General features: G+C 33.6%; 7 protein-coding genes and 1 long non-coding RNA gene across 10 annotated transcripts; 5 read left to right on the top strand and 3 right to left on the bottom strand.

Moving 5' to 3' along the window:
- Positions 1–4,058: 4,058 nt before the first annotated feature.
- On the top strand, positions 4,059–6,896 carry LOC109173811. 3 transcript variants are annotated; one of them, XM_019323116.1, is made up of 2 exons: positions 4,059–4,193; positions 4,887–6,896. In XM_019323116.1, the coding sequence occupies exon 2, from the start codon at positions 5,482–5,484 to the stop codon at positions 6,679–6,681; it is 1,200 nt and encodes a 399-aa protein (XP_019178661.1). In that variant the 5' UTR covers positions 4,059–4,193; positions 4,887–5,481; the 3' UTR covers positions 6,682–6,896. The 3 variants fall into 3 exon arrangements, with proteins under 3 accessions (XP_019178661.1, XP_019178660.1, XP_019178659.1); XM_019323115.1 differs by having other exon boundaries at positions 4,059–4,299; XM_019323114.1 differs by lacking the exon at positions 4,059–4,193 and having other exon boundaries at positions 4,777–5,127; positions 5,460–6,896.
- A 5,024-nt stretch (positions 6,897–11,920) lies between these two features.
- LOC109173813 (zinc finger protein 6-like) lies at positions 11,921–12,672 on the top strand. The gene is made up of 2 exons (XM_019323117.1): positions 11,921–12,014; positions 12,054–12,672. Coding segments are annotated over exons 1-2 (534 nt in total). The 5' UTR covers positions 11,921–12,013; the 3' UTR covers positions 12,587–12,672.
- Positions 12,673–34,538: 21,866 nt separating this feature from the next.
- Positions 34,539–39,411, top strand: LOC109173885 (probable pectate lyase 20). Its single transcript, XM_019323226.1, has 7 exons — positions 34,539–34,765; positions 34,914–34,964; positions 35,060–35,137; positions 37,377–38,019; positions 38,128–38,231; positions 38,347–38,485; positions 38,564–39,411. The coding sequence occupies exons 1-7, from the start codon at positions 34,689–34,691 to the stop codon at positions 38,783–38,785; spliced, it is 1,314 nt and encodes a 437-aa protein (XP_019178771.1). The 5' UTR covers positions 34,539–34,688; the 3' UTR covers positions 38,786–39,411.
- Positions 39,412–40,960: 1,549 nt separating this feature from the next.
- On the bottom strand, positions 40,961–44,044 carry LOC109173778 (putative kinase-like protein TMKL1). Its single transcript, XM_019323078.1, has 2 exons — positions 42,388–44,044; positions 40,961–41,854 (listed from the first exon to the last, which is right to left on the bottom strand). The coding sequence occupies exons 1-2, from the start codon at positions 43,772–43,774 to the stop codon at positions 41,217–41,219; spliced, it is 2,025 nt and encodes a 674-aa protein (XP_019178623.1). The 5' UTR covers positions 43,775–44,044; the 3' UTR covers positions 40,961–41,216.
- Positions 44,045–47,305: 3,261 nt separating this feature from the next.
- LOC109173781 lies at positions 47,306–54,636 on the top strand. The gene is made up of 3 exons (XR_002052962.1): positions 47,306–47,318; positions 49,150–49,157; positions 54,564–54,636. It is a non-coding gene; the product is annotated as an uncharacterized LOC109173781 (long non-coding RNA).
- LOC109173779 (26S proteasome regulatory subunit 4 homolog A) lies at positions 49,336–52,487 on the bottom strand. The gene is made up of 6 exons (XM_019323080.1): positions 51,929–52,487; positions 51,030–51,275; positions 50,293–50,462; positions 50,001–50,217; positions 49,761–49,901; positions 49,336–49,669 (listed from the first exon to the last, which is right to left on the bottom strand). The coding sequence occupies exons 1-6, from the start codon at positions 52,400–52,402 to the stop codon at positions 49,586–49,588; spliced, it is 1,332 nt and encodes a 443-aa protein (XP_019178625.1). The 5' UTR covers positions 52,403–52,487; the 3' UTR covers positions 49,336–49,585.
- On the bottom strand, positions 54,526–57,452 carry LOC109173780 (GDSL esterase/lipase At4g28780-like). Its single transcript, XM_019323081.1, has 5 exons — positions 57,174–57,452; positions 56,411–56,538; positions 56,078–56,320; positions 55,190–55,442; positions 54,526–54,962 (listed from the first exon to the last, which is right to left on the bottom strand). The coding sequence occupies exons 1-5, from the start codon at positions 57,424–57,426 to the stop codon at positions 54,730–54,732; spliced, it is 1,110 nt and encodes a 369-aa protein (XP_019178626.1). The 5' UTR covers positions 57,427–57,452; the 3' UTR covers positions 54,526–54,729.
- A 675-nt stretch (positions 57,453–58,127) lies between these two features.
- LOC109173496 lies at positions 58,128–58,652 on the top strand. The gene has a single exon (XM_019322734.1). The coding sequence runs from the start codon at positions 58,128–58,130 to the stop codon at positions 58,650–58,652; it is 525 nt and encodes a 174-aa protein (XP_019178279.1).
- The last annotated feature ends 4,566 nt before the right edge of the window (positions 58,653–63,218 follow it).

Here is a 63,218-nt window from a genome sequence, read left to right as displayed (position 1 = left end):
ATATAGTTTTTTTTTTTGGATTATTATTATTATTATTGTTGTTGTTGTTGTTATTGTTGTTGTTGTTGTTGTTGTTGTAATTTGATTATTTGGCAAATTCGTCATAATTTTAACAAATTCATCTGTTTAACATTTTATATTTAATCAAAACACAAAAAATATTATCTAATAACTTAGCAATTTGCTCCAAACTGCTAAAAACTAAAACAACTCATATACATTTTGAGTTAATCTTTCTCAAACCCCCTAATAAATTAAAAAAAAAAATTAAAAAAAAAAAAAACTAAAATAAGAAGCCATTAAGATATGGTTTCTTAAATAAGAGCCTTTTGATACGTAGGGCTTCAATAAGTTGAGAAAGTTTACATGTTACAGGGTCAATCGAATAGTTATGTTGTGGAACTGTGTCCACCTGGCAAGGTGGACACAGTTCTATGTTTATAATTACTAAACTATATGTTCATTATTATAAAGCTATATATTCATAATTTTTGAACTTCATATTCATAAGTACGTATTTAACTCTATATTTATAATTACAGAACTCTATGTTCATAGTTACTGAACTATATGTTCATAATTATAAAGATATATATGCATAATTTTTAACTTCATATTCACAATTATTGAATCTCTATATTCATAATTACATAACTATATGTTCATAATTATGTTCACAACACTATGTTCATAATTATAGAACTATATGTTCATAATTTTTGAACTATATATTAATAATTATGAATAATTTTTGAAATGTGTCTACATTGCAAGGTGGACACATATCCACAACATAATTTGTCAGGTTAATAGTACTAAAAAAAAAAAAAAAGTCTTTGGACTTCTCAATACTTGTCCATATTGATGGGCAAGCAATTATATGTTTGTAAATGCCCCTCTTATATAAAGGAGTTTAAGAGCTTATCTTTCCAAACATTTTCAATGTGGAATCAAAATGATCCCACATCATTTATAAAGGGGAGCCACCTTTGTCTTCTTTCAATTTTTTTTTTTAATTTTAAATTTATTTTGTATATAGTTTTGTTTGGATTATTACATTTGTTGTTGTTGTTATTATTATTATTGTTATTGTTATGTTAACAATAATATTATCAATTATATTATTATATTATAGAATATAATACAATACATAATGTTACCACTTATGCAATATTACCAATTAATAGATTTTATTTAATTTCTATTTGATATTTACTTACCAAATAAGCTTTACTACAAAAGTTTGGGCGTGAAAATGAAATAGGATGATTTTGTTGTTGTAGTTTTTTTTTTTTTTTTTTTTTTTTTTTTGAAAAGGGATGATTTTGTTTTTATATAATAATAATAATAATAATAATAATAATAATAATAATATAATATAATATAATATAATATATAATATATATAGATTAATTATTACCCTTATACTTAATTTATAATTCTGATTTTAAAATTATTATTATTATTATTATTATTATTATTATTATTATTATTATTATTATTATTATTATTAACATTTCATTAGTTTTATAAAAAAAATGTAAATTCTAAATTTTGTATGAATAAATTTAAACTCTAATCCGACGCATTTCCTTATATGATTGTATAATTCATTATATATACACATAATATTTATTAATATGTATATAGAAAGGTTCTATAATATAATTTTATTAACTATAATTTATATTAATAGATTTATAATTAAAAAATTACATTTAAAATTTTAAAAAGTTGTATTTAAATTTTGCATGATTATTATAGTGCATAAGTGTATGTATGATTAGAAATATTCATGTTTTGCTAATTTAATAATTTCATTTCTTTAATTATATTTCATATTTTATTAATTGTAATTTAATGAAATTGTCACAAATATTTCTAGGAAAGAAATTTTATATTTCTCAATTTCTTTAATTATATTAATTATAATTACCAAATATTGTGGCAATTACCATAATAATTTCATTAATTATATTATTTATATTAATTATAATATTTGTAATAATCTCTTCCAAAATTTAAATACATTACCATAATAATCACACAAAATAATGAAAGAAAAATTATCAGAATAATTACCTTTAATAAAAATAAGAAAATTATATTAAAAATTAATTATATATTAAGGTAAGTATAATTTATTTCATGCCAATAATATTATACATTAAGTATAAAAATATATATGTATATAAATTACCATGATAATTACACCAAAAAAGGTAACAATATATAATTATTAGGTAATAATATTAATAATTAATTATTATGGTAAGTATAATTTATTAAAGAGGAAATATAATTTAAAAAGTAAATTATTTATTAGATTACCTAATATAATTGTCTTACTAATTGATTCCATGCTGCTATGTATAATTCATATATTTGAAAACTTTTTAAATCGAAATATCTATTAATTGCCTTAATAATTAAAATAATTGTTAGTCAATCAATATTCAATAGTACTAAAAGTATTATTTGAATTTTTATACATAAGATATAATATTATTAAATCGAAATAATTAAAAATAATGTGTCCATATTACAAAAGATTTTATAATAGTAATTTTTATTGCATAATAGAATTTGGCAATTATTAAACATTGTTTATGGTAATTATTGTATGACATTTAATACTAAAATTATTAGGTAGAATTTTTATAATTAAGGTATAATATTCTTAAGGTACAATATTGCTTATATATGGTTTACCCGTATTAACCATCACTATATTAAATTAATATATAATTTGTTAATATAATATATTATTAAATCTAAACATATGATTAATATTTATTCAATATTATTACGGAAGTATTACAATTATAAATTTTACTCCGTATTAAATTTTAAATGACTTAGCATATCGAAACTAACATGGTAAGTCAATAACATTATTTTACGTTAGTAAAGTGATTTATATCAAGGAATGTCAGATGAAGAATAAAATCAAAATAATACTCTATTGAAAAAAAGCCACAGTACTTAATCATTTTTTTCCTAAAAAAAATTTAAATGGCAAGAAAAACGTCTTGAAGGGAGAGACAAACTACTCTCTTATTACAAAATATGTACACTTTAAAGACGGAGAAATTGAATCGAAACAAAGTCCAATGCTTTGATATATTAACAACTAAAAAATGCTTTTAATTTCATTTTGGTTTTTATTGTATTCTTAGTATGCTTCCCTCTGTAAGTCTATATCTATTTACATATACACATAATTCGTCCCTCGATCACAAAACTTTATCATCTTGATGAGCAAGGAACTCTATTGCTTCCCGATCAATCTTTCTAAATCTGTATCTTCTCCACAAAAATAGACAAAAACAAATATATATATATATCAATATTTTTTCTTATGAACCACTTTTGTTGTTTAAAAACCATAAAATACAAAAAAATAAAAACAAAACAAAACAAAACCCAAAAAGAAGAAAAAATAAAAGAAACTAAGATGATGAAAACCTCACCAATGCAAATCACGTATCAACCTCAACTGTGGAAGATCACAGGATGATTAGAAGTCTATTGCTTCCCGATCAATCTTTCTAGATCCGTAACTTCTCCACAAAAATAGACCAAAAAAAAAGAATATATCAACATTTTTTCTTACGAACCACTTTTGTTGTTTAAAAATCAGAAAATACAAAAAAATAAAAACAAAACAAAACCCAAAAAGAAGAAAAAATAAAAGAAACTAAGATAATGAAAACCTCACCCGTGCAAATCACGTATCAACCTCAACTGTGGAAGATAACAGGATGATTAGCAAAAATCAATGAAATAATTAACCTTAGTTGGGGTTGTGTATGGTCATATAAGGTGTATTTATACACAATGGATGATATCAAAAGGGTTTAGTATTGAAATTATAAAATGGTAAGAGATCTCAAGAAAGGTAAAATCTTTAATATTATTGAAATGCCATATTTGTCAAAATATTTGATATTACAAAAATGCCCCTAAGTTTTGGGGGGAAAACTTGGCTAGGAGAATTTTACTTTTATATATATATAGATTTTTTTTTAAAAGGAATATATATACGTATATATATAGCTTCTTTTTCAGATTTCTTACAAGTTTTGTTCATTCTTCAACCTTCACAAGTCACCACCTAACCATCGCGTAATATTCCCTTAAAAAAGATCTTTTATCAATCAAACGCAAGATTCGGTTTTGATCTCGTTATCGTAATCTCATCCGCCTTTGATTTCCCCAATTTTTATTGATTGCCCTAATTTTGATCTATGTTGCTTTACTTGCCGTTGATTATTGCGACTGTATGCTAATCTGCACGTATGTAATCATCGATACACCGATAACTAATTAATCTGTTCGATCTGTATGCTTGATTAGGGTTAGAAATTAGATTTTGGAGAGGGGTGATTGAATTCGATTTTTGGATTTTTTTTTGGGAGTTTATGTTTTATGTTATTTGATTGTTAGATGGAGAAAACTATATTCTTTTCACATGATGCTGCTTATTAATCATAATTTAGCAAAGATCAACTTTTTGGTGAATGTTAGGGGGGATCATATGAACATATATATAATTGTTTAAGGGATTTAGATTATGGGTTTATGGACTTCAGCTGTGCTTATGTTTTTGGAGGGAAATTAGTAGTTTATTGAACTTTTTGGACCATATGGTATAATCATATCTAATAAACCTTTCATGTCCACTAAATATTAAACCTATTGTCACTGCAAATAAATGGCATTGAGTTAAATGTAGGGTTTTTGTTGGGGAAGATGAGAGGAATGGGGGGGAGGGGGGGGGGGGTGTTAATGATTTGTTCTCTTAAAAGTTTATTTTCTTTAATATCCTCAATGTTTCGAGCTGTGAACTATGGGCATTACTATATTTTGTATTACAACTGCAGGGTGTTGGAGTCCGGTGATTGTGGCTCAAGATATATCTAATTATTTATTCAATGCTGAATTGGTCTGAGTATCTTAGGATTGTGCGTTATTGGGTGTACTAAATTATAGAGCTGTGAAGACTGCGATTCAATTTGGTGTAAAGTGCAATAAGGAACCAGTAAATGTTCATTTGCTAACACACTGTCAAGTGTATAACATACAGCAGATAGCAATAGACAAGAGACTTGGTTCCTTTCATTGGTATGTATTGAGTATTTGAGTGAGTTTTGGGGTTTTGTCTGTTTTAGGTTTATTGCGTAGTTTCTAGTTGACTTGAATTTGATCATTGTGTAGTTTATTCGGTTTATATTCCTGGACTGAATCTGTTGTGTCGGTTTACTTGGTCCAAAACTTTAGGTTTCATTATGTTGTCTGTATCGTCGAAGATCAGTTATTTTGTGTCTTCTGATGATGTTTTTCATTATCCCCGGGACCTTTACATCAGAATAAGATGTACATATTATGCATTAGCGTCTTTTGCTTCTGTTTTGAATTCATGAGTAATAGAGAATTAATTGTGTCAATGTTATTAGTGACACGTTGCAGTTCAGGTAGATGGCTAGTAGAAAACGAAGCATGCCGGGTGAAGTAGATAAGCATGCTCTGTACAAGGAATGGGATGAAGCTTCATGCGCTATATGCATGGATCACCCACACAATGCCGTTCTTCTACTTTGTAGTTCTCATGATAAGGGATGCCGAACTTACATTTGTGACACGAGCTATAGGCATTCAAACTGCCTGGATCGGTTCAGGAAAGTCACGAATGAAAAACCCGCTCCCCCTGCTCCGAGTTCGATGAGGAGGATCCCCTCACCGGTCAGGTTTAGAAGTAGGAGGCGAAATTTTACTTTTCAAACTCCTAATGGGAACTTAGGCTTGAGAACGCCAAGCTTTCGTGGAGAACTTGATGCATCTTCAAGTGATGCTTTGGTAACCGATGCTTTTGCGGGAGGATCGGGAAATGGCACCGCTATTACGAATGATCACATGGAGATGAATGACGGGGGTTTAGGAACTAGCGGTACTGTCTCTGGAAGTGAAAGGGGTCCCGAAGGGGCTGATGCTGAGAACCCGTCGGAATCAAAACTGAACCTCAGATGCCCCCTGTGTCGTGGAAGCGTTTTGGGTTGGAAGGTTATGGAAGAGGCGAGAAACTACCTTGATTTGAAGCCTAGAAGTTGTTACCGGGAATCATGCTCGTTTGTCGGTAACTATAGGGAACTGCGGCGTCATGCTAGGAGAGTGCATCCCACTGCCCGTCCTGCTGACGTTGACCCATCGAGAGAACGAGCGTGGCAACGCCTCGAAGACCAGAGAGAATACGGTGACATTGTCAGTGCTATTCACACGGCTATGCCAGGTGCCATCGTGCTCGGAGATTATGTAATCGAGAATGGAGATAGAATATCGAGTGGACGAGGAATAGGCGAAAATAGCAGCAGCAGATTGCTCAGTACCTTCTTTCTGTTCCAAATGATTGGCTCAATGGATCCTACACACGAGCCAAGAGGCAGCAGGTCAAGGGCGTTGTCAAGGTACCGACGCTCCAATGGACCGTTTTCTAGGCGACGCTTTCTTTGGGGCGAGAATTTAGGCCTTCACTATGACGACGATGACAATGATGACGGGAATGATGAAGTCGAGGACGAACGTGACCTGAATATGTCAAACGACTTGGGTGACAATGGTGCTAACCCCAGAAGGCGGCGGCGCAGATTGATGCGATCCCGATCAGATGAAGATCAAGATTAGAGAGCTGTGTCATTCCTGCTCCAAACATGAACTGATATTTCCATTCTACAATACTTGTAAATTGTCTTTGATTCTTGAATCTTGAAACTCCCAGAGATTGCTGAAAGGTCATGCTATTATTATCACATTTGTTCTGCCATTTTATGGCTTTAGTAACCATGAACCTTGTTTGAAGAAATATCACTTTGAAACCAGTTGTGATTAATGTTTTATCATTGCAGATTTGCAGTGTGTGTTTCTTCTCTGTTAGTTCTCAAGTAATTTATCACATTTGGGAGTAATTCTCATAATTGGAATTAGAGTTAATTACCATTTTGGTCTTTCAATTGTTTTCTAACTGTCAATGTAGTCCTTAGTTTTCAATTTTAACCAATTTGATTATTGAATTGTTTAAAATTTTATCAATTAAACCCTTTTCGAGACTAAAATGATGATTTTCACATTTTTAAATTTCGTCAATTTGATCACTGAAAGGGTTTAAATTGATGAAATTTTAAATGCGAGGATAAATTGGTTGAAATTGAAAACTAGGGATAACATCGACAATTGAGAAATAATTCTGGGATTAAAATGTTGATTTCACCTAGGAATTAAGAATGCACCCGATAATGATATAATGCTGGCCTATAGGCTATAGCGTTATTGTTGTAATTTTCAAAGGGTAAGCGTTTTTGTGTTTTGAAAACTATATAACATATGGGTAATTGTTACTTCCTTTCAAAGAAAGAAAGAAACTGCTTTGGTTTATAGGCCTTGTGATAAGAATGCCCAAATGTGACAAAATTTTAAAAGTCGTAGGATCAAATGTGGCAAGATTTTAAAAATTGGATCAAATATAAAAAAAAGTAATAGTCAAAGACCAAATGCATGTGAAAATGATTCAATAATAGTATGTAAGATTAAAAGTGGAGTTAATATCTAAAATGATCATTGACTATAGTGATTTTTCTCAATTTCGTCCTAAACGATTTTGGTGACCCAATGTAGTCTCAGACTTTTGTGTTTTTGCTTAATTTAATCCTCTTTTTATTACTCCATCAAATTGATGTTAAATAAATGGACAATTCAGTAATTTCAATATTGGCATCTATTTACTCCTAGACCTATGAAGTGCGGAATCCTCTCTCTTTTATGAATTACTTCCAAACTTGCGAATATAAAATTTGATTCGGAGGTCTGGAATTAATTCTGGGAGTAATTCGTAAAAGAAAGAGAGATTTCACACTTCGCAGGTCTAAGAGTAAAGAGATGTCAATATTGTAGCTTTCAAAAAAAAAAAAAAAAAAAAAAGAGGCCAATATTGAGATTACTAAATTATCCCTTTATTTAACACCAATTTGACAGAATAACAAATGGATGACTAAATAGAGCAAAAATACAAAAGTCTAGGACTATATTAGATCATCAAAGTCGTTTAGGACGAAATTAAAAAAAATCACTATAATCGATGACATTGAGTATTAACTCATTATAAGTGGAAAAAAAAAACTCATATTTCTTTCTACTTAAACTGATGAGTGGGTTGCCTTCCCCTGTTGGGACTCATCTCCCATCTCCATTATCAAGGTAGTTGAAATTAAAATAGCGCAGCTTTACTGTCATTCTCCCCACAATTCAATTGATCAATTCTTTTTGCAATGACTAAAAGACAAACCAACAAGTAAAACAACTATCACTAAACTCTTCTTTGAGTAGTATAGGACTCAACCAAATCACATCCAACTCCAACAGCTTATTAGTTTTAGTATGTACTATGTTTTTGTAATGTTTGGGAAATTAAATATTAATTTTGGGCGTGGGAGTGATACAGAAACCATATGATACAGACTGGGAATTGGGCAGATGGAGGCAAGGCGTGGCAGTGAGTTGCAGTTGTTCATTAGGCATTGGTCCCACGTGGGGCGGGAGAGGTACCCCATTGCCGGTCTACATATTAAAATACTCATCCCATCCAATCTCTCGAAAAAACTCACAACGGCTACTTACTGTCACGATTAGAAATAATCTCACTATTTTCGTCCAACAACAATATTGGTTAGTAATTTGTAAAAAATCACAACTTTCCGTTACAAATAGGAAGGGACGGAAATTCCCATGACCATTTTTCTTGATCGTCATTTTGGTCGGAATGTCGATAGGAAACTCCTTTTTTGACTAATAATTTTTCGTTAAGTTGAACGAAAATAGCGAGATTTTTAATAATGTGTCTTTTCATTTTGTGTTGCTTTACTGCTTCTTAATTAACGTTAATAATGTAATCTCGCTTACACTACACTTTTAGGCGGGATCGAACTTTGCACTTCTTCAGATTTATCAGTGAAATTAAACTATTAACTTAATTGGATTGATTAATCAGTTGAGTTGAAATCTCTGTTGGTAGGTGTGTGTGGGTAAGGTCGTAGTGGGTTAAGTGGCAGCCGAGCAGGGAAGGAAGGAAGGACCACAAGCCACTAATATAATGGGTTTTGGTGCAATGTGTGGATTCCGCCCGCATGCATGCATGCAACCAATGGGCGAAAGTTGACAAGTTGCATGCAATGCATGGCCTTTGGCGGTGCACTTGTCAGACTACCCAAATCCCAGCAGGACTAGTGGCTGTTTGCCCCCCATAACCCTTATTTATTATCACCTGCTGCACCATTTTTACTTTCTCCAGCCTCCACTTTTAGCTCAAACAAAATACATATATTCAAACAGCATATTAAAACTAATCAAGTTGGTCGATTTGTTAATTTGGTAATCAAAATCCTAAGCTCAGTTATTCTCTTTTATTATTGGATTGCATGCTCATAATCAACATGGTTGGCGTGGTGATTCAATATCTCGTCCCTTAAGCATGAGGTTGGGGGTTCGATCCCTATCCATGTGAATGAAGCAAACTATTTGAATTGGCCAGTCCCTACCACTCGACTCGGAAAAAAAATTATTGGCCCATTTTGTTGAACCGAGAATCTCTTTCTAGAACGGGTGGTTAGTCTTCTGGCATGCCCATTTGTTGAACCGAGAATCTCTTTCTATGTAAGTGAAGTTCATCTTGTGACTTTAGCCTACAAAGAATGAGGTAAATCAACTCAAAATGTGCGTTTTGGATGAAGCTCAAATCAAGAAAGTTCGTGAATATTATCTCCAATTAATTATATCCAACCAAACCAAGAAAGTTCATGAATATTATCTCCCATTAATTATCTAACCAATCCAGCTTCGTTGGCGTGTGTGGTCGTGTACTCTTATCCCCTAAGAGAGATCGGGAGTTCAAACCCCCTCTCGTATGGAAAAACCAAAATTTGGTCAGCACTTTACTGCTTTACCCCTTAATTGGAGAGATCGAAAGTTCGAACCCCCTCTCGTATGAAAAAACCAAAATCTAGTCAGCACTTTACCGGTTTATCCCTTAATTGGAGAGATCGAAAGTTCGAACTCCCTCTCGTATGGAAAAATCAAAATTTGGCCAGCATTTTATCTATTTATCCCTTCGGGAGTTCGAACGCCCTCTCGTATGAAAAAACTAATCTGGCTAGCATTTTACTGGTTTATCCCTTCGGGAGTTCGAACGCCCTCTCGTATGGAAAAACTAATCTGGCCAGCATTTTACTGAGTAGGGCTTAAAGGTGGAGATTGGTCCTACAGTTAGGCCTGGCCAACTAATGTGTCCAATGGAAAAACTAATCTGGCCAGCACTTTACTGAGTATAGTACATGCTGGGCTTAAAGGTGGAGATTGGTCCTACAGTTAGGCCCGGCCAACTAATGTGGCCAACACTTTTCCAGTTTACCCCTTAATTGGGCCGGACTGCTGAGTATAGTACGGGCTTAAAGGTGGAGATTGGTCTAAGTATAGTATGGGTTAAAGGTGCCTCATACAGTTAGGCCCGACCAACTAATCTGGCCAACACTTTTCCAGTTTACCTCTTAATTGGACCGGATTGGTGCACTTTTTTAGTTTACCCCTTAATTGAGCCGGACCAGTGCAAATGAAGATTGGTCTGAGTATAGTATGGATTACAAATTTAAAAGTGCCTCCTAAACCTGCTTAGAAAACCGCGTGCTCTAACCCAAAAAATTAATTATCCCACCAATTTAGCTGAAGTTTCCCAGTACTAATTCTTGCATTAACTAGTTTGACATCCCATTGATTCTGCATGCAATGAAAGCATGAATTGAGTAAAAGCCACCTGCACAAACAAGTGCAGTCATGAAACCAGATAGATGAACTGTCAAATATATGAAACCATCATCATCATCATCATCATCATCATCTTCAATTCCAATTCCCCCACTCATCTCCTCTCTTATCTCTTCTGCATCTGTTCCAAAGCCAATTCAAGCCCATACTACCCCCACCCCCCACCCCCCACTCTTGCACACTTTTTAATAATTCTTCATATACACTCACCTCTTCTCTTCACATTTCCCAACCCACTTTCTGAACTTCTGATCTGCAACTATCTCTTCTACTTCTGCTTTTCTTCTGACCACAACATAACTCCTTATTATGCCCAACTTCAAGAACTCTCTCAACTTCTGTTCCCTTCTCTGCCCTCCATATGTACATACATTCTTTGGGCAAATTTTACATTACACACAACATGCATGTCAAACCATAAAATTAAGATAATAAAATTCTTTTAATTATTTATTTAGACTTTATGTCACAATATAAAGATCAGATTATTATATTACCTCTTATAATTATAAATATCAATTTTTTTTGTTCCTAATATAATTTAATTGGTAGTTATGCCCTGTTTACTATTACGTTAAAAAGTGTAAATTTATTTATTTATACTTGCATATAGCAGGTAGTGTTACGTTTTAATAGTAAAATATTGGACTTGATTCTTCACATCTCTACTAAACACAAAGTTTTATCAACCATGCAGTGATAACCTGGTTAATTTCTGAGTGACAAATAATAACAAAAAATGTAAAGTCGAAACGTGTCACTGGACATTGATCCTTTTATCTAATGAACTATTGAATCATTACCATTTATATCTCTACACTCTTGTTGAATTGAGTGTGAGATTCTTGAAACAAAAAATTTCACATTTTATAGTCAAATTTTATCCAAATTTTATCAACAAGTTTTTATGTTTCCCAAATCATTTAAACACTTCTAGAAATGCCCATAAAAGCTTTTAAAGGTCAAAAGTTGTAGAGTCTTTAAAGAAAATCTTTAGAGATAAAGCAAAGAGACAATCCTGTCCCTAAATATCTCATCATCTCCTGCCCTCTTTCTTCCTATTTAAAGTCCAAGAATCCTCTGTTCCAACAAGAAAGATTGAGATCATATATCCTTTCTCCTTCTTTCTACACTGCTAACCCTAAGAGAAAGTAAATCAACTATCTTTCTGAGGCTTAAAGAGAAGTGAATGGAAAACCAAACCCAAAATGGAGAAGATGGAACAAGATCATTCCCATGCTTATACTGTTCAAGAAAATTCCACAGCTCACAGGCATTGGGAGGCCATCAAAATGCCCACAAGAAGGAGAGAAGTGCAGCCAGGAAGAACAAAAGGGCAAACCCCCATGAATATGCCTTAATCAACTCTCTTTCTTCATTCCCTCATCAAACCTCCTCACTGGTTTTCGCCCCCAACCACCACCACCACCCTCTCGGCCTGTTCACCCACCACCCTCCGCCGCTCTACATCTCTGCCCATTCCGCCGCGCTCTGCCAGTACCCCGGCCGGTTTGTGGCGGCGGGCGGCGGCGCAGCGGCGGCGCCGAGGTTGGAGTACCGCGGCAGCTGCTTGGTGAATAGCAACCCTTACTTGTATGAAGGTGATGATGAGCATGGGTTTGGTGAAGAAGAATGTCCGGTGCAGGGTGGTTTCTTAGGTGTTACTAACCACACAGATTGTAGCAACAAGAGCCAAAAACTTGATTTGTCTCTTCATTTATAGGCCAGAAATAGGTTGTTGGTACTTGGTAGATCAGATCAGATCAGATTCAATGTTCTTTCTCATTTTCTATTTTTTTTTTTTTTTTTTTTTTTTTTGGTTGTTGTCATTTTTGGTTCACATTGCACCTCTTTCCAATAAAAGACTATTTATTTTTATATAACCATCTACAAAGACTTTATGCGGTGAGTTCGACATAAAATTGAAAATAGTAGTAAAAAATTATGTGTAATGTTTCTTTTTTTGTTCTATTATGATAACAATAATTTATATTTTAGATAGTGTTGTTAAATAAACTAATAACATTCATTCTTTCCCAACATCAATGTTAGAATGGCAAGCAAAAGCTATATTATTGCTGATAATATTAAGTGCAATTATTAATCTGCACTAGACAAAGCTTATGAGCAGCAATTCCAGATGCAACAAGAAGCAAGTTTCAACAAAATGCGGCATCACTTGTCAGAAGTGAAGTTTCCTTGAGAAAATTGAAAGTACAAGCGGGACAGATCGCTAAAACTTTGCAAGAACACGTGTCATGTAAGTTATCAAGTCAATCAGAAGAAGTAAAATCTCTAAAAATCATTAATAATGATAAGAATGTTGATGAAAGCGAGACCAACTTAAGTCTCGTGAGTAAACACGATAACAGATCATACTAAAGTACTTATTCCATATTTTTATGTAACCATATCTAACATAAATTATACAGAGGAGTGACATGTTACTCCCTCATTTATCAAATTGTGTTGGGTTAGCCCAAATATTGTAACACATAGGTCAAGGTGAGTTGCAACTTGCAAGCATGCATTCCCAAGTCTATTTTAGCATGAAAATTGAAAAGAAAGAATTGCAAAATCTTTTTGTGATAATTAAAAGAAAGAAGCAATGTGTATCCAAACATAAACAACTAATATGTACACGAACAACAAGCCCAATAGACCTATTTGGCATGGAAAGAATCATCTATGTAATTTGGGCCTTCCAATGAATGGGCCACTTCATCAAAACCCAATCTTGGATCATATTGAGCCATTTCTTAGGCCTAGTTACCCTATACATCGCAAATTATGTTGTGCATCATGGTGCATACGGATGCAAAAACGACGTCATTTTGGTTAAAAAAACGCGCGTCCCACTTAAAAAAGAAATCAGGTTCGATTCCTGGCAATAACATTTTTATATATCCATAAATTCATAACTATATATCCACAATGAATGAATGAAGTAAAAATCCACAATGAATGAACTAAATATCCACAATGAATGAACTAAATATCCAGAAATTCATAACTATATATCCAGAAATTCATAACTATATATCCATAAATTCATAACTATATATCCACAGTGAATGAATGAAGTAAATATCTACAATGAATGAACTAAATATTCACAATGATTAAACTATATATCCACAATAATGCTATTGCCGAGAATCGAACCTGATTTTTTTTTTTAAGTGGGACGCGCGTTTTTAGTCAAAACGACGTTGTTTTGCATTGTATGCATCATGCATGATGCATTCGGTTGCACAGCATAACTATTGCGATATACATAAATTCAAACACAAATATTTGACCTTTTATTTTTTTTTTAAAGAATTATTTTAATTCCCCCCACCCCAATGTAAATAAAACTATACCTTACTATATGGAACCCAAAAAGAATCATTAACATTCATGCTTCCAATGTTTTATATATATATATATATATATATATATATATATATATATATATATATATAGGGGTGATCACATGTGGCTATGTTGTTAGGTGTAGTCATATGGTCAATTATAGGCCTTTAGATTAGATAGATCCTATGAATCATATTAATCCAGATTTTTTCAGTATTTTCGCGCACATTCTCCTACCCAGCGAACTGCAAGGGTAAACTCGTCATAAAATATCGAAATAGGGAAAATCACATTGTTGTGTGTTTTATTACACTATTGGTGCATGTTGTCAACACTGTTGGTGTATTCTGGAACCCGACCGCTATAAATGGTCACTGTAATTACCATAACACAGGAATACACCATTGGTGTGTTTCACTGTGGTGTGTTTTATTACACTATTGGTGTATGTTGTCAACACTGTTGGTGTATTCTGGAACCCGCCCGATATAAATGGCCACTGTAATTACCATAACACCCCCACTTACCAAAACGCGCGAAAATCTTCAAAATTACCACTGCCATTAGATTAAACTGATTCAACGACACAGATACGACCACACGACCACACCTAATGACATGACCACATATGAGCGCTTTTCTATATATATATATATAGAGTAAAAGACATTTTTGGTCCTAGACTTATAGTGACACGGACAATTTTAGTCCTTTATAAAAAATTTGACCAATTTATGGACACACTTATTGTGACGAGGACAATTTTGGTCCTCTGTCTGTATTTCTGTTAGATGTCCGTCTAAGAGGGGGTAATTACGTCAATTTAGGCTCTCTTTATTGTAACATGGACAATTTTGGTCCTCAGCCATGCATTTGATGATGTGTTTACTCTGACCCTCATTTATTTGCACTATGAAATGCTCTGTCCACCCTACACCAAACAATTCAAAATCATACCAACCGGATTATCAAAGTATCAAATCAAATCAACAAAGTTTAAACACCTCATAAGTATATATTACCTGTGTAGCCAACAAAGAGTCTTTGTGACTATCTGCAACAAATATAACAAATACATCAATAAAGACAATAATTCAACATATACTACAAAATTTCCCCTGCAAATTCCCATATAATTCAAATCATCAACGACTTTCTGGTTTTAGCAGTAATTGTGCTACAAGCATTAAACATTGTATAGAAGAATGAAAAACATTGTAATTGCATCTCCTTAATAGATCAAGTGTCCATTAATCATTATCAAGTCTTTACCATTTGCAAATGAAGTAAATATGGAAATTCAGGGATCATGGCCTAATCAAGAGTCTGCTTCTTTCCACAACAAAATCTGCTTCTTTCCTCAACAAAATTGGTTAGTGCACCTAAAGACAACTGCAATTTTTATTTTTTTTTAAACAAACAATTGTACTGTAAACTTGATTGTGAAGAATTATAAACAAAAGTTTGAATCTTTGTTTAGAGGATTAAATATTATTTACTAAAGAAAGCTAGATTGTCTTGTTCTATATTTGTAAGGTTTTTAGTCTAATTTTATTTGTTTCCACAGTAATGTATCATATATGCAAGATAAGCAATTAGGTGGAAGGCAAATCATAGAGGCATAAACAAAATGATGGTAGTATAGAACTTTAGATGTAACTCATGCAAGATACAGAACTCAACCCTTCATCTAAGTAACCTCAAAAATTGAAGTTTCAGTTTACATTACAGATAAGCAAATAACAAGCTTTGATGGGGTGACTTGATATAACTTACAAGAACCAACCAATGCCACAATCACAGCAAGGGAGGTAGTTCTCTCACTGGTGTTCCCTCCACAACCCGCATAGTCTAGAGTTCATCAAAATCTCCCAGGAATAAATAACAAATCAAGACCAGTAAAAATCAAAAAACTTGAATAAATACTTTATTTTCACTTAATAAAAAACATCAGAATCATAGATTGTATAAAATGAGGAACGAAAATTTTGAATTGTTTCAACATAAAAAGTTAGAAATAAAAGTAAAATTGATATCCTATTTAAGGTTTAGCAGAAATAGAGAGGTGGACCTTGAACAGCCTAATAGCCGTGAGAGTAGTACTCGGGTGGAGCTCCAGCTTTGGTGGCCATGGAGTATTTGTCGCCAATCGTAGCCACCAGTCGCTAGTCCTCCAGTCAGAGTAATCGGAGACGATGAGTATCGAAAGAGGCATTGAAGACTAAAGAGCGAGAGCCTGGGGATGATGAGAGAGCCGGAGTGTCGAGCTCGAAAAATGGAGAAGGTGATAGAAATCAGAGAACCAGAGATTAATTAGGGATTTCAACGGAGAAGAAAACAAAACACGCATGAATGACGCAATTACCCCCTCTTACACTGCCAGAATGACACAATTACCCCCTCTTAGACGACCATCTATCGGAAATATAAACGAAGGATCAAAATTGTCCTTGTCAAAATAAGAGTGTCCACAAATTGTCTGATTTTTTTATTAAGGACCAAAATTGTCCATGGCAATATAAATCTAGGACCAAAAATGTCTTTTACTCTATATATATATATATATATATATATATATATATATATATATATATATATATATATATATATATATATATATATATATGTATGTATAAGAACTGGTAGCTTCATGAGAAAACATGCATCACACTAATTTTATCCATCCATCTAGAATAATCAATGACTATAATTTTTTTTTTTTTTAAAAATGTGATGATATTTCTATATATTACGACGATACATTTGAAAACACTTGATAGTGCATTCGCAGATAACTGACACTGTACTCAAGATCTATAATATTGCGCTCATGTGTGTGCACTATTACTTATCCGCAATTACACTATCAAAAGTTTTCAAATGCATTGTTATAATTCCGAAAATGTCATAGCATTTTTTTTTAATATTTCTTTTCTTAATTTCTAGTTATTGATCATCCTAAATGAGCCACGGTGTGCTATGTCTTGGCCTAATTGGGTGACGACAAGCCCAATCTTGGCCTAATTGGGTGAGGACGGTGCCCAAATTGGGTGAGGACGGTGCCTACATTGGGCACGACAACTGCCCAACGCTTAGCTAACGCTCGATGCACACGATTCAAATTGGCGCAGAATATCGAATTTCGACCGAAAACGCTCCACATCTCTCATCGCAACGATATTAGTATGTAAATTTTCATGGATTATTAATTCTCATTTCAATCTGATTCTTGGTATGTATTAATGTATATATATATATATATATATATATATATATATATATATATATATATTGAAAATTCGGAAATGCCAACAATGTAATTAAGATTCCATCATGATAATTATAAGAGAAAAAAATGGAAAAAAAAAAAAAAAAAACAGAGAGATAATGGAGATGGAAACCAAACAAGGAACAAAGTGTCATCACATGGGAGCAGTGTTAATAACGTTGATACAGATAGACCAAACAATGAAGAAGAGCATGTGGAGTGGACACTTATATTATTTATTTACAAAATCCTTCAATTTTGAATATGGTTGGTTGCGTTACACAATCCATAAATCATATTATACATGACACGTTGAAACCCTATCCAAATACCATCATAATGGGTTAATCGCTGCCACACATCTATCATCACTTTTAATTAATTATATTGAGAATCCAGTGAGAGCTACAACGTAACAAGCATAGCATAATGCATAAGACCTGGAAACACATGTACCATCATACATAAGATGGTCCTATGATCTGGCTTTCTTTTCTCATGTTTTCTTTTGTTCTTTTGTATATATATAGAATTAGTAGTTCTGTGAGAATATGCATACAAATTAATCTCATTTAATCATTTAAGATGATCAAATGTTAAAAATTAAGAAAAAAATACGGTGACAATTTTGTAATTATGATGGTGCATTTGAAAATGTTTGATAGTGCATCCGTCAATAACTGACTGTGCACTCATGATTTATAATAATGCACTTTTACATGTGTACACTATCAGTTATCATACTTCATTCACTTGTCCACCTCTTTTGAGGCATCAAACTCAAATATTAAAGATATTGACATAGGTGCCCTTGAGACTTAGCATAACGGTTCGTCGCCTGATTGATGTCATGATTGATGGCGTCACTGTGGAGCTTCGAATCTCACTTAAAACATGAATGGGAAAAAAGATTGATTGAGGATGATGGAAGGTGTTGATGTGGTAAATTCCGCCAGATATACGTATTCGTATATTATTGAGTAATGTAGTCGGAAATGGTGGCTCGGGTTACTGTGACCGAAAGCCGGAGGTTCCCGAGTTCATAAATGCTAGCTCTAGAGAAAAAGTTCAAAAGTCTCATTCTTAAGCGCCTAGCGGGGTATTTATAGGAGAAAGGAGGGGACACATACCGAGAGACCGGCATGTACGCCACATGTCCTCTATGCACTCGGTAGTCTCGGAAGCTAGAGAAGTGCGTCCATGTGTCAAAGGATATCTATCTAGCCAATAGTTAATGTGTTCGTTTATCAACATACCTCTTCAAAGGCTTATATTATGCGCCCGAGACACCGAGTCGGTCACCTAGCTCGGGGCCAAGCACAATGGGTTAAGAGCGGAAGCTCGCTAAGCCGCTCGGCTGCCTAACTTCCGGATCGGGTACGGTTGGTTTGGCGCTCTTCTTAGGTCGAGAATGGACCTCTATTGATAGTGGAGTCGAGTTTGAACAGGTGTTCCGTAGGTACATGTCAGTATGTCGGGATATATTCCTTATCAGGTGTGGATTATCTTTTGTGTGTGCATGTATACTAATTAAGTGACTTGTGATTTAGAGATGGAATTCTGTGCATTTAGGATTAGTCAGAAGTTGACTTCACCTAAGTATTTAAAAAAAAATATTGACATATATAGGTCATTGGCATGTAATGTAAAGCGGCGTTATGGAGCCAAATTAAAGTCCATGCATGGCGCATAATCACAAATTTCGGAGCAAGCTATACTAGGCTCGATCATTTCGCGAAAATTAATATTCCTCAATAATTAAAAGACAATGAAACATGGAATGGGTGGGTGGGTGGGGATTTTAGGGTTGGAGGTAGTTGATATATCCAAATGTTAGCTAGTTAGGCAAGTAATCATTTTACCGTGAATCATTAACATATATGTTTGATTTTAATTTATTGCAAATTTATTTTTAATATACTAGTATTTGCGCCCGTGCGATGCACGGAATAGATTTGTTGTAATATATTAAGAATATTTGGATCGATATATAATTATTTAAATTAGAACATCAAATATTATATAGTTCAATTGAATATACGGGTTGGATCATTTATGTGTTTTTATATTATCATTGTATGAATTTAAGCAAATAATTGTTCAAATTAATAGCTAATGTGTAGATGTATGCATGTAGTGTTATAACTTTGGAGATTTTTTTATTTTTTTTTTATCATTGTTTAGTATTTTTTTTTTATAAATTATACAAATGTGTTCGTTTTCTAGCAACTCAGTTATATGAATGAATTGTTATCTTAATTCATTTGTATGGAGGATATTTTTTTTTGTCTATACATATATCAATTTTGTCATTTAAAAAATATAATATCAACGATTTTATTTACACATTGTTGAAACCTCTTTGTAGACGACATTGGTAGTAGCATCACAATCTTGTCCATCATCGTCTAGAGATAACACCTTCAATTGATCAGGATGGGTGACTCGGTGAAAATATATAATGGTATAATATTAGTCAATTAGCGATCCTTTTATATTTTAAATAAATTAGTAATATCAGATTCATTTTCAGTCAATTATTCTTTTGTATTTTTAGTCAATTAGAATATTACATGGAGTGATATTTTTACCTAATTTGTGTTCCATTTTTAATTGAGGATGTATAATATTATTATTGAAATATTCCTGTTCCATTTGTAATTTACCTTTACTATTGTTTAAAATATGCATTTACTATTTATGATGTAGAATATTATTATTGAAATATTGGCGTTCAATTTTAGTTTCCCTTCCATTTTAATTAAAATGCAATGGTCTAACCATTTATTTTTTTCATATTAGTCAATTATGAATAATTTTTTATTTGCAGTCAATTATTAATATTCATTTCCTTTTAAATTTTCAATCCATTAGTAATATCATATTTATTTTCATCCAATTACTTCTCTTTTATTTTTAGTCAATTAATCAATTAGCGAACTAAAATATCAAATGCAATGATATTTTTACCAAATTTTCGTTTCATTTTTAATTGATGATTTAGAATATTATTATTGAAACATTTCCATTTCATTTTTAATTTTCGCTACATTTTTAATTTACCTTTACTATTGTTTAAAATATGTCTTTAGTATTGATGATGTAGAATATTATTATTGAAGTATTTCCTTTTCATTTTTAATTTACCTTTACTTGATAGTGTAGAATATTATTATTGAAATATTTCCATTCTATTGTTTAAAATTGTGTAAAATTTATGACATACTTGTGATTTGATGTATTATACTGTGTAATATTATTGTGAAAAATTAAAATGCAATTATCTGACCATTTTTTTTTTCTATTTTAGTCAATTATGAATCTTTTCTTATTTTCAAACAATTGTTAATATTCATTTCTTTTTTCAATTAACCTAATGTTTGTTGCCAAGCACCTTGTGCTCAGATGGCATGTAGTGACCTCTCTTATGTGGGAAGTCATGAGATCTAGCCTTAGTGAAGGTGTTGGTTGAGAAAATATGTTTGAACAGATACTTATTTATTTACCTAATTTTCATTCCATTTTTAATTGATAATATAGAATATTATTGTGAAATATTTTTGTTCTTTTTTTTCATCATTTTTTTTTAATTTACCTTTACTATTTACTATTGTTTGGGCGATAAATCAAGTAAATAGAATTTTGTTTTTAATTATATTATAGATTTTTTTTCTTTTTCTATTGTTTTGGGTGTGAAAGTAAGGAAGAATGATTTTCTTTTTAATAATGGTATAGATTGAGAATCTTTTTATATTTACCTATTTAACTTATTATTATTAGTATTAATCAGTGACTTTCGTTTCTTTTTCTATTTTTAGTGAATTAAGGATCCTTTTATATTTTTCTATTTTAATGTTAACTTTTAATTTTACTGATTATTATTAGTATTAATTATTCAGTGAATTCCATTTCATTTTCTATTTTTCATAAATTATGAATCTTTTTTTTTTTCAATTTTTTATAGGATTGTTTTTACTGTTATTTTTATTATGACCCCTTTTTAAAAAAAAAAATCTTTCATTTTCATTGAATTAAGAATCCTTTTTTATTTTCAATTTTACTGATTATTATTAGTATTAATCAGTAAATTTCGTTTATTTTTCCATTTTTAGTGAAGTAAGGATCTTTTTTTTTCTTCATATTTACTGCTAATTTTCTGATTGATTATTATTACTATTAATTAATCAGTGAATTCCATTTCCTTTTCTATTTCTCGTGAATTAAGAAACTTTTTTTATTATTCTAATTTTTGATAGATTTTTTTTTTTTTTACTGTTATCCTTATTATGACTTTTTTTTTTTCACACCCTTACGTTTCTTTTTTCCATTTTCATTGAATTAAGACTCATTTTTTATTTTTTATTTTACCAATTATTATTAGTCATAATCAGTAAATTCCGTTTATATTTTCATTTTTAGTGAATTAAGGATCTTTTTTTTTTACTAATTATTGTTAGTTTTAATTAATTAGTGAATCCCGTTTCCTTTTCTATTTTTGTGAATTAAGGATCTTTTTTTCTATTTTACTACTAACTTTTTTATTAATTATTATTAGTATTATTAATTGGTAATTTTTTTTTTATTGTTTGGGCGGGTAAGTAAGAAATGGGGGTTTAGTTTTTAAGAATAATATAGAATTTTAGTGAGTTAAGGATCCTTTTTATAGAATTCTCTTTCAATATTTAAATACATTAGCATAGTAATTACACCAAAGAAGGAAAAAAAATTATTAGAATAATAGTATTTTCACCCGTTCGATGCACAAAATGGATTTGTTGTAATATATTAAGAATATTTAGATCAATATATAATTATTTAAATTAGAACATCAAATATTATATAGTGCAATTGAACATATGGTTTGGATTATCTATGTGTTTTGATGTTATCATTGCTTAAATTTGAGCAAATAATTGCTCAAATTAATAGCTAATGTGTAGATGTATGCATGCGGTGCTGTAATTTTGGAGATTTTATTTATCATTTTTAGTATTTTTTTTTAATAAATTAGTCAAATGTGCTCATTCTCAAGCAACTCAGTTATAGGAATGAATTACTATCTTAATTCATTTGTATGGAAGATATATATTTTTTTTGTCTAGATATATAGCAAATTTGTCATTTAAAAAAAAAAATATCAACACATTATTGAAACATCTTTCGACATTGGTAGTAGCAACACAATCTTGTCCATCATCGTCTATAGGTAACACCTTCAGTTCATCATGATGGGTGACTCGAGTGAAAATATATAATTGTAGAATATTAGTCAATTAGGGATTTTTTTTATATTTTAAGTAAGTTTGTAATATTATATTCATTTTCAGCCAATTATTCTTTTTTATTTTTAATCAATTAGTCAATTAGAATATCATATGCAATGATATTTTTACCTAATTTTGGTTCGAGTTTTAATTGATTATGTATAATATTATTATTTAAATATTTCCGTTGCATTTTTAATTTAACTTTATTATTGTTTAAAATATGCCTTTATTATCTATGAAGTAGAATATTATTGTTGAAATATTTCCGTCAAATTTTAGTTTCCATCAATTTTTAATTAAAATGCAATGAACTAACCATTTATTTTTTTCATATTAGTTAATTATAGATCATTTTTTATTTGCAGTCAACTATTAATATTCATTTCATTTTATATTTTCAGTTAATTAGTAATATCATATTCATTTTCAGCCAATTATTCTTTTTATTTTCAGTCAATTGGTCAATTAGAATATCAGATGCAGTGATATTTTACCCAATTTTCGTTCCATTTTTAATTGATGATGTAGAATATTATTATTAAAATATTTCTGTTTCATTTTTAATTTTCATTGCATTTTTAATTTAACTTTATTATTGATTAGAATATGCCTTTATTATTGATGATGTAGAATATTGTTATTTAAATATTTCCTTTTCATTTTTAATTTACGTTTACTTGATGATGTAAAATATTATTATTGAATTATTTCTGTTCCATTTTTAAAATTGTGAAAGATTTATGACATAATTATGGTTTGATGTACTATATTGTGTAATATTATTGTAAAAAATTAAAATGTAATAATTTGACTATTTCCCTTTTCCATTTTAGTCAATTATGGATCATTTTTTATTTTTAGTCAATTATAAATATTTATTTCCTTTTTCAATTAACCTAATTTATGTTCCTTTTTTCATTTTTAATTTTCAGTCAATTATTAATATTCAGTTATTTTTTCAGTTTACCTAATTTCCATTCCATTTTTAATGGATGATGTAGAATATTATTGTGAAATATTTATGTTCTTTTTTTCCATTCTTTTTTTTTTTAAATTTACCTTTACTATTTACTATTGTTTGGGTGGGAAATCAAGTAAATAAGATTTTGTTTTTAATTATAGTATAGATTGACTCATTTACGAATTGGTTCAATAAATTGTAAATATTACCAATTGTTTGGTCACAAAATAAGCTTTATCTAATTATATCTATATTAAATTATATATATATATATATATATATATATATATATATATATATATTATTTAATAAATTAGAAATTATAAAAATAAAAAATGATTAAATTGTGTAAAGTATAGCAGGGAATATTACGGATTATTTGCTTAGAGGAATTACTTACTGAAAAAAATGTAGTGAATTATTTTATTAAAAGCAGCCAAAAATTGTGTATATAAATTAATAAATTAGTTGTATAAATTAAAAATGAAAAAAACAGGAAATACATACTTAAAATTAGATTTCTAACTTATTTAATTTTCAGAATTTCGGAATAAATTTGTAATTGTATATAGTAAGGTAAGAATAATTCTTATGCAATATACGATTTGACAACTCAATTAATATTAAGATTTCGTGCAATGAACATGTATATCATCTTGTGTACTCATTTGAACGGTAATTTATTTTTATACAGTAATTATGCATAATAAATTAATATTATGCTAATTAATAACTAATAAAATTTATTATTAATTTGACCATTAAAATTAGTCTGGATGGTAAAAAACATATATGAATTGGTTCAATAAATCATAAATATTACCAATTGTTTGGTTAGAAAATAATCATTATCAAATTAAAATTGATTAATTTGACAAATTATACTTAAGATAAATATTACAAATTATTTACTTATATAAAACTTTTATTGAATTATTATTTTATAATAAGGAGTGAAAAATTTTATATATATATATATATACCATATTGGTTATTAGTTATATACCATATTATGGATTTACGTCCATATGAGAATATGAAAAGAATAAATGTACAACCTAGTTAATACTACGTATTACATAATATCATACCTAATATTACTATACATAATACCATACGTAATTATTATTTTTAATACCATGCATACAATTACCATACATACTTGAATTGGTTATCAATATAGATTTCTTAAATTGGTTATAAATCATATTATAGTATTACGTCCATATGAAATAATATTAACATACATAAAATTACCATACATACTTGTTAATATTTAGATTTATTAAATTGGTTACAATTCATATTATGGTAAAATAATTCTTATGCAATATACGATTTGGAAACTCAATGAATATTAAGATTCCGTGCAATGAACATATATTTCATCACGTGTACTCATTTGACCAAAAATATGAAGGTTGGTTCAATAAATCGTAAATATTACTAATTGTTTGGTTAGAGAATAATCTTTATCAATAAAAATTAAAATAATTAAATCTCTATCATATTCATATGCTGTTGCTTTAGGCTTTTGTCAAGGAGCACTACTCACGATCCTCAATACATTGCCATGGCTCCAAATCCTTGTGTTACTCCTATTGGTGCTAGAAGGACCGTCACATCAGGAAAAAAAATATTAATAGTACAAACTCATTCAATGATGTCCCCTCTCATGCAAATGACATGCAGATCTAGTTGCTCAGAGTCCACTAATAATCAGATGGTCAGTTTTTTTTCTATCACTATGAATAGTGCATTATTTAATCTTGCCCAGAGTCCAATAATAAACAACTTTTAATGGATTGAGATAAGGTATTAGAGAAATACCTTTTAATGGGTTGAGCAAACTCGTCCAGATTAATGATGAAGAAGATCACATGATATATATGATCAATATAATCATAGTTTATATAATATATGTAAATAGATTTTAAATTTCACCAATGGTATATATGATTTTCTATTCTTTATTAAAAAAAAAAAAAGAGTTGAAAAAGGATACAGAGATTTACCAAATGTGTAGGTGTAGTGCAACAGCTCTTCTGGATACGCAGAGAATATGGGTCTTGTTCCTCCTCTTCTTGAAGGTCCCTATTCTCTACACCATTGCTATGCAGTTGCAGAGAATATCCCTTAGGTTCTTCGTAACTTGGTACTGTTTGTATTGAAGAGAATGTGATGTATATATAGGTGTTTAGATATGATTAAGGGTAACATTTATGGTTTTTATTATATTACCAATTACCAATTACCAATTAAAATTAGAGTTACAATTTTACATTTGCTTACCAAAAAATTATATATAGATACTTAATTTATATTTGAAGAATATATTTACCTTTTTTTTTTTTAATGTGAAGAATATATTTACCTAATTTACTTTATATACAGTAATAAGTATGTCTACACATAAATGAATAATATATAATATATAATTTCAATATTTTGATAATTAATTAAATTAGAAAATTAGGATATTATATAAATGCCGCTAAGTTTTGGGGGAAAATTTATATGGTTTTTATATTTTTATTATTATTATTATTATTATTATTATTATTATTATTATTATTATTATTATTATTATTTTATTTTTATTTTATTATGCTTACATTATTTCATAAGATTTTTATTATATTTGAACAATAATATTTTCAATTATATTATAGAATATAATACCATACATAATATTACCAATTATGTAATATAACAATTAATAAATTTTATTTAATTTCCATTTGACATTTACTTACCAAATAAACTTTACTACAAAAGTTTTGGGGGGAAAATTTGTTAGGAGGATTTTACTTATATATATATATATATAGATATAGATTACATGAATAATAAATATTCAGTACATTAAAAGTGAACATTTATTAATGATCCTGATAGGGGGATATTCCCCTATCTTGTTACTGTACATATCATGAATTTGTCTGCTATTCGAGTGTGCCGTTGAGAGGAGTTATTCATGAGCATTACTGATCATGGAGCAACCTGACCTGATTTGTCGTAAAGGGCCGAGCAGAAGCCTAGTTAGCGACAATGGTATGCATTGGTACAGAGGCGGACCCACAGTGGGGGCAGTGGGGTCAGCTGCCCCCACTCACCCCACCCCCACCTCTTATATAACCCTTGTATGTATATGTGTATATATAGTAGAAGTTTTAGTATAAGTATTAAAAAATAGAGAAATGATAACAGAATGTAACTTAGCCTAGTTGGCAGAGCACTTGGTTGGCTTAAAGGTAGGCCAGGGTTTGAATTTGTGGCGGAGCGTGTGGTCTGTTTTTAATTTTTTTTGACATTTTATTTCACATTTTCACCATTAACCCTATCTTTTCACATTTTCAATATTATTAATAGTGCATATTGCTTCAACACAATAATATAATCTTCATTGATATTAATAATGAGATGAGATGTGTAATTTATAATGGATCTTTTATTCAAATTATTTTATCAAATTGAGTATATTCATATTTTGTTATGAATATTTTTATAATGTTTTGATGTGTTTTATAATTTTCCTATATCCAACATTATTTATGGTTATACTTTTTAGGAATAAGGGTCAAATAGGCCATCGAACTGCACACGAGAATGCAATTAGGCCACCGAACTTAAAAAACCTACAATTAGGCCCCTAAACTAACCAATTTCATTCAATTTGTCCATTTTACAGGTTTCTCAGGTTTCTAACAAGTTACTCCTCCACCTAGGATGCATATGTGGCATTTTTAAAAAATTATTTATTTTTAAATTAGTTTTTTAATGTTTAATATATAAAAACTAAAATAATTTTATTTTTTTAAATAAAATATTTTGTTAATTTGTTTAAAAGTCACAAATCACCAATACAAACTAATTATTTTAAAATTCAAAAATCACCAAATCACGATAGTTTCTATTAAATAATTTGTTGATTTTTTATTTGTTCCTAGCCAAAGCATATTACAAAGGAAAATAAAGCAGTAAAAGCAATATATTAGAAAGCAGTAATACTATTACTAAATGTATCATATCATTAAACAAAACCATTATTAATAGTTTTAGTATTAGTATTAGCAGTAATATAATTTATTGTTTTTAAAAAAAGAAGCAGTATTAGTATTATTAGCAACAAAGAATAATCAGTAAAGAAATAAAAAAAAATCAACAAATTATTTAATAAAAACTATCGTGATTGGTGATTTTCGAATTTTAAAATAATTAATTTATATTTGTGATTTGCGAATTTTTAAAAAATTAACAAATTATTTTATTTTAAAAAAAAACAAATTATTTTAGTTTTTATTTATTAAATATTAAAAAACTAATTTAAAACTAAATAATTTTTAAAAAATGACACATATGCATCCTAGGTGGAGGGGTAATTAACCTTTTAGAAACTTAAGAAACCTGCAAAATGGACAAATTGAATGAAATTGGTTAGTTTAGGGACTTAATTGTTGATTTTTTTAGGTTCAGTGGCCTAATTGCATTCTCGTATGCAGTTCGATGGCCCATTTGACCCTTATTCCTACTTTTTAAGTGTTTCATTTTTTTTTCTAATTATCAATTTTCCTTTAATATTTTGCCCCCCCTGAAAAAAATCCTGAGTCCGCCAGTGCATTGGTATAAACCTTATTATTGCGTAGTAATATAAATAATTTTATTGCTACATTAGGTGGTCAGCATTAATAAATTAAATAATATTAGGAGAAGAAAATAATATTATTTTATGTTAAAAGCTTACTTTGTTTATAATTTGGAACCTAGGAAAAAAAAATTTATTTAAGGTAGATATACAATGTCAGCCGTTTAAGATGAATGTGTTCTCAATAAAGGTTGATTAAAGGGTGGTTAATAACTTAATATGCAGTAGGGTCATAGGGTGGCGCTAAGTGTGGTTAGGCTATAGGATTATAGCCTAATAGGGGCATATATGTTTGTGATAGAAGATCACGTGATAGGCAAGTGATATATGCTTACACTTACAGGATTGAGGATTCTTCCTTAATCAGTGTACGTGATTATTGGACAACAATGTACGTGGATTATTCCACCCTCACATGCCTATTGTATTCCTTCTTTTTTTTTTTTTTTTTTTTTTTTCTTTTTTAATTTTTAATAATATTATTATTATTAAATACTCAGGATTCTTAACAGGATAATATCTATTCTATACTCAAACATTTTCAGTCAAAAAAAATCTAAACTTCCACCATCGAAGTTTGAACTTATGATCACATATTTAAAATGGTAACGGAGATGCTATTCTACCTCAGTGCATGGTAGTTGGTGCCTATTGTATTCCTTAATTCTTATGAACCAAACATTTTTATCTTCTATTTTTGTTGGTCCTGAACAAGTTAAAAAGTTTAGAAAGGGAGTTGAATAGACTTTTTCAAATTTTGAACAAAGTTAAGGAATTAAATGAGCTAGAACAAAGTTAAGGAAATAAATTTTCGGGTCAGATATTGTGTGCTTAAGTATTTTTTCCGCGCTTGATTCTGACATTTTCTCCTATGCCATTTCTTCTTCTAGCATCCATGGCTCTTTCTCCAACACCTCTTGCTCTTTTTCATCATTGCTAACACTTTTGCTACTCTTTTAAATTTGTTATGAGTGAGATTCGAACCTTGCAACTTTCACTTCAAGCTTTGCTATCACAAGTCTCCTACCAACTTGACTAGCTACTTGAATAAATTGTCCCAATCTACTTCATAAGATAAGTTGCATCTTCCCTCTTGATTAAATTTCTTGGATCAATACTGCTTCTTCAAAAAGCTTTCCTCAGAGACATTAATACATTTATATAACGAAATTTTGGAGTTTCTAATTATTCAAAATAAAATACATTTTGCCTCATCAACATCTAAATACAATTATTCCTAACAATTTTGTTGATTGACGAGAAAACTATAATCATTATTTAAATTTATGTTTTGAATAGATTTTGCTTGTATAATAATTCATAAATTATATAAGAGAAGAAATTAACAACACTAATTTAGAGAGACCAGACATAGAGTATAGATGTTCTGTTTTTTTTTCTTTTTTTTTTTTTTTTAAAGGAGAAATGAAAAGTAACATTGTAGATGTCCTGTTTAAATACTCGATAAGTCCTCCAAAACCTCACTTTCCCGATATTCATACACCACCCGATCAACATTTTCAAAAATAGGTGATTGAGTAAGTAAAACATGATTCTCGTACTTAAAAGTAATGAGTTTCATTCTTACCAATACCTTTTCGGTCGGACCCATCATACAAGATTTTCCTAGTTGCAGACTGTTATATATGACCAGGTTTATCCAGTGCACGCTCTCGAATTGTGACGACAAGTTTCTCTCTTCACAATTAAAAAAAAAAAAAAAGGAATAGACAAAAGTAAAATAAGTATGTGAACATTAATACAACATACTCTTTAAATTGTAGACATCCATAACTGAACTATTGAATCAAGTTCAACCCAAATTTAATGCTATTGGTTGCAAAGTTGCAAGGTAGAATTTTCAATTTTGCCGATCTGAGGTGGATTTAATTTAATTTCGTACGTATGGGTCCGTGACTGGTATACCTGCAATCAAAAACTTGCATGGGAGTAGTTTACGAAACCATAAATTTATTACGTTGGTTTTATACACACATTTTTACAAATAGCAAAATTTTTATAAATTGCTATATACTAATTTAAAATAATAAATTTGAAATCGAATCTTAATCGTACCCTGTGTGCATTACAACGATATTTTTGTACATGTGTACACAAAACAATTGCTATAACTAACTAATTAATTAAAATACGTACAAAATATATCCTATATACTAAAACGTAGGTCTACCAAAACGAACCATGTTTAGTAGACGATGATTAGATTGGCCTGCCACACAGGCACATTATATATATATATATATATATATATATATATATATATATATATATATATATATATATATATATATATATATATTTATTTATTTATTTATTTATATAAACAAGTTGAAATGAGAACTAAATTTCCCATGAGAATGAGTAAATTAATTTCATTCGTTCATCTAAGATGATGAGTGTTTTTTTTTTTTTTTAAATACTGTGTCATATTTGTAATTATAATTGTATATTTAGAAATGTTTTATAATACATTCGCAGATAACTGCCAATGTATTTGAAATATATAATTCACGGCACACACTCACCGAGCTCAACCCAAGAATAAATATAAATAATTTTTTTCCTGCATATGATAAATATAATGTCATCATGTCATGTTAGTTTTTTAGTTTGAGTCAAAATGTTGGTTAACCATTTAAGATGGCCAATGGTAAAAAATTAAGAAAAAATATAGTATCGCTTTTGTAATTACAATTGTGCATTTATAAATATTTTACAGGACATTTGTAGATAACTGAAATATATAGTCATTACACACACTGTACTCACCAAACTCAAGAATAAATATAATTTTTAAAATTTCTTGCATATATATAAAAGTCATTGTCATGTTAGTTTTTTTAGATCGAGTCAAAATGTTGGTTAAATTATAGAAAAAATAATAATTTTGGCACTAAATTATCGAATGCCGTGAGAAAATGGTTTTTGTTAACTTATTTTTGGGTGTGATTCTGAGATAGCTATGAAATTGAATACGAGAGAATGACTATAATCTAATTATGTTACCAAATAGGGTCTAAATAAACATATTTATTGAATAATAGCAAAATAAAGTAACGGACTGACTCTATACAACATGTTTGAGATTTCTAAGCCCTTATTTTACCTCTTAAGAACTTGTAACAAGTTTTGACGATGAATGCTACGAATGTTCCTCAAATGAGGAAGATCACTACTATTTCTAGTTATTTGTGCTTACTTGTTAGGTTGTCCTCTTTAGTTAAAAAAAAAAAAAATTATAAATTTTAAAAGTTTTGACTATAGTAATTATTACGAACATTTAAACGTTTTAAATTATTTTTTACAAAAATAGAAATAAAAATGTGGAGAAATGGGGTGAATGGACATGGTGTTTGTATACGGAGTAGTACGTGCCGGTGTGTACATGGATAACGTGTGAACACAAACAATTTAATGTTGAACATTGTGAGGGACCTAGTAGACGGTGAAATACAGGTTCGATAGGTTCATTTAACAGACAACACATCCACGTGGCACACCTAATTTAATATTTTTTTAATTGAAAAAATATTAAATGTTTCACTTTTAATTATCGCATATTAATTTAACGAATAATTTGAAATATTTAGTAAGTGTATTGTTAATGCAAACACAATGTCAGTTGATACAACATTATATAGTAAATGATGCGTTGTGTTAAAGAACATTATGTTCAGATGGCACATCTGTGACTCCCTTGAGGGAAGGTCATAAGATCAAACTCTGGTGGTGGAGTCTTGATTCTTGACTCTTTGAACTACAATAGATAGATATAGAAAGTATAGAGTAGATACTTACCTTTTAATAGAGACAATAGTATTAAAAAAGAAAAAAAAAAAAAGAAGTCAAATTTAGATTCTATATGCAATAATAATAAAATTACGTTTATGTGTAATAATCAATGTACGCTAGACGCTAGATGCTAGGTGAGCGTCTAGGCGGTGCCTCCTAGGCAGTCGATTGTGTTAGATTAGTTGAGTACATGGATGAAGAAATATAAAAGATGAGCACCCGAGAAATATAGAAGATGAGCAAATCGGTGCTATAAAGCTGAGATCGCCTTGACTTAGGGGTGTCTAGGCGACCGCTTAGACCGATTTTTACAATACTGGTATAATACGTAAAACATGTAGAAGAAGTAAATCATAAAAAATGTGGAATTAATTCAATAATACTCCGAGGTCCTATGTAGGGGTGGTTGTTGACGAATGCAAAACTATGCTATTTTCATTTGCTTTGTATTCTTTATTTGCTATTCCTAGATATTTAAATATTATTGCTCGTACTTTAGCATCTAAAGCCTCTGGTCAGACTAACTCTACGTACTGAGATTGATCTCACTGACTTTGTGGTTTCTCTTTTGTAGTAATATACACATCTCTTTGCTTTCAAAAAAATATTGACCGTTGACGTGGAGGATAGGTGATTAGGTGGTCCCATAAGGCAGCGAGTCCGTAAATACTTTAGGAGGTGAATTGGGTGAGTGACCGACGCAATTGACCCACGAGAGGACCGTTTGGATCTTTTTAAAAAGTGATGGATTTAACTTGCTCCTAATATTTATTGGAAGTTAGTTGTTTTTAAAAATTGTATTTTTATCCAATCAAATATAATTACCCTCCACCGTCATTATACTTGAATGATTTTGTGACACAATTTCTACTGAAAAGTGTTAATAATAATCAAATTCGTAATCTTTAAATATGAGTGTTATGCTTCACCTACTAAATCACCAATTTTGAGATTTATATATAATACTAGTATTTTTTATGCGCGATGCGCAAAAAATAGGTGCCCAATATTAATACATTATATTAAAATTTTAAATTTGTTTAGATTTAAATTTATTAATAATAATGTAAATTATTTTTATAAATTTGATATTTATATTTTGGGTAATAATTAACATATAAATTAAATATATATAATGTGTATATATTATTATTAATGAAGAAGATAAGAAAATATATAGTGGATGCATGTGCATGGTAACAATAATAGAAAAGATAACGGAAGTTATAACGGTAAGGATATGTTTATCCAAAATATTTTAATGTACAATCTTTATAGCATAATGTACAACAAAAACTTAACAAAAAAAACGGACATAAATAAGGGATATAACTTTCATTCACACTTATTATTTTTTAGATTTTTTAGATATAAGCATAATGATTCACAAATAGAATGTAATAAAAAGTGAAATGTCATTAATTATATATGTCTAGTTCATTAATGATTTATGAATGTGATAATGACAATTGAAAAAAAAAAAAAAAAGAGTATCAAAATACTATATTATAAGAGAAATACCCCATAATTTGTTAGTGTATATGAAAGTGCTAACTTTATTTATATAATTTGATCTGCAATGGGATAATATACAGGTCTAATAGGTAATGTAAAATATCATTGTTCAAGTTAAATATTTCGTTCCAGTCTAACTGCATAGTGATCGAACTCAAATGACCAATCATGACATATTGGGTTAGACGGTTAGATCTTGGTCTCGACCCATATGATTTAGTCCAAGTGATAACATTGGCCAAACATAGATGATTAGACCTAGGTCAATGCTTTCGTTAAGAATTTCTAGAGCTATATATTCATTTGTCTCATTAACATTTGTAACGATTGCTTTGAGGTAGCATAGGATACTATATATGTATGAATTTATACCCAACTACCTACCAAACTAAGTTTAGACTACGGACACCAGAACAATTAACACCTAACGCATTCGTCATAAACATAATATACGGTAAACTATGAACACCAAAACAACTAGCTAATGTATTCGTTATAAACATAAGACACGTGAAACCGGGCACACTCACCTTAGTATAGACATTTTTACGCTCACACGTAACAACGTAACAATATAACATGCATAGCTCCATTGTAATAAATCAAACGAAAACATGTCAATACGTTGTAAACTCCGTTAACCAAAAAAAAAAAAAAAAAAAAAAAAAAAAAAAAAAGTTAAAATGTAACGTTATCTGATGACCTAACCTCCGTACACAATTAACCATGGTTAAGTCCCTAAGATGGTTACATGGCAGCAAGTTAGGCAAACTAATCATGCACACATGACTGGCGCCATCTCTCATCTTCTCTTCTGCTCTCTCCTATAAAAGGTCTGTTTCATTCTGCCTTTTATCTCTGGCTCAATCTAAACTTTTCTTCTCACAGTTCCTCCATCTCCGGCCATCGTCTCTTCTCGCAGAGAAAATCGCTTCATTATCTTCCATTCTGCAGCATCGATCGCATTGCGATTATACTCGGAGACATCCATCGTTAACAATGGCGGCTCCGAGTTTATTCGCCGTTTTCTGTTTGCTGCTTGCTCTGATGTCGCCGTTCATCGATGCGAGCCAGAGGTAGGGCTAGGGCACGCATTTCCTGTTCTATCTCACTCGCTATAGCTGCATTAACAATTTAACAGTTAAACGTTAGGTTTCCGATAATGCCGACACGTTGTTGAAATTGATTTAGCTTAATCGAGATTAATTGTTTCGTATTTTTCAGTGCGGATGAAGCTAGGTTTCAGAGCTTGAAGAACTCGTCAATGGCGGACAGGCGAGTCGCCGACCTGTATTATTATTTACAGTCTCGACAGTCAAAATAGTCAATATTTTGTTTTCAATTTCTTAGATTTATTATATTTTCTGCAGGTTGAATGATCATCATTCTGAATCCAAACACGAGCACGCTGTTGACGATCCAGAGGCGGTTGCATCAATGGTGGACACGTGAGTTCTTCCTGATAAATAATATTCTTTCCTCTTTTATTATTACTCCGTTTGAAATTATATGTTTAGCCAGAATGGCTTGATTGTGATTCTTCATTTTCACCCCAAATGTTGCATGTGCTCTCCCCAGTCCCCCCCCCCCCCCTCCTTCCCCACCCCAACCCTTTTTATATATTTTTTGTGTGTATATACACAATATATATACACAAAGAAATTCCAAAGTTAGAGGTTTTATTTGATGATAAATTACATACTTTTTAATTCGTAAATTTAAACAAAGTTCGAGTTAAATGTAATTCAATTCAATGATAATTTATATGCATTTTTAGTTCGTAGTTTTTAACAGAGTTCAAGCTAGACGTAATTTGATAATAAATCACATGCTTTTTTAGTTCATAGTTTGATGTAGTCATGTAGGTGCTATTTGATGATAAATTATATGTTTTTTTAGTTCATAAGTTTAAATAGAGTTAGGTGTAATTTAATTAGTGATAAATTACATATATTTTAGTTCAAATTTCACTATCCCGATTAAATGTGTTGAGAAAATGAAGGTTTAAGGTGGAAAAACATTAACATTCATTAGATCCATGAAGTTGGATAACAGCATTAGATAATACTCCTGCATGAGGAATACTGCACATGCAATGTGGCAGTCGAAGGATTCTTTTAAGGCAATAAAAAATAGATTTAAATAATTATTTCGATTATATTAAAACAAATTTTTAATTTCACTATTTATTATGATGCGTCGAATGTTAACCGACCGACACGTTCTCATTGTTTTGCTCATAAATAATAATATAATAAAAAAAATTTATGTGACATAGCTAGCATATATGTATGTCAATATTTTTATTATTATAGATACTTCCCATTTACTCTTATAATTTTGATGATTTGTGTTAATATTTCGCATTTATATTACTTGTTTTTTCGTTGGCTAGTTGAAAACTTATTATTAATTATAACCAAATAAAATGACATTTGATCTGAAATATTAAATTTTTATATGAACGTAACCTAATGTTACTCTCCACATGTTGCTGTTTATTATATATAGGCGTTTTTTCTAAATTTGGTTTGTGTCTTTTTCATAGTTGTCATATGTGTCATTGACGTACATGCCAAGAGGGGCTTTATGCACTTTATTCTTGTTTGTTTGGTTTAATTAATTTTGGGTTTACTTATCTTTCGCTTGGATTACTTATTAATTCCCTATTAAAATCAGTTATTGACCAATGCCCAAGATCATATGGTGAAATGGCATCCACCCTAATTTTAGATTTATTATTCTGAGGACAACCTCAATTGAGATTGCCTACCAAAATTAATCTAATTTTCTTTTGTCATTAAATACCATATGATCGATCAAGTGACATTTATTAACTTATAATTTTATTTGTCATTGACCATATATAGCCATACTTATCTACGAATATTGCCTACCCAAATCAATCTAGATTACTTTCATTACATAGTTAAATATGATTAATTGACACTTAAAATATTGTGATTCAGACGATATGAAACTTTAGTTTAAGGTGTTATAATTTTGATTTCAAATCTAGATATTTGTTGGGACAATGTGAAGGTTTGTGAGGCTAACAAGATGGTAGGAAAAGAAGGTGGTATATTATGCATCATCATCCCCACCATGGTTTTATTTAGGTGTTGAAGGGATGAACCAGGCTGGCAAGAGGAATTATTTCATTAACCTCCAAAAAGCATACATCTGCGGTTGTTTCCGGCAAATCCAGCGTTGCTGACACATACCCATTCAACCTTATTTATTGTCTTTGCCTAAACACTGTACGATTTACCCTACCGACACCACGTGTAGATTCGTTTCAACCGCCCCGCATTTATTTTCCTCACCTCCCCCTCCTCCTCAAGGAACTTCCAGTACCACTTCCGTATCCACCCTATTTTTTATATTAAAAAATGGCTGAATGAGTAAAACATAATTATCATATAAAAATTACTGAATGAGTAAATCATAATTTTGAAATATTTCAAATTAAATTGAATTTAAATTAGTGGAGGTGATATAGACTCTTGTGTTTCAGTAAAGGCAGTATTGACTATATTGACTTTTGATATTTCAGTAGATTAAGAAAGTAGTTATGAAGTGCATTGTAACAGAGTCATTAGCAAAAAAAAAATAATTAATTGGACGAATTTAAACATTTTTGTCCATCTTATGCACATGTTGAGGATTAAGTAATTGTTTATGCAGGATTATTCGTAATGCTACGGAGAGGAGGAAATTGGGATTCTTTTCATGCGGGACAGGAAACCCCATTGACGATTGCTGGCGTTGCGACCGCAACTGGCAGCGCCACCGTAAGCGGCTAGCCAACTGCGCCATTGGATTTGGGCGCAACGCCGTTGGCGGCCGCGACGGGAGGTACTACGTGGTGTCCGACCCCGGCGATGACGACCCGGTGAATCCCAAGCCCGGTACGCTCCGCCACGCCGTGATTCAGGACCAGCCGTTATGGATCGTGTTCAAGCGCGACATGGTGATCACGCTGAAGCAAGAGCTGATCATGAACAGCTTCAAGACCATCGACGCGCGCGGCGCCAACGTTCACATAGCTAACGGCGCCTGCATCACCGTCCAATTCGTGACGAATATCATCATCCATGGCCTCCACATTCACGACTGCAAACCTACCGGCAACGCCATGGTTCGCAGCTCGCCGTCGCATTATGGCTGGAGGACGATGGCCGACGGCGATGGGATTTCGATTTTCGGGTCGAGCCATATTTGGATTGACCATAACTCGCTTTCTAACTGCGCTGATGGGCTGATTGATGCAGTTATAGGATCAACTGCAATCACCGTTTCAAACAATTACTTCACCCACCACAATGAGGTATATATAGTTACACTCTGATCTTCCCTGCTACAAACATAGATTAAGAATATATGCTTCAAACTTCCTATTTGTCAGCTATGATTAATGGTTACCATTTCTATACAGGTGATGCTGCTGGGGCACAGTGATTCTTACACCAGAGACAAAGCAATGCAGGTGACAATTGCCTATAATCACTTTGGGGAGGGTTTGATTCAAAGAATGCCAAGGTAAAAAAAAAAAAAAAAAAAAAAAAAAAAAACTGGAAAACTTGTTTAATCTCCTGATATGAATTCTATTTCTGAAAAGAGAATGAGAATAATTTTGTGGTAATATAATATGCAGGTGTAGGCATGGGTACTTTCATGTGGTAAACAATGACTATACTCATTGGGAAATGTATGCCATTGGTGGCAGTGCTGCTCCCACAATCAACAGTCAAGGAAACAGATACCTAGCCCCAGCCAACCGCTTTGCCAAAGAGGTAGATTCAGATTCTTTCTTGCCCTAGAAATGAGATTAGGAAAATATGTACTGATCTTGGTATGTAATGGTGAGGCAGGTGACTAAAAGAGTGGAAACTGGTGATGGTGTATGGAAGCACTGGAACTGGAGAACAGAAGGAGACCTTATGCTTAATGGAGCCTACTTCATTGCATCTGGGCGTTTGTCGTCAGCTAGCTATGCAAGGGCTTCTAGTTTGGCAGCGAAATCCTCTTCTCTGGTGGGTACTCTTACTTCTAATGCTGGTGTTCTTTCCTGTCGTACAGGAATGCAATGTTAACATCAGAAAACCAGAAAACATCACATTGTGGAAGTGGAAGGAGCTGTAAACAAACTCCTTTCACCAAACCATTGAATTCATCTTGTAATCTATAGCCAATTGTCTTTTTTCATCCCTAGTTCACTTCTGTCCCTAAGCCGATGAGCATATATATTCTTGTGGCCTCGTTTTCTATTGTCCCCGATGTCCATGTACCCAGTGCTCAACCTCGGCCTGTTTCATCTGGGAACATTTTACTAATCTGAAGCAGGCACAGAAGCGTTGTTTCATCACCTAAATAATCATTCCTATCAGCTGAAGAAATCTTTCCACCATTTCAGCATCAAATTTCTTGACCTAAACCAACCTGATGCTTCTTTGGTTGATAGGGACAGAATCTCATCTCGTTCCTTTCTTCTCTCATTTTGGCCAAAGTCAAGTGGATAGTATAAAATGCAAGGAAAAAAAAGAAAAAAGCTCCAATTTTCAGATTGTTCTCTTGTTCTTGCTTATAAGCTAAGATGTTTACTTCCAAGACTCTCGTGTAATCCTCTTATATAATGTAATTACCAATTTGCTTCAAATTCACATTGCCTCCTGTCTCAGCTCATTCTGTAAATGTCAGCCCAAGTGAGGTAATTGCTACTACCTCTACCCTTGCATACTAAAATTTGGTATGAAACTGATACTACAAGGGTTTGCATGTGGGAGGGCATGTGACAGCATTCTTACCTACAAGACATGCCATTTTCCTGCCACAAATGCCTTGCAGACTCTGCACCCCCATCCCATGTGAACCCACTAACACTCTGCACCAACATATTAAATGTGGGAAGCCTCATAATTTGAGATTCCATGAAGCATATAAGTCAGATACAAAGTAGCCTTAAAAAGCTATTTGTCTTTTTTCCTGAATAAAAGTTTAATTTTTACCAGTGCAATCTGAATCGAACCTAAACCAGTATCATAGTGGTAGGGAAGATGCTCTAGGCAAATTATACATGGACCATAGTCCACTTTGCATTGTAGACTCTGGTCCAAAAATAACCTTCAGATTCTGTATCTATAGTTGACACATTCTGTATCTGCAGTTGATAGTTTCTGTACCTCTAGCTATCATATTATGTGTCAGCAATTATCAAATCAGATTATGTATCTATAGTTGACACATTATGTACCTGCTGTTAGTGTTGCAAAAATCGGGCCTAGGCGGTCCCCAGACGCCTAGCAATTTTTTCAACCTTGCCTACTGTTGATAGTTTATGTACATGTAGCTATCATATTATGTGTCACAATTACCAAGTTATTTGTTTACATGTACAGAAACTGTTAACTGTAGGTACAGAATGTGTTAACTGAAGGTACAGAATTTTTGTATCAAAGTTCACAATGTAATATGAACCCTGGTCCGTGGTATAACATTTGGATGCTCTATGCAGCAGGACTATGACATATTCTTTGGGCTTGCTAAGTAAATGCCCAACTAAGACCTTCAAGATACAGTTAGACTACCCTGGCTGGCTAGTGGGTTCACATGGTTACTACTCACTACTGAGGAAGCCATCTACTATGTGCCAATTGTTATATTGTGAACCAAGACCCATTTGGGTATGGTGGCCCTGTCCAAATTATTTATTTACAACTAACATATTATGTATATTTAATTTATTTATAGGTACATACTTTATTAAAATGTACATAATATGTTAACTATAGGTACATAATCTGAATGTCTTTTGGACCAGAGTTTACAATGTAAGTTGGTCTTCATTCTTCATAGTATAATTTGTGCTTATGTGGCCTCTAAAAAGCTTCAGAAGCTCAGGCATTACATTTGTTTTTTTTTTGGTGAGGCATTACATTTGTTTTTTTTTTTTTTTGGTGAGGCATTACATTTGTTTTGCTTCATTACAATATTATATCCAATTGTAAAAGGTTTCAATACTGATCTACCAGAAGAATCCAAGTGGAACTTTCCTTATTGAGTTATACTACATGAACTCTTAAATTTTATTCCTTAATGTGGCCGATAAACTATTTTTTTCATGTGGGTTCCAATACAAATATTTACATCAAGATTTTGTGTGTGGAAGTAAAAGTTGAGAGTACACATAGTATTTTCCTTCCTTTGAAAGCTTTAAAAGAATGACCTACCAGCAAAACCATGACAGACAGACCCCACAGTCTTAATGCCAATCACAGTTAACACAGCAATATTCTTACTCTCAAATCAAGTCAGTACAAAACTGGTTCTTACTATGGAAGTAAAATGTATATAACACACCATACTACTTAAGAAAGGAAGTTGACATAGTAAAGAAAAGCTTCTATGACCAATTAAGTTCAAATAATAAACAAAGCTCCTATAAGGCTATAATCAATTAACTCTCCTTTAGGAGGATCAAATAGGCTTAGAATGAAATAGTATTCGAGTTTAATGAAAGAAAGAATGTCAGAAAGGTGTACCACTCCCGCTCCTAGTCTCAGTAGGGCTGTACAAAGCAGACCGGTTCCTAGGTCTGTTCTCCTCTAGTTGCCTCACGACTTCTTCCATCGTAGGTCTAACAGTAGCCACCGGGGCACAGCAACCCATTGCCAGCTTCAACGCCTGCACCAAACCTTCCTCCATTGGACTCCGAATTCCCTTCAACAGCTCCGCATCAAACACTTCCATTGTTGTTTCCTCCAGCACCGCAACCTTTACCAATGAAGGTAAATCGACAAATTCCCCATTTCTTCCGGTTTTTCCTGGTTTTTTGCCCAACAAAATCTCCAACAGTAGTATCCCGAAGGCATAAACATCTGTCCTCGAACTGCAATTCTTCATCTTTTGAAGTTCAGGTGCCTTGTAACCATCAGCTTTTGCAAGCAACAGTGTTTCTTCAGCTATAGATGGGACCATTATCTTGTCCAGCCCAAATTCAGTGAGCCTGGATACGAAAAAGTCATCTACAAGAACATTTTTTGACCTAACATTTCCATGGGTGATGGGTGTTTCTAAACTATGAATATGCCCTAGTCCTCTCGCTATGCCCAAAGCAATTTTGTGCCTCCTTGCCCAGTTCAATACTGGCTTACCCACTTTTGCTTCTGTATATAAACCAGACAGATCATAAGATCAATCAAAAGCTATAGGCCCTGTTTGGTAACATAGTTAGCTTATCAGCCAATTTTGACTTATTTGACCACTTTAGCTGTTTGACTTAGTTAAACAATCAATATGAGTGCTTAATTAATTAGCTTTTTGTAACAGCTTATTGCTCTAATATGCTAAAATTCAAAAAGCTAATCAAAGTAGCTTTTTCAATCAGCTTCTTGAGAAAGTCATTTTGTATGTAATCAGCTAAGAGCTAATTTACCAAAAATTTTTTTACAATCAGCTAATTTGACCCATAACCATTTTTACATTCATGTCATTGACTCTCAGTCAACCAAAAAGCTCAGGACTGATTATGAAGTCATAGAATGTAATAACCATTTTAATCCTCATTGTTATCACAACAACATTGAGTTTCTGCTATATATAACAATAGCAATAGGACCAATTCAAGTGTGTTATGCATAAATATGTTATTAGTTGAAGGGATAACAGAGAACGAGTGAATCACAGCTAAAGCGCTTACCATGTAAAAGATCATAGAGGGTTCTGTTAGGCAGATAGTCATAAATGAGAAGCTTCTCCCCTCTCTTCCCCTGATAGAAAGCCCTCAATGGAAGCAGATTCTCGTGCCGGATTTTCCCCAGCTGCTTGATCACTGGCAGACTGGAACTTCTGTCTTTGCAGCTTCCTTCTCTCAACAACCTCAATGCAATGGTTCCTCCATCAGCTAGCTTCGCCTTATAAACCGTTCCATAGCTAGTTTTCTCCATGACTTGCCCGGTCGCATTCAGGACATCCTCCAATGTCAAATGCTCCCCTCCCTGAAATATAATCAGCTTACCCTCTCCACCATCACCCCCACCATTTTCCTCATCCTCTAGTTCTTCAAAATCCTCATCTTCTTCATCGTCGTCATTCCTCCTCTTCTTCTTCCCCTGGAAATACCCAATCAACAATGAGGCCAAAACCACTGCCCCAGCCATCAAGCCAATCACAATGCCAGCAATGGCACCAGGGCTCAGTCCAGAGCTTCCATTGCAGGGTCTCAAAGGAGGCCCACAAAGCTTAGGACTGTTGCCCTCAAAAGCCTCCATCCCAAACTTTTTTGGTTGCTCAAAATTTGGCAAAACCCCACTGAAGTTATTGTAAGAAAGGTTCAATTTCTCAAGGTTTAATGCACTTAAACTACCAGGAATTGGGCCAGAGAGCTTGTTATCACCTAGGTCAAGCTCTTTTAGCCCACTAAACCTAGCCACAAATTCAGGAAAATCCCCAGAAAACGAATTGTGACCTAAATCCAGAAACTGCAGATCCTTGCAGGTAGCATTCGGTAATGCGGGCTGAGGGAGATAACCAGACAGAGAATTACCATGAAGGCGAAGAGAAACAAGCTTTTCACAGAGGTTCCAGATAGACGCGGGAATCGATCCAGTGAGCATATTGCCGCTCAACTCAACATCTGAGAGAGAAGAGCTATAGCCGAGCTCAAGAGGGATGGTTCCAGAGAGCGCATTCACTCCTAGATAGAGACTCTGAAGCGCGGCGAGCTCCCCAATCTCTCTGGGAAGGGTTCCGGAGAGATTAGCGGAAGGGAGCTGGAGAGATGCGAGGCGGAGAGAGGGGTCTCTGTAGAGAGACAGATTGGTCCATTGCGGAGACGAGAGATCAACGCAGAGAAGAGAAGAGCCATTCGTAAACGCCCATTTGAGCCCTCGCCATTGACAGAGAGGCACGGCGGCGTTCCACGACGATAGCAGCAAATTCTCCGCGGCGTTTCCTTGCAGTGAAGGCTTGATTTTCCGGAGAAGAATCTCGACATCCGACGGCGGAGCTAAAGCATTGGATGAGCTGGAGAAGAGTGTGAAGAAGAAGAAGACAATGCAGAGGGGAAGGAAGGCCGGAAACTCCATTAACAGACGAAAGAAAAGTACAGTCTGAAAATGAGAAGTGATAGTGGGAGTCAGGAAGGAAGTAGATAGCCGTTTTTCGATATTGGGAAAGCTGACAGACTATTCACAACTTCGCATCTCCGTGAGGGTGCACCTGCTCCTGCAAATCTCTACCGTTAGATAATTCATCATCATCGTTAATGCATCAGACGGTGATTACATGACAAGCTGGTCTAATCCAAATGGTAAAATGTACTCCATTAAGTCTGAACGAAGAACATTACCAACGATATGGGGAGGTTCGGAAACAACTCCGAATAATAAGGTACAGAAGCGATTACCTAGCTAAACAGATGAGCAGTCTTATTTTTAATATCCATAATAATAAGATGAAATAAAACCCTTACTGCAATTGCCTCATCCTCCTTGGAAGAGAAAATACACTGTCGTTGTACCCCCTCCAGCGGCAATAAACTTGCCTTCTTCATCTCTCAGGATACAGTGTCAATGATAAGTTTCAGGTAGCCTAGATGAGATTTCTTCCATGTTGCACTATCGTCCAAAGAATTAGAACTTCTATTTAATGTATCATTAGATGCTAACCAATCCTGCAGATATGTCTGCTAAGTCATTGAGTTATCATGATTTATATCCTCTAAATGCTCTGTTAGGCCGGAGTGTGAGGCCCTTAAGGTTGGAAATTCAAATTATGTCTAAAAATTTATTTTAAAAAAAATATCAAATAGAACATTAGACTTATCACTTTTGCTAAAAATGTGAAATTTGAAATAATAGTATGAAAATCATGACAATGATTTTTGTAATTTATTATAGAAAAATTCCATCCCTAAATTATGAGATATTAGAAGGTGAAGATTACTGGTTCCAGGTGCTGGTGGGCCCTTGAAATAAAGTAAACAAAGGCGTGAGATGGGCCCAGCCCATAGAAAAAAGTAATTATTGTGTATGGTTGTGAACCATAATAAAAAATATATTTTTAATATAATAAAAATATACTATTCGTGTATTGAATGTATATTATATAAAATAATGTACTTTTAATATTTAAATAATATTTTTTTGAATATAATGTACATTTTTAATATATTTTTTAAAGAAAAAGGAGGGGTACACCCATGGTCAATACTGACCCTCACATTAGTATTTTTTTTGAAGAGACCGATTTCATTTACATTTTTAATATATTAAAAGTATATTATTTGTCTATTAAATATACATTATTTGATAATATATTCCACGCACGCACCGCTCTTATGATTGATAAAAGAATCTGATAAGAGAGAGATGGAGGACTGCAGTCACTGCCAAACTGAAAGCGACGAGCGTGATCTGACTTTTCTTTATTTCTTTTTATTTTTAAATTTAAAAGAAAAAAATTACAGTGTTCACTTCAAATATTCTGAAAAGGAAAAAAAAAAAATACTCCGTAGTATTTTTGGGGACATCTGTGTTTAGCGTGCTGGAAACACATTCATTAAAAACATTTTTTTAGGACTTTTACTGTCCAATAAATAGTGTACGGAAAAATCGATTATTTACAGATAGTAAATATGGAGAAGGATTGGAAATTTGGAATATTATTAAGAGAGAGTAATTTTAACAAATTATTAAAGTTGATTTACTGGAAAAAATTTATGCCAACAAATTTTTTTATGTAATTTTTAAAATTTATTTGTATGTATTTATTAAAAATTATACAATTGTTTTAAAATTTTATAAGCATTATACATTAACATTAAATTACTCTAGGTTGTGTGGAGGAAGAGTACTTTGAAATGTCATATGAAGTTGGTTAGTGAAATCAATCCTTAGGTGCAAAGCATAAAGAGCGGTGTTGTTCTGCAAAGGTATACAATTATTTTGTAGTAACGTGTACTCGTTAATTATAATTGAAACGCGCTAAACACTGCTCAGATATAAAGGAGGAAAGAATGAGAATGAAAGCTTCTATTTTTGGATGATTTAGAAATGGCAATGAGGGATACTATTTATAGTAACACTAGGTGAATAAAAACCCACAAGTGGTTAAATTACCCTTGTCCATAACTTTTGTAGAAAGGATACTAGCTAGCCATGCAAAATGTCAAGGCTAATTCAAATTACAAAATAAAATAGTAACACATTAAATATTATTACCATTATCTACAAAAGGGTGGGTTATTCTAAGTCTCCAATTGACATGAGATCGAGATATCTTTGTGTGTTCAAACGTGATCGAGATATCCTCGTGTGCTTGGTGGAGAGTGATTTTGCAAGTATTGTTGAGTGGATGATGAGAGGAGTATTTGGGAAAAAAAATCATAAAAAATTCACTTAAAGTATGTATTTAGAGAACAAAATCAAGTTGTTGTCTACAGACATGATTATTAGTCTTTGCCTTTGTTTCTTTGTGGAATCCTATTGGAGAAATGGAGAATAGTAATGGCACTTCTTGACCTAGAAGGGTGCCCGTTTTTATCACAAGTAATGTACACAAATTTGAATTATAAGGTTAACCACATCCCTGCAAATTGGGGGTTGGCAAGCTTACTTGGCAAGAGAAAGAATTTGTTTAAATTATTATTTAATGCCAAGTGTAATGAAAGAGGGGAGAGAATTTGTAAAATTTGCAAGAAGAGAGAGAATTTACAAATGAGGGGATAAAACTGATGCAAAGGACTGAAAAGGGCTGGCAAGCACGTACCTTTTGATTTATTATTATTATTTATTTTAATATTATTATATTTATAATATAATATAAATGTGGGACTCATCTTTTAGAGTGTAATGAATTTGTAGGGATGTAGTTAGGGATGTCAATCGGGCCAGCCCACTCGGTTTCGGGCTAGCCTTGTCGGGTTGTTGGGCTAGTCGGTTAGGGCTAATCGGTTTATTAATATTTTATTCTCGGGTTCGATTTGGCTCTAACCCTAAACTTCGGGTTGTCGGGCTAATCGGGAGGGTTGAACCATCTGAACTAAAATTAGAAACTGAAAGTGAGTATCCATATTTAGAGTAGGGATGACAACGGGGCAGGGCGGGACGGAATGGGGCGGGGTGAGAAGTATACTCCCCATCTCCGTCCTCAACGAAAAATTAAAAATAGTCTCTATCTACGTTCCCGCGGAGAATTTGGCGGGGAAGAAGAATTCCGTCCTCGTCAGTTTTTAGTCAAAATATTAGATTAATGTTGATTTAAATTTTAAAAAACTAAATATATATATATATATATATATATATATATATATATATATATATATATATATATATATATATATATATATAATTTTAAAGTATAATAATTATTCCATGTATGTTAAGTTTCACATCACTTCTATAATAAAGAATAGTTTTTAATAGTTCAGGTTGTCGGGCTAGCCCTATCGGGCCATTGGGCTAATCGGTTTCGGGCTCGTCAGGCTACTGTGTTTTATCGGGCTAGCCCATTCAGGCTATAGCCCTGTCGGTTTTGATTTTTTCGGGTTGGCCCATCAGGTTCGGGCTAAATTGATATTCCTAGATGTAGTGTGAATAATAGATGATTTACAAATGAGATAATGTAGAAGTGAAATCCATTTTTGAGAGTGGAAGAGATTTGCAGGGATAATGTTAGGTATGAGTTGAGCGCCATTGAAGTCAATCATACACATAAAATTGAGGGGAAAAAAATGGACAAGTACAGCAAAGACAAGACAAGGAGGAATCATATACCAGAGCCTCAAAAACTTGACCAGACCTCAAATTTCTGTTGCCACTGTCACCTACTGCTGTTTTTCATGATTATTGGAAAATGAACCCAAAAGAATCATCAGGAGACGATACATCCAACGGTGGAAGCTAGAGTTGGTGCATACAGTCTGAGGCATGCAGAGGGTTTATTGGTGAGGTGAGGTGATAAAAACTAATTAAGCTATTTACTTTTTTTGAAAATGGAATAAGGTTCAAATTGGCCACTGAACGTAACACGAAAATACAATTAGGCCATTGAATGGAAAAAAAGTGCAATTAGACTACTGAACACACAAAAAATATGCAATTTCATCTGGTAGCAAGTTACCCTCAATTTTAGCATGTTACCTGCTTATGTGGCAGCTGAGTTGGTGTTTTTAATAAATTTTTAATAATAATTTTTTATAAAAAAAAATAAAAATAAAAAAAACTGTATTTTGTTATTTATTTATTTTTTTTTCATTTTTTAAATTTATTATTATTATTAATTATTAAAATTTATTAAAAATTCTTTAAAAATTATTAAAAATGCCAACTCAACTGCCACGTAAGCAGGTAACCTGCTAAAATTGATGGTAACCTACTATCCGGTAAAATTGCATACGTTTGGAGAGTTCAGTGACCTAATTGCACGTTTTTGCAGTGTTCAGTGGCCTAATTGCACTTTTTTTTTTTTTTTTTTCGTTCAGTGGCCTAATTGCATTTTCAGGTTATGTTCAGTGACTAATTTGAACCTTATTCCTTTAAAAATTAATTAAGCTATTTACTAGTTGTTTGATGTTTGTGCGAATGGCGTCCATACTAGTTGACTTTTTTCACAATTTTTAAGAATGAGAGAGACAAAAATGGAAGAGAAAAAGAAAAGAATATATATATATATATATTCTTAAAATAAAAAATAAAAAAAAATAAAAAAATAAAAAGAGGTTAGTTTTAGTCAGAGTGGCCGGCAGCGAGCACCAGCTGGGGCGCAAAGTTACTACTAAACACGCTATTTCGCGCTGTTTTTTTTTTTTTTTTTTGAGAAAAAATTAGCCAAAAACCGTAGTTCCCATCAAGCCAAAAATCATCTAGTGATTTTGATACTGTTCCAAAAACCATGCAAAATGCACTGGTATGGATTCTTGGGCCTTGTTGACAACATTATTATTGTGTTTAATTTGATGTTTTGGGTTGTGACCCTAACAGCGTACATCTTCCGCTGTCTGCTTTGCCTTGAGCCTTCCTTGGGGCGGAGGCAACATCATTCGCTCGCTGCCTCTGTCACCTTCAATTCCCTAGCTCCCATTGCTTTTGCTTTTTAAATAACATTATTATGTCTATCTTAGTTAACCAACACACCATTGTATAGTACGTGACAATTGAGTTTTTATGGCTCTAATTAGTTCGTTAATTTACACTCAAGCTTCACTTGTTCGTCTTTGGGGGTAAAATAGGAAATAGCCTAATACCAGGAGCCCCCCAGAGTAATAAGTCCTAGCTAGGAACATTGTTGTTGGAAATAGATGTTTTTACCAAACAAAGGAATAGATCTATTACTGGAAATGTTATTCAATTCCAGGCCTATCCCGCGAACCAAACATGCCATATAGTCATAGCTAACTCCAAAACCTTACTAATTGTAGGTAAGGGTAATACTAGTTGTTGCAATAGTAACTAAAAAGTAGAACAACTGGTTTGTCTTTGTCTTAACCCAAATAGCAAGAAATGTTTGAAGAAGCAGTTACCCAACTTGGGCGGTGAACTATAATCCACATTGTAATGTAGACACGGCTTATAAATGTTCATTTTTAGTATACTAAAAGTTCACTTTTAAGTAAAACGCTCAAAATAAACAGGTGTATCAGTGTATGTTAATAGTCTAAAACCAAAAACAAGTCAGATAAAATTAATAGAAAGCCCAAATAGAATCATCCCATACAGGTAGTGGGAGGAGAGAATTTCTGAGATAAAAGTTCAAAGTAAGAAAAGATGGCTGGCTATGAATCAGGCAGATGGTGTTCTCTGACACAAGTAAAAGTACAAGGGAGCTTCAAGCTTTCAAGGAAAAGAATAAAACTCACTATGCTTGGCAGAGCTAAAGATGTAATGAGAGAGATATCATTACATGTAGAGCCCTTCAGGGACCCCCTCTTTCTTCTTGAACATAACTTTGTCTTTTGCTTTCTTGAAATCTGCATGTGTCACCTACAAAATTGGCAAAAATTTTGAATTGTTACTCGTGGTGTATTACATCTTATATATATAGATTTGCGGAAGATACAGAAATATGGCACACCTTCATACGCCTCTCTCTTAAAGCGAGCAATCCAGCTTCAGTGCAAATAGCCTTGATATCAGCACCAGAAAACTCATCTTTGGTCATGACAAATTCTTCCAAGTTAACATCATCAGCTAATGTCATTCTTGCTGTGTGGATCTGTTTATATAAAGAAAATATTGCTCAATAACAAAAGTAATTTTAGATGAATTGTGTAAAATTGATTTCCTGTTTAATATCATCATGCAATGCACATACCTGGAAAATGCGCCTCCTTGTCTTGATATCAGGAAGAGGGAATTCAATCTTCCTATCTATTCTACCCGGGCGAAGCAGTGCAGGATCAAGAGACTCAATTTTGTTGGTTGCCAAAATTACCTTAACATCTCCTCTAGAATCAAAACCATCTAGCTGGTTAAGCAGCTCCAGCATGGTCCTCTGAATTTCACGCTCACCACCTGAGTGTGCATCATACCTATAGATGGAATGCATAAAAACTCGGAACTCCATGACATCTTATATCTCCAAGAGATGATGTCAAAAAGCATACCTTTTAGTACCAACTGCATCAATTTCATCAATGAAGACAATGGAGGGCGAGAGTTCATCAGCAACTCTGAACAGTTCCCTCACCAACTTGGGACCATCACCCAAGTACTTCTGGATCAGTTCACTTCCCACAACTCGCAAGAAAGTTGCAGAAGTGGAGTTTGCTACTGCCTGAATAACACAAACGATATCCATATTAGGGTATTCATTCATATAACCCAGCAGAGAATCTATTCTAAACACTTTTACAAATTACAAATCACCAGACTGGATCTCTTTATCATCAATTAGTAAAATGAAATGCAAGCAGAAACAGATCTAGTGCATAACATATAAAGCAGTGTATCCCGAATGTTGACACTTGTAATGTATAGGCAAATATAAACAGATCAAATGCATAGCAAAAGCTTGAATTGTACGAGCAAAAGTTGGAGTTAGCCACCCAATTCCAGTGAGGAGTATATCATAAGCTTAATCTAGATTCTTGAGTAATGGTCATAGATGCAAGTGCCGTTTTCCATACTCCAGAATATGTATATGCTATATAAACAGATCTGCATCCACATAGTAGCGAACCCACCGTGTTAAACTAAACCAACACCAACAGTTAGTTGTTTTAACATAACCAGATCCATACAGATTTTGTCATACACTTTATCATTAACATAAAAAAATATCGCATAACTTAAAACCATTTAAAACTTTTAATATGCAACAAATATGAAATTTCAAGCAAACCTTTGCAAGCAAAGTTTTTCCAGTGCCAGGCTCTCCATACAGAATTACTCCTTTTGGAGGTTTAATACCAATGTCTTCATACAATTCAGGGTGTGTCAATGGAAGCTCAACCGCCTCCTTAATTTCCTGTATCTGTGCATCTAATCCACCAATATCAGCATAAGATTCCAAAGGAGCCTTTTCAACCTTCATTACAGATACCATGGGATCAACATCATCTTGAAGAAGCCCAACTACAGACAAAACCTGGAAAGAATCAAGAAGTATCGTCAGAACACAATAAATGATGAAAACACACAGTTCATTAACTAATGACTCCTTTGATACCCAAAAGTAAGTTCATGCACCCTCCCCCTTGGCCCTCACAAATATAAAGAAAGAGAAAGAACCTCACATATGATACGGAGTAATAGGAAATAATAGTGATGAAAACACATATCTCAATTTAAGCATACAAAACTGTGAAGCTTGAGCAAAATTATCAACCACCAAGGATTCAAGGACATGGTCTCTACTGCTATGGTCATTTAGCTAATTAACACACTATCAAAAGTAATGATACTCTTTTACAGATACAACATTAAATCCTCAGCTTCCCCTCCATTAACCCTAAGCTGTTGGAAGCTAGCAGGAAACTTCTGAAGTTACATAACCTTTGCAAGCATTTTTATATTTGCACAAGCATATAGCAAAATATTCATAAGTAATGATGAATAGTTTACAAGACCACAAATAAGCAACTCCTAGATATCAATAATTGCTAACCCTAGCTCATTATTATCTGAGATCCTAATTTGCACCATGAAACCCAGGAGAGATACATTCAGCATTGTTACTTCAATATGCACATCCAGAAGAAGATTAAGAAACAATATATCGGAGATAATTAGTTCAATTACCTTATTGTGCATCAAAATTGCACATCCAGGCTCGAGCTGATCCTTATCGACGAACGATAAGATAGAGACATAGTACTCGGGCCCCACGGAAGAAGAAACAATGGCGTGGTTCTCGTCAATCAGCTCCTCCAGATTACCAACGCTCATCGGCGTTCCTCGGAGATCATCGACCTTGGATCGATCCTCTTCGGTCTTCTCCTCCTGGGGCTTCAATCGCTCCTGATTGGCCACAAACTCCTCCTCCATCAACAGATAGTCCTTGATGCGCTCCATCTTCAGGAGCCGGAGCTTGCACTTGGTGAGCGGAGTGACAGTCGGAAGCCGAGCCGCCGCCTCGGAGCCTTTCTGCTTCCTTTGTTTGCGTCCGACGCGGGCAGGTGGCGCCGCCGGCTCGAACTTCTTCTCCTTCTTGTCATCGTTTTTCCGATCTCCGGGAAGCTGCCTGTTCAGACCTCCGGGAGTTCCCTGACCCATGATTCTTCTTCTACAGATGTGAGGAGGTAAGGTAACAGCAGGGGTTTTAGACGGGAATCGACAAGTTTCGTTCCTCTCAAGAAATCTAATAAACAATTTTTTTTTTTGCCTATTTATATAAAATTTTCTAGATTTGATATCTAATTTAGTCCTCAACTATATTGATATTTTTCGAAAAAAATTTTAGCGAGAAAATTTTAATTTTGGTCACATGTCTATAGGGGCATTGTTAATTTCAACACCTAACTTTTAAAAATGTCAATTTAGTCCATTGACTATGTAATTTTTGTCAATTTTGGTCACTCCGGCCAAATTGACGGTCAAATTTGGCCGGAAAAGTTTAATCCAACATTTAGTCTAGAAAGGATCAAAAGACGATTTTGCCCCTCAGATTATGGACTAAATGTTTGATTAAAATTTTCCGGTCAAATTTGACCGTCAATTCGGCCGGAGTGACCAAAATTGACAAAAATTACATAGTCAAGGTACTAAATTGACACTTTAAAAGTCAGGTGCTAAAATTAACAATGCCCCTATAGTCATGTGACCAAAATTGAAATTTTTTCATTTTTTAGCTTTTGACTTTGATGATTTTACTCAATCGAATTTTCTGTTAAGATAATTTGATAATTTTACATCTATTAATACTCAATTTAGTCATCGACTATAGTAGTTTTACCCAAAGTAATTTTTTAATTATAGTAAATTTTCTCGAATTAGTCATTGATTCTAGTAGTGGTTTCACCCAATTTAGTCTTCGACTATAGTGAATTTTATCGATTTAGTCCTGAATAATAATAGCCAAGGACTCAATTGTGTAAAACCATCAAAGTCGATGGCCTAATTAAGCACAAAAACTCATTTAAGGCTAAATTGAGTAAAAAAAATCACTATCATTGATAACTAAATTGGGTATGAACTCAAATTTCTTATTCAAAAAGCACACATTTCATTTTCTAGTTAGAAAGTTTTTCATGAACTACGAGCAATCTAGATTCGACTCGAATCGCACTCAACACATTCATATCATAATCGACTCGAATCACAATCGACACACTCATACAAGAAGGGACTTGAATCACACTCAGCATACTCATTCAAGAATCGTAAACCTATATATACTAATACAAGACTCGTAAACTGTATATAAAAATAATAAACGGATGGATTAATAATATAATCGAGTCCAATAATTATATATTTGTATTTCGTTCAAGAGTTTAGGTCAAACAAATACAAAATTACAAATTTATGTTTGGTGTATTTGAGTAGAGATAAAAGTAAGATTTTTCAATATTTCCTTACAAAATAAGGCCAACCAAACTATAGGATCATCCGCTTTTGAGTTTTTACAAAAAGTGAATGGCAATATTTCCTTCAAGTAGGAGGAATGCATACAGTATACTATAGTGCAAAATAATAATAATAATAATAATAATAATAATAATTTTTTTTTTTTTAAAAAAAAACCAATAAATACTTAGCACTTCTATAGAACTGCTTAAGAAGTTGGCGCTCATTCATTAAAAATGAGTTAATACCCAAAATCGTCCTCGACTATAGTGGTTTTTCTCAATTTCGTCCTAAACGACTTTGGTGACCTAATATCGTCCCAGACTTTTGTGTTTCGCTCAATTTAGTCCTCCATTTGTTATTCCGTCAAATTGGTGTTAAATTTAGGGACAATTCAGTAATGTCAATATTGATCTCTCTTTACTTTCAACTTGTGAAGTGCGAAATTCCTCTTTCTTGTACGAATTACACCCAGAATTACTCCCGGACCTGCAAATCAAATTTTATATTCGCAGTTTTAGGAGTAATTCTGGGACTAATTCGTAAAAAAAAAAAGAATTTCGCAGTTCACATGTCTATGAGTAAAGAGATGCCAATATTAAAATTACTTAATTGTCTATTTATTTAACACCAAATGGATAGAATAACAAATGAGGGACTAAATTGAGCAAAAACACAAAAGTATGGGACGAAATTGAGCGAAACATAAAAGTCTGGGACGATATTAGGTCACCAAAATCGTTTAGGATGAAATTGAGAAAAACCACTATAGTCGAGGACGATTTTGGGTATTAACTCCATTAAAAATAATCAAAGTTCACCTTTTAACAAATCCCTAACAATACAAAATCAAATAAACATAAAAGAGTTGTTCCATTTAACTCATTACATCTCCATAATACATATTATTACACAATATATATCGAAACGATCAGAACTTCTGCCACACTATCTGAATAATTATATAGCCATCACAACATATATATATAGCAAGAATTAATGAAGGATTTTCATATAACCAGTAACATAGTTGATTACTCCTTAGAATCCAAGACCATAATAGTGCTTAAATTCATCGGACTCATGTACTTATTGGTTCCGGTCAAAATGGCTTGCACTACTAATCGGTTGGCCCGTTCCGACGGATGAAACGGGTCCCAAAACGCATACTCGTCCCTGTTTGCACACAAATTTGATGCCGCTGTGCACAGTCCAATTCCGTTGTAAGGTCCTTGTCCACAACATGCTATCTTCGACGTGACAAATCCTATGATTTTAACGTTAAAAGATAATACGTTAGATAAAGTATAATTATAATGTCAATAAATACTGGTATTTTTTTTGTATCGGGTATGTTTTCAGAATTGTATCATAGTACTGTCAATTCTTGACTCCACAGTACTTATACAATTCAAAAATATCTATAATTGTACCCGGTGCAAAAGACAGCAGTATTAATAGACATTCGAAGATAGATATTGAGTTTGTTCGGACCATAGGCTTGGGGGTTGTTGATGAAGTCGTTTTGCATTTGCATGGCATTGACGGCGACAAAAATGTCGGAGCCAAGTTGTTGGTTGAGATCGGCGATCATTTCAATGAGGAGCGGGTTAAATATAGCGGCGGCTTGTTGAGGCTCTAGTGCGCACTGCCCGTTTATGCTCCTTTGGGCCAATTCTGCAGGAACACACCCTAGCGGTCCGGTTCCTGTCACCAACACTCTTCTAGCCCCCATTTCGTATAATCTCTGAAAAAAAGATAACATATATTGTAATGCTATTGACTATATTCCAAGGTAGTATCTATTCTATACTTTCTTTAAGTATTACAGTCTAAAGAGTCAATACCCCACGACTGGAATCACTGCTAGCAAATTTATGGATGTACTTGCCGGCAATGACTGTTCCTTTTATTTGAAAATATCTTTGTACAAGGACATTATATTTAATTTGTTGCTTCAATATATGGTTGGTGAGGGAAATAAATGCAATTAAGTTTTATCATTACTGTGCTGTTGACTTACTTCTTTTTATATTTTGGTTGGACCATAGATTTTCCTAATCGAGTACACTATAATTTTATACATTGAGACTAATCTCATTCTTGTTCGATAAAATCAGATTTCGACGATCAAAAACTCGTCACATAATTCAATTATATTGTAGTATCTGTTCATCTATACTTTCTTAACATGTTAAAACACAAAGAGTTAACACCGCTTTCACTGAAGCTCCCATATGGGAGAGTCACAACATGTCTGAGCACAAGTTGCTTGGCTACAACCCTAAATACTTATTTCTTTTTTGTTTTTAGTTTTGAAGTTTGAATTGTTTTGAAGTTCAAATTAACTAGTGAAATTATTAGAATATATTATAATATTACCATTAAGATCTTGCGGTATTCGGAGATGAGATATCGGGAGAAATTGGGGATGGAGAATTGAATCCGTCGAGCGCTGACGGGCACCACGAAGTAGTTGTTAACGAAGTCGTTACCGCCGAGGGTGATGAGGAAAAGCGCCTGGTTCACAAGCATCGCCGCCGGCGCGCTTCCGATCAAGCTGCCGACTCGTTGCTGGTACTGCTCGAACAGTTGAAGCTGTTGCGCGATTCTTATTATGTTTGCCTAGGCATAATAATGAACCAATGGAAGTTACATATACAACATGTAGGATAATGCATGCCAAGTGTTTGGTTAATTGCTTGAACGACTTACGAATTGAATGCCGGTATCGTTGAGAATTCCAATTCCGGCAGAAGCGAAGTTGGCGCCAACCAGCAGCCTCTGGCCCCTCAGCTCTGGGTCCAAGTAGGCCAGTGTAGACTCTGAACCAATTGCTTGGCCTGCATGCCATTACCAAAAATGATGTCAACCTAAAGAATCCATAAAGACTTCTTTCACTAGTTGATCTCTTGACAATTATGGTATAGTATTTGGGACAACTCAATCAATCTAGTAAGATAATTGGTTTAATTTGATCTCCGCATGGGTAGTTTAATTGGTTCTTAAAGTAGTAGATCGTGGGCAAAACGCGAGATTGAGCCCTGCCAGCTGCAGTGTGGGAGTTTCACTCTCTAGTGAGGGTGACTCATTATGGGCACGGTCAGTAGTTACGGGTCCTCCCACCTAATAAGTCATTTAGTCACTGATTTATCCCTCTATATATAATCGTGTTGAACCAGCGTGTATGGCAGTGAGGCGAAAAATGTCGCCTTTTGTGAGCAAGAATAATTGAGTTAGTAACCACAAATATGTCTTTTGAGGTTAGAAAGCTGACCTAGAGCAGGTAGCAACCGCAGACTTTCTAATATTATGATATTTTAAAACTATTTGTTCGCTATTACTCTACCTTGAAACTATAGGTTATAGTTAGAAAATAGAAATGTAACGTTAGTAGAGTGTTAAGGGAGCAAATTAGAAGTGAAAATTAAACAGTGGGTTTTAATATTAGTGAAGATGAGAGTAGACGAAATCTGACTGATAAGATCAGGGATGTTGTAGCCGTTGGAGAAGCGGCCGGTGGGGCGGTGAGTGGGATAGTCGATGCCATACGGCGGGGAGTCGGCCCGGGCGGAGGTGAACAAGTAGTTGTTGTTGCCGTTGTCAACCAGCGAGTCCCCGAACACGAAGAAGGCACGGGCGGCCGCCGCCCCTGCAGGCCACAATGCGGCCGCGGCCACCATAACCGCCAGTAAAATGGTCGCCGGAGCAATAATTGAACTACACCCCATGGATGGTGAGATTATTATTATGAACTTTTTGCTGGGATATGCATGATATATATGATTTTATATATAGTGCGGCAGGAAGAGGTAGCTAGGCAGTTCGTAGTGGGGCAATGCAAGTTGGTTGGTTTACGGTGGTTAGAGGGTAATAAATGGGCATGCAGCCTACGCCTATCCGATCCCTGTGCTGCGGCAGTGATCGACAAACGACGCAGAACTGTGGCCTACTCGCCCTGAACCAACGTTACGTTACGGGGTTTTTACTTTTTAGGATTCGGAATGGGCGAAAGTCCGCCTCCACAGAGTTGCGCTATATATGAGCTACCTAGCTTGAAAAGTTGAAAGCTCTACATACATGCAATTTTCTTTTGCTTTTCTATGGGAATCCCTATCTTTTTTTTTTTTTTCTTTTTTAAGAAGGAATCCCTATCTGAAAGTTGGCTTTGAATGAAATATGTCATGTATGTTAAGAATATCTGTGGCTGACATATTTTTGTATATAATTAAATCTAATTACATTTCTTTTATGTAGCATTGTTAGACTAGTTGTTACAACAACCTGCTAACTACTCACTATCTTCAATCTCTTGTATGCTATTTAAAGTTGATTGTTTTACATCAATAATATCAATTAAGTTCATAATCTATTATGGTATCAAGAGCCTAATTTATCCTACGAAGTTTTTTTTTTCTCCTTCCCCTTCCAAATGGCTTCCGCTACTACAACCACAATAATCCAATTAAATGCCCCAACACACTTCCCAATTAAACTCACGAACGTGAATTTCCCGGTGTGGCGGCGTCAAATTCATGCCACACTTGTTGGGTTTAATCTCTTTGGCTATGTTGATGGTACAACCAAGGAACCAGCCAAATTCACTGATCATGCTCAAACTTCTGTCAACCTGGCTCATTTAGCTTGGTATCGTCAAGACCAAGTTATTGTCAGTGCTCTACTTGGGAGCTATACTGACACCATACAGCCCCTTATCTCCTCGGCTACGATAGCCCATGATGCGTGGCAACGTCTTGTTGCTAGTTACGCCAGTGCCTCACGAGGACGTATCATATCCCTCAAGGCCAAACTCACGAGGAATCCGCGAGGGTCTCGGTCCATCACCACTTATCTCAATGACATGCGAGCCATAGCTGATGATTTAGTGTTGGCTCAGTGTCCCGTATCTGACGAAGATCTAATCGTCTATGTGTTGACTCAGCTAGGCGAGGATTAAAATTCCATCACGTCGGCCATTCGCGTTCGTGAGAAGCCTCTTTCTTTTGGCGAGTTGGCAGATGTGCTGACTGACCATGAACCCCTATTGACAGACGCAGAGGCTTTGCGTCAGTCCCTTTTTACTACTGCTAATGTTACTCAACGCACTTGGTCACCCCGCGGCGCAACCACCAGTCCAACACCAACCGGAGGGCCCACAACAATAACAATCATTATGGCTCCAATCAGCAACAAGGGGAACACAATCGCTCAGGTATCGTCTGTATGTTTTGTTATCTTACGGGTCATGAAACAAGGGTGTGTCGCAAGCTAGCCCGATTTTTAAAGGAGCACGATGTTCCTCCTGTGCAATCCTATGTATCTCCTACCGCAAATTCAATGACTAGGGCTTCTCCTCCCTGGATGTTTGATAGTGGGGCGTCTCACCATGTGACACCAAGCCTCGCTCCTCTGCAGACTTCCGCCGAGTATAGTGGATCGGATGAAATACGTTTGGGTGACGGTAATTCCTTACAAATATCCCATATTGGCCAATCTGTCATTCCCACTCCTTCTAATGTTCTCACTCTAGATAATGTCTTGCGTGTCCCACAGTTACACACTAATTTAGTTTCTGTTTCCCAGTTATGCAAGACTAATCGTGTGTTTGTTGAATTCTTTGATTCTCATTTTCTGGTCAAGGAACTTCGAACTGGGATTGCGCTGCTACAGGGGTGAACATTAATGGTGTCTATTTTGGACCAGTTGCCTCTCACCCAACAGTTCATGCTACGCAGTTGGCTTGTTTGTCTCAGTGGCACCAACAACTTGGCCACCCGTCGAATAAGGTGTTGCAACTTGTGTTGCAACCCTGTAATGTTCCAGTCTCCATGTCATCTCTGCGAAAATTTTACTGTTCATCCTGCAATGTTCATAAAAGTCATAAACTGCCTTTCTCTAAAAATACACTTGTTAGCACTAAACCTTTGCAACTTGTTTATACTGATGTGTGGGGACCTACTGAGAACTCTATTGATGAATTTCGCTATTATGTCATTTTTGTAGACCACTTCTCAAAATACATTTAGATGTACCCCATGAAACGTAAATCGGATTTGTTTACAATATTCATTCAGTTCAAACAGCTAGTGGAAAAATATTTTAGCCTGTCAATTATTTCTGTTTACTCAGATAATGGGGGCGAGTTCATGAGACTTGGGCCGTTTTTTAATACTCACGGTATCTCTCATTTCACCACCCCGCCACACACTCCTGAGCACAATGGTGTCGTAGAGCGACGACACAGGCATGTCGTGAAAACTGGAATGTCTCTTCTTCACTCCGCGTCTTTGCCATCCTCATACTGGACCTACGCCTTTCAGACAGCCGTATATCTTATTAATCGGCTCCCTACTCCAATTTTAGGTAATCAATCCCCATTTTATGTCTTGTTCCAACAATTGCCTAATTGTGGCAAGTTATAACCCTTTGGTTGCCTGTGTTTTCCCTGGTTGCGTCCCTATAACACCAAGAAACTACAACCAAAGTCACGTCCATGTATTTTCCTTGGCTACTCGAACACCCAATCCGGTTATAAATGTCTAGATTTTGGTTCGAATCGTATTTATGTATCTAGGCATGTTAGATTTGTGCCCCATGTGTTTCCTTATAACGATTTGTAGAAGTCATCTAACAGCTTACCTTCTGCTTCTAATGATTCAGAATCATGTCATATTTTGTGCAAGTCGCCTCCTATGTCTACACAGGTAGAACCCGTGGGTGTTCCAACACCAGTTCCAACACCTGCTCCAACTCCAGATCAAAGTCCAGTCCCAACTCCGGTTCTACTATGTGACAACCTCAGCGCTACGTATGTGTGTAAGAATCCAGTGTTCCATTCACGCATGAAGCACCTCGCGCTCGACTATTTCTTTGTTCGGGACTTGGTTGCTAATGGTTCGTTGGTGGTTCGGCATATTTCTTCGTCGGCTCAACTTGCTGATTTTCTTACAAAGTCGTTGGGTCGTTCGCTGTTTTTTCGGTTCCGTTCCAAGATTGGAGTTTCCGATGGCTCATCCATCTTGCGGGGGCGTGTTAAGGATATCTGTGGCTGACATATTTTTGTATATAATTAAATCTAGTTGCATTCCTTTTATATAGCATTGTTAGACTGGTTGTTACAACAACCTGCTAACTACTCACTATCTTCTCTCCCTTGTATGCTATTTAAAGCTGATTGAATAATATCAGTTAAGTTCATAATCTATTAATGTATTCCAGTTGACTTAGTAATTGCAAAGTTTCAAGTTGGACTCTTAGTTAGATCTACTTATTCATTTTCATAGTTTGAGTCGATTAGCTATGAACAACTTAAGTTGGTTTACCTTCTTGCAATACTTTGTTAGCTATGTAAATCTTGTGGTTACGTGAATACAATTCTTTGCTTTTTTTTTTTTTTTCTTCCAATTTTCTTTTAATTTTACTACATAAAGTGTTGAAGGTAATTTGTAAACAAGAATTAAACTTTTGAGCTTTTGGTACGAGAATTATCTTTCAGTAACTCGTGACCTATTTTGGGGCATAGATGGGCATTTATCTGCTATGGGGATTACTGGTGGCATAGGGAAGGGGGTTGGCGTTCGTGCGACCCATTGCTGCTGGTATTGAAGTTATATTGTACAAATTCATGCATTTATGATCATCACATTATTATTTCCTTTGTCCTTGGAAATTAAATGGACTCTGCCTGCTTACATCTTGGGCGTGTGATGATGGCCAATTGAGAGTTGAGACTTCCCATTTATACCGTTATTTTTTACAGTAAAAATTTGTTAATTCATTCTTCCAAAAATTTGTTAATTCATGATATATGAGGTAAATGTTTTATTCCCCTCTTAAATTTTCTATTTATTATTTTATTTTTTGATGTGATTTTCATTCATTGATTGTCTATGAATTGGTAGCCAACCAGTAATTAAAAACAACAGTTAGTTATCAATAAGATGTTTTAATGTCATGAGAGATGGATTGAACGGGGAAAATATGAGGAATATTGATGTGAGTCTAATGGTACATGTTTCTAGTGTTAGTTTGATTACTTTTGTTGGGTTTATATTCATGAAAATGTCACATTAATTGTATATTCTCTTTTTTAATGATTTATAGGTGGTTTACACTTGTTTTGAATGTTTTACGGTGTTTGTTAGTGTTTTAGAACTATTGTAGGTCAAGTGCAAAAGCAAGGGAAGTTCTAGGACGAGTTTGGAGCCAAAGTAGACCAGATGGGGGTGACTAAGGAGATTCGACGCGTCAAGCACGCCCGAAAATTCCAGTAGCAATCTGTCCGACGCCCAGCAGACTCGACGCGTTGAGAATTTGCCGAATGATGGTTCACGAAAAGACGCCAAGTTCGACGCGTCGAACCAGCAAGAAGGTGCTGTTTTGGAAATTTCCAAATTTTGCGTGGAGAATTCCTAAATCACCCCGGTTTGACTCCCGCTATAAAATGATGTCTTCCCCAACCTTAGAGAAGGGAATTCAGACTTTGGGAGACGAGAAAGAAGAGAATTGAGAGCTACAAGTGGTCTTGGGAAACAAGAAGAAAACTAATGAGATTTGAGAGAATCGCTTGGTTCAATTCTTGTATTCTTTTAGATTATTTGTAAACTCTTAATTATTATATGTATTGCATCTTAGCGGCTAAGTTTTCTTAGAGATTCTTGGGTGAAAAGTATTTATGAACCTTTGTGCCTAGTTCTTTAATGCTTTAATATATTATTATTTGGGTTATAACTTGTGTTGCAATTGTGTTTCATATTGTTGTTGCTAGTAATTAAAGGCCTAAATTACTTGTTTCAACGCTATTATATCCTTGTGCCACAACGTGAGTTGGGCATAATTTAGCGCACACACAATTTCACTTAACTTTTGCACCTTGGGAGAGGGCAAATATGTTATGGAGTTTAATTCTTGACCGTTGCGAATCTCATTCTCTCTATACTGTTTTCACAACCCTGCACAATCGCGAGTTGCGCAATCAGCCCACCAATCATATCTTTAGTCTTCATGCGGGGTTCGATCCTGTGACCTTTCTTCAAGGGGAGCTACCGAAGTGTCATCTGAGCACAAGGCGCTTGAGAATCATATATAACTTATGGCAAACTTTTTTTTTATTGTTAAAGTGTTTGTTATATGCTTAATTCTATAGCCCTAATATTTGGGTAACACATGTTATAGAGAGAGAAAAGAATTAAGTTGATTAAATAATTGATTTGAAAAAATTTTTAAGTTTAACTATTGATGGTTGCCTTCATACCCTCCTTTTGTGGAAACAAATTGATCTACTTGTCTCCATCTAGAACCATTCCCTCTAGATCCATGAAAATGAAGGTTTCAAAGTGAGGGGCTCCTTGTGCGCAGTGAGCACCGGTCTAGCCTCTGTGGTTCATGTTCGGTTGAGTCACCATGATTTACATCCTCCTAAATGCTCTGTCGGGCCGAGATGTGGGGGACTCTTAGGGTTGGGGTTCAGCCTTTTGGAAGAATGAAAATGAAGGTTTCTTTAATCTCTAGAGGAAGACCAACA

The sequence above is a fragment of the Ipomoea nil genome, unplaced genomic scaffold (assembly GCF_001879475.1).
Source record: "Ipomoea nil cultivar Tokyo-kokei standard unplaced genomic scaffold, Asagao_1.1 scaffold0482, whole genome shotgun sequence".
Lineage (NCBI taxonomy): Eukaryota > Viridiplantae > Streptophyta > Magnoliopsida > Solanales > Convolvulaceae > Ipomoea > Ipomoea nil.
Note: the sequence above shows the minus strand (reverse complement) of the source record. Positions and strands in the feature narration are given on the sequence as shown.

Excerpts from the sequence above, each read along its gene's own strand:
- LOC109173811 (XM_019323116.1), top strand. The coding sequence starts at position 5,482 with ATGGCTAGTAGAAAACGAAGCATGCCGGGTGAAGTAGATAAGCATGCT.
- LOC109173885 (XM_019323226.1), top strand. The coding sequence starts at position 34,689 with ATGGCGGCTCCGAGTTTATTCGCCGTTTTCTGTTTGCTGCTTGCTCTG. Across the intron at positions 34,766-34,913 it reads TTCATCGATGCGAGCCAGAG|TGCGGATGAAGCTAGGTTTC; the intron begins GTAGGGCTAGGG and ends CGTATTTTTCAG. Across the intron at positions 38,020-38,127 it reads ACTTCACCCACCACAATGAG|GTGATGCTGCTGGGGCACAG; the intron begins GTATATATAGTT and ends ATTTCTATACAG.
- LOC109173778 (XM_019323078.1), bottom strand. The coding sequence starts at position 43,774 with ATGGAGTTTCCGGCCTTCCTTCCCCTCTGCATTGTCTTCTTCTTCTTC. Across the intron at positions 41,855-42,387 it reads CCTCTATGATCTTTTACATG|AAGCAAAAGTGGGTAAGCCA; the intron begins GTAAGCGCTTTA and ends GTTTATATACAG.
- LOC109173779 (XM_019323080.1), bottom strand. The coding sequence starts at position 52,402 with ATGGGTCAGGGAACTCCCGGAGGTCTGAACAGGCAGCTTCCCGGAGAT. Across the intron at positions 51,276-51,928 it reads CAATTTTGATGCACAATAAG|GTTTTGTCTGTAGTTGGGCT; the intron begins GTAATTGAACTA and ends GATTCTTTCCAG. Across the intron at positions 50,463-51,029 it reads GAAAAACTTTGCTTGCAAAG|GCAGTAGCAAACTCCACTTC; the intron begins GTTTGCTTGAAA and ends TGTGTTATTCAG.
- LOC109173780 (XM_019323081.1), bottom strand. The coding sequence starts at position 57,426 with ATGGGGTGTAGTTCAATTATTGCTCCGGCGACCATTTTACTGGCGGTT. Across the intron at positions 55,443-56,077 it reads AATACCGCAAGATCTTAATG|AGATTATACGAAATGGGGGC; the intron begins GTAATATTATAA and ends TCTTTTTTTCAG. Across the intron at positions 54,963-55,189 it reads CAACAACCCCCAAGCCTATG|GATTTGTCACGTCGAAGATA; the intron begins GTCCGAACAAAC and ends TTAAAATCATAG.
- LOC109173496 (XM_019322734.1), top strand. The coding sequence starts at position 58,128 with ATGGCTTCCGCTACTACAACCACAATAATCCAATTAAATGCCCCAACA.